This window comes from Pleurodeles waltl, chromosome 1_2 (assembly GCF_031143425.1).
Source record: "Pleurodeles waltl isolate 20211129_DDA chromosome 1_2, aPleWal1.hap1.20221129, whole genome shotgun sequence".
NCBI lineage: Eukaryota > Metazoa > Chordata > Amphibia > Caudata > Salamandridae > Pleurodeles > Pleurodeles waltl.
Genome location: NC_090437.1, coordinates 1,211,989,594 through 1,212,061,682, shown reverse-complemented (window position 1 = coordinate 1,212,061,682; position 72,089 = coordinate 1,211,989,594).

Here is a 72,089-nt window from a genome sequence, read left to right as displayed (position 1 = left end):
TGAATTGTATGAAGAAACTTTGCTTATTCTGAACTTTGATGCTGAATCCTGATGTCTTGCTGATCGAACTGATGTCCTGGTGACGAAGACTGTCACTGCTTGCTGAACCATATTGAGGACAGGTGTATGATGATGTTACTGATTGTTATGTCTATTTGATTATATGAAAGAGCCATAGTTAGATGTTTTTCCAAATTTGTGTGACTAAATTATTTTGCATGAAGTCCAAACATGCTATTCTAATCTGATGGTAGTTAGGGTTCGCTACATGTAATGACAGTTGATGTCTTTTCCATGTTGAATCTAAATGTATTCTATTTCGTTTGCACAGCTATTCCTATTATTAATTTGTACCATACCCTTAGAATGTGTGATAGCTCAAGCTTTGATTAGATTGCGATCCTTTTGCTGCTTTGGTCATCCAGTGTTGCTCCTTTATGTTTATCTTTTGATACTGAGATTAGGTTATGTGACTTTAGCACTGTTAATATAGGGAAATAAACATTCTAACGTCTTCATAAAGGTGTGGTTATTCATGGCCTCAGGGTCATGGTGTGTGTGTAAATTACTGATTTCTATTGATTGTTGAGGTTATTGATTGTTATGGTTATCGATTTGTATTGGTACGGGGTTCATGGTGGGAAAAACTCGAAGTGCAGTCAAAAGGTCCAGTGCCCCTGTTTCTTGAAGGCATGGATTGCACAGACAGTCACAGCGTGGCTGTTGCCTTGCTGTAATATAAATGCCAATGACCACTTTCACCATAGCCCTGCAGGGATCTGAAGGCCCGCAATGAGTGCTGCCCATTCCTGCATCCATCTTTGTGGCTCCTTCGGGGCCCTTCCCAAGAGTTGAGAGACCACCAGTACAAAAAGATATTGCAGTGAGTAAACAGCTGCTGCGTGTTTACCAAGTTGCACGATGTGCAACACATACGCTTCCGGCAGAACTACTTTAAAGGCATTGGCAAAGTGCGCAATTCCCCAGGGCCGCCACTTCCAAGGGGTTCACTAGAAAAGTGATAACTGTGTGACTAAACAAGCATTTGCAATGCAGTGGGTCTTGCGTTTGCTCGAATTAGAGCTATTAGCGTTGTAAATTACTAACTGGACTTATCTTGCCACCCAAACTGAAAATAAAAAGTAAAACAGTTGACATAAGCGAGCCAATTCAAAGCGCTGCCCTGAGCACTAAGGAGATACACAAAAGGAAAAAGAAGTTCGCTCGCATTCAAAGTTATCCGCAAAAGTGCAATTATCCATGTAACATGGTCAGTCTCCAAGGCGGTAACAAAACCGCACAAAGGAGGGACAAACGTAAAGCAGTTACCAATGAAAAGAAAGAAACGAGTGATAGTGATGGGCGTGCGCTGGACGTGGTTAAAAGCCCAGATACATACCAACACGTCGTAAAAGCAAAAACTGCTTATTCTTTATTTTGACAACTGGGCATGCCCGTCCTGCCCGTCAGCACTCAGACGGCAATCAAATAAATAAAAAAATCTGCCTTCTCTGCCTCTTCCTTTCTCTCTATATCTCTCCTCATCACTTCTGCCTAGCCCCTGTCTTTACCATCTGACCCTGTCTCTGCTGTTTTTGTTTCACCTCTGTCTTCTGCCTCCATCTACTTCACTGCTTGCAAACGTATCCCTCTGCCTCGCTCTCCAGCTCACTATAACCCAGCTTTCTCTATCTCTCTCAGCCCTCATAACTCTGTATCTCACTTCTCTCACAACCTCATTTTTCTCCAGCTCACACCTCTCTGCATACTTGATATCTCTCCACCCATCTCTCTTTCTCTCTAACCTTTCGATTTATCTCACTGTTTCTTCGCCTGCTCACCTCTCCACCTCTTTCTACCTTCACTCCTCCACCTCACCTTTCACACTACTTCTCTCACTCCTTTCTCGCTACCTCACTTTTTCTATCTCTGCATCTTTTTCTCTATTTATGAATACCTCCTCTCTCTCATTTCCCTATCCAAGTCCTTCTCTATTTCAACACACCCTCACCTCTCTCTTCTGATATGCATTTCCACATCTCTCTACTCTGCTCTGTCTACCTCTCTATGTACTTCTCCCCTCTCTTCCTCATTTCTCTCTGAACCTTCTTTTCTATCTAAGCTCACCCTCCATAACTCAAGTTAGAGCTACTAGCTTTGTAAATTCCTAACTGGACTTTTCTTCCCACATAAGTTGAAAATAAAAGTAAAACAGTTTTCATAAGCGAGCCGATTCAAAGCACCATGGCCACCATGAGCGCGAAGGAGGGGCACAAAAGCAAAAAGAAGTGCTCTCACAGTCAAACGTAGCGGCAAACGTGCAATTATCCATGTAACAGGATCGATGGCCAAAAGGGTAACACAACTGCCCCAAGGAAGGACAAACGTTAAGCATTTACCAATGATAACAAAGGGTTTTTGAAATACAAGCCCATGAACAAGTGATTAAAAGTCCACAGACATTACAACATGTCAGAGCACTTGCACACTTGACCTAAAAACGACGTGACAGCAGACCGCAGGTGGAACAAAGCTGCTGAAGGGCCCCAGGGATTGTCTGAGAGTGCGGAGCCACAAGCGCCCTGAAGAGAGGAGCCTGGGGACAGCAACACTTGATTGAAGACAGTTGAAAACAGGATTGAGGAATTGCGACTAAAGTGGGTGAGGGATCTCCCCATGACCCCTGTCCTACCCCTGCAAAAGAGTTATGGAAATAACAAGGGACATGAGAAAACAGGTTGACTACAATGAGGCCTGCGCTCCGCCCTCTGCAAGTACCCACCACCCTTCCCTTGCAACTAAGGGTACACCACTCCATCTGTGGCAACCCCAGTGGTGATTTCTGAGCTGTATTGCTTTGATGCTGCTGTAGTCAATTAAGGTTCGAACTGGAAAATGCTGGTTCAGAAAGGTCCTGGTTGAGACCACCCTGGGTGGAACAACCAACTTACCATTGAGAGGCAGTTAATATACAGCACATTTGTTTGGGCTTAGACCACTGTGAGGCTAGCTGAGAATGGAAAACATGGGTAGAACCAGGTCCACTAAAGACTCTCAAGGCGAGCTGTACTCAGGTCTGGACAGCACACTGCCTCACCTTGAGGACAGCCTAATTGGGTCAGAAGCATCCAGGCCGAGGCCCTTGCATCTGGGGCTAAATTAGACCAAATGTTTGAGGCCATCAGTACTTCCAGGGAGGTCTGGAAGTAAAATTGAAAAAGCTGTTCATCTAGGCGAGATGATCATCGTTGGCTCACAGAGTAAAACCGCACAAGATTAATATGCATCACGTAGGTCCAACAGTAGATACACCAAAGAAACAAGTGAAGTACATGAATGATAGGCTCGACCAACCGAATAAAAGACTAGAAGACGCAGAAGGCCGGAACAGAGAGAATACAACACGAACTGTAGGCCTAACCAAAAGTAAAGAAGCAACTGACAGGGTGGTGTTTTTGGAGAAATGGCTAACTGGGAATGTAGCCCCGCAAGGCTAGTCCACCCTCTTTGCCCTGGAAAGAGCACAGGGCGCTCTTAAAAAAACACACCATGGTGCCGTCAATGCTGGTGGTAGACCGAGTGCCTTGTTATAAAGACAGGGACATGTTCCTAAGGAAGGTGAGAAACCTGGGGTGTCTGCAATTCGAGAATAGGTCTCTGGTGAGTTCTCGGGAATATACCTCAGTGATATAGCACAAGAGAGCGTAATTTCTAGAATAAAACGGCAAATCAGGGAGCAAGGCCTCCAATACATGGTAATGTTCGCAGCCACCTAACATTTTCATGCCAGATTGACGGCAATATTTTTTGACGGTCCTGTCAATGGATGGGAGTGGGTGGGGAGACACACGAATGGCACCAGCCTCCTCATCCGAAACGACACAGCCGGAAATGCAGCGACACAGCTAGGGCTTGTCACCCTTCCAGGAGGCAAGTGGATGAAGAACGAGTAGGCGCTATACAATCCGTACAACACAGTCACAAGATCAGGATGCCCACAGCACCGGTTCCTCACACGAAAGTTCGGATTCGAACAGGACCCCTGGAAACAGCCAACCTCAAACACATTTGACCCCTCAAACAGCCAATAATTTATGAGTAGCCTTGGAAAATATAGGACAGTTTGAACTTTGGTAATGTGAATGTAGCATGGGGGTGGATAGGGAATGGGGGTGGACATGTGGGGGTTCCTCAGAATTGTGTAATACTGGTACAACATCGGTGAGCGGAAAGTTGGGAGGTGCCCAGTAGATGGGGGATGAAATTAGGCTTTGGCTCCACCGAGAGAGTCACGGTTCAGTTGGGTTTAGGAGATTGCATACCATCTTAAATAATTTTGGGGTAGTTGGCAGTTGACTGGTTTCTTTATGCCATGGGTACTGGGTATTGGAGAGAGTTTAGTGTTATGTGAATGAACTGCTGTTTGCAGCAGGCCATGGGGGCATGGAGTACACAATATTTAGTGGTTAGGGCAGATTGATCTGACTTTATAAAGTGCACACGGTACACGCACTGTGCGCCTGGATACATGTAATCACAGGTTTGATTATGGTGCCCGGGCCCAGGCCAGACACCTTAGTTCCTGATGTGAAATATAAATAATCCTTACTTACATGGAATGTGGGAGAAATGGTGTGCATAGTGAAATGTCACAAGGTGCATGCATATTTAACAAGCATTTGCAATGTAATGGGTGTTGCGTTTGCTCGAGTTAGAGCTATTAGCATTGTAAATTTCTAACTGCACTTTTCTTGCCACATAAAGTGAAAATGAAAAGTAAAACAATTGACAGCAAGTCAATTCAAAGCGCCACAGCCGCTATGAGCCTGAGAGTTATTGGCTCCCTGTGTGAATGACTAGAAAGGATCGCGGCTGGGATGAAAGTCAAACTGGAACCAGAGGAGAAGCCATCACATGCTGTAACAGGAGGAAGCATGATGAAGTGTGATGGCCAACAAAAATGTTCATTTAGAGAAATCGTCTGGGAGGGAACTCAGCACACAAAGGAGGGGCATTTCACAAAATGCACCAATAAAAATGAAGCCATTAAGACAAGCACAACAAAGAATCTATAGCAAGAGTGGGTGTGGTTAAAAGCCCACAGAGAGATTACAACAGGCCAGAGCGCTTTGCACGCTTGACCCTAAAAAGAAGAGTGGTACACCTGGCCTTTTTACAAGAGACCCATTTGACAACAGAAAAGGTGTGCAAATTACAAAGACATTGCTGAATGTTAGACTTTTCAACCTTGGCGTGGTCTCCCTTAACTTTTTGCCTCTGTTTCCCAGGTTGTTGATGTGTGCTGGACTCTGTTTTTGCTGTTTTTGTTACTCTGGGCACTTTACCACTGCTAACCAGTGCTAAAGTGCAAGTGCTCCTATACAAAATGTGTATGTAATTGGTTCATCCATGATTGGCATGTTTGATTTACTAGTAAGTTCCTAGTACAGTGCACTAGAGGTGCCCAGGGCCTGTAAATCAAATGCTACTAGTGTGCCTGCAGCACTGGTTGTGCCACCCACATTAGTAGCTCTGTAAACATGACTCAGACCTGCCACTGCAGTGTCTCTGTGTGCAGTGTTCAACTGTAAATTCGACTTGGCAAGTGTACCCACTTGCCAGGCCTAAACTTTCCTTTTCTTACATGTAAGACACCCCTAAGGTATGCCCTAGGTAGCCCCAAGCGGAGGGTGCAGTGTATGGTTAAGGTAGGACATATAGTAATGCGACAGTGAAATATTGCTAAATTCGTTTTTCAATGTTGCAAGGCCTGTCCCTCTCATAGGTTAAGATGGGGCTACCTTTAAATATGATTAAAGTGTAGATTCCCTTTGGGAGCGGATAGGCATGTGGAGTTTGGGGTCTCTGAGCTCACAATTTAAAAATACATATTTTAGTAAACTTGATTTTAAGATTGTGTGTTTGAAAATGCCACTTTAAGAAAGTGTGCATTTTGTTGCTTAAACCATTCTGTTACTCTGCCTGTTTGTGGATTACCTGTCTGGGTCAGTTTGACAGTTGGGCGGGTTGCACCTCTCACTAGAAAGTGACACAAACGGAGCTGGGGTGTAGTCTGCATTTACCGATGAGCCATCTGTGCTAGGAGGGAGGGGAGGAGTGGTCACTCACACCTGAAAGGGCTGTGCCTGCCCTCACACAATGCACTCTCCAACACCCTGGTGTGTGTCTGGGGCCTGGCCTGGGCAAGGCAGGATTTCACAATCCATAGAGACTTCCCTTTGCAGTTAGCCTACTTCAAAGGGCAGAATGTGTATAAGAAGGGCACCCAAAACCACAGACTTTAGAACACTTCTGGAAACCAAGAGAAACCTCTGCCTGGAGAAGAGCTGAAGAGCTGAGGAAGAAGAGCTGCCCTGCCTGTGACTGTGCTTTGTGGAGCCCTCCTGCATTTACTACTTCTGCCTGTGCTAGAGGACAAAGACTGGACTTTGTGTTGCCTTCCTTCTTGTGAAGAACTCTCCAAGGGTTTGATTTAGAGTTTGCCTCCTGTTGTTTGAAGTCTCAGGGACAGCAAAGACTTCTCTCTGCCAGCACCTGGAGCCTCTGCTGAGACTCCTACTCTGTCCAGTGGTGCCGATCCAGTTCCTGGGACCCTGAAAGGAGAAGCTGGCAGCCCAAGAGTGAGAAATCCACGCGCCGACCGCCGTGCGGGGAAAAGATCGATGAGACTCCGATCTGCGGCTGAAAAATCATTGGGCCACCGGCTTCACGTTCGGAAAATCAATGCTCGCTTGCAACACGACTGGAAGATCGATGCCTACGGCTGGAGAAATGATGCGCAACTTCGCTGATGGAGGCTGGTGAGATCACAACCTGCGCTGTGTGGTTTTTGGATCATCGTGCCGCAGGATTTCCGACGCAAACATCGCTGAGTGTGCAAAAATGACGCAAGGCCTGCCCGGACTCAAGAGTGTGGTTCGAATTGACGCATCGCTGTCCTGCAGAGAGAAGAAACAACGCATGCCGACTCGACTGAAGGAGAAATGACTCATGGTCTTGCACGTGAGTGATATCGAAGCATTGCAAGCCCTTTTTGACGTACACTCGCCCGTGCAGGGTTATTTTTGACACACCCAGGTACATTTCCACGCTAACAGCGTTAGTGTTGTGTTTAAAATTACATGAATACTATGTTTGGTTTTTAATTGATAACTTGACTTTTGTATTGTGGATTTTTGTCGTTTTGGTCTTGTTGTGTTTAGATAAATATTTTCTATTTTTCTAAACCTGTGTTGTGTCATTTTGTGGTGTTTTCATTAAGTTACTGTGTGTTGGTACAAATACTTTACACCTAGCACTCTGAAGTTAAGCCTTCTGCTCGTGCCAAGCTACCAAGGGGGTAAGCAAGGGTTAGCTGAGGTTGATTCTCTTTTACCCTGACTAGAGTGAGGGCCCTTGCTTGGACAGGGGGTAACCTGACTGCCAACCAAAGACCCCATTTCTAACACCGAGGGCAAACATTTGCCAAAGGATACTCATTCTATGCTAAGGATTCTTTAAATTGGATCTTTCTTCCCTGGAATTCCCATTTGTGCTACTATCACAGGAATAGATAAAGATGGGAGATCTCTGCTGACCATAGTTAAATTAAATGGTATTGAGTAATTCTGGGTTTTCTTTATGTCCCGAAGGTCGACCAAATAGATGGTCATTTTACTAGTGGGGAAATTGGCATCACACAACTCAAGGTCAATGCTGATTGGAGGAGATACTAATTATATTTTAGATGTGGCATTGGATCACTCACACCCACTGAATGCTGGGTCTGCAGTCACTAGGAGAGCACAACATTTTGGTAAAGAGGGACACAAAATTGGCAACTCACTGTAGTATGGAGTGTGAGTTCTCCACTTTTCATCAGGTCATGGCTTCCATGTCAGACATGAGGAATTATTAGCACCCACAACCTCAGACCATAACCCTCTCATTATACATATATGTTGGGGACAAACACTGCCTCCCATACAAATGTGGTGGTTACAGAATGCCTTCTAGAGGAACAAATATTCAACAATGAGCTGACAGCAAAGACGCAGTGAACCACCCGCTATACCAGCTTAAACGTGGGTACTACTGAGGCAGATTAAATTGTTTAATGGCCCTTCTTAACTTTAGCAAGGTCATCGCAAGTCACAAGTTAAACCCAATATACTCGCAAGAATAAACTATAATATACAGCTGTGGTGGGGGGCAAAAGAAAACTTTAGAGCAGCTTAAAACGGTGACAGAGAGAAAGACAAACTATTAAAATGACAAAGATGAGAAAGAAAAACATTAGAGGCCAATGGAGTAATACAAATCAAAGGAAAGCAAGAAAAAAGAAAATAATGAAGGATGGGAAAGGTAGTATGAAGGAAAGAGGGTACACCTAAACACAGAAATTAAGATAAATGTGTAAACAAAGAAAAGGAAGAAAAGAAAGAATGAAGAGTGGATGAAGAAAAGGAAAGATCAAAGAAAGAAAGAAAAAATGAAAGGAAAGAAAGAAGCAAAGCAGAAAAATATAATGCAAAAGCAAAGAAAAAATGTGAGAGGAAAGGATGGGCCAATGAAGGAAAGAAAAGAAATAAATAATTTACTAAAGAAAGGAATACAAAAAGAAAAGATGCAAAGAGTGTGTAAAAGAATGCCTGGCACAACTTAAGAATAAACAGCTATAGAAAAGGATAGAAAGCTAGAATAAAAGGACTGATGGAATGAGAGAAGAGTAGACAGAAGGAAAGATTCAAACAAAGAATGAAATATACATAAAACAAACAAAGAAGTGGAAGGAAGGAAATAAGTATAAAAAGAAAATTAGGTCAATACAGGTAAATGGATAGATTTTGCTTAAATTCTTTTAAAATCTTGCTATAATATTCATCATTTTGCACCATTTTCAGAAAATGTTCTCCAGGGATACAGTTCCCATGACACTGCATAGGAAGGGTTGGGATTGCACACTTTACTCGCGCATATATTGCTATACATGGGTCAAAGTAGAGGGGGGTTTATTTTTCTGACTACTCCCTTGGCTGAGAGAAGCCATTACCAATTCTCTTGAGGAAAATCAGGGATTGGTTACCGCACCATTACCAGAGTGGAATATATTAAACTTAGTGGTAAGGAGAAATCTATAAAAAGCGACCTGAGTAAAGCAGAGAATAAACTTAGAGAATTAGAAAGGTTTTAGGACAGGGTGAGGTAGGATTTAGGGTTCAGGGCTGGGGCAAGTGGGTCTGGGTAGTTTTCAGGACAGGGTGGAGTAGGTTTTAGGGTTCAGGGAAGGGGCGGCGGGTCAGGTTAGTTTTTCAGACAGGGTAGGATAGTTTTTAGGACAGGGTGGGTAGGTTTTAGGGTTCAGGGCGGCGGCAGGCGGTCTGGGTAGCTTTCAGGACAGGGCATGGTAGGTTTTAGGACGGAGCAGGGTAGCTTTTAGGGTTCAGGGTGGGGTAGTTTTTAGAACGGGGCAAGGTAGGTTTTAGGGCAGGGGTGTGGGGGTTGGTTAGTTTTTAGGACAGGGTGGGTAGTTTTTAGGACAGGGTAGGTTTTAGGGCTTAGGGCAGAGGGTTGGAGTCGTTTTTAGGACAGGGCGGGGTAGGTTTTAGGGCAAGGCAGGGTAGCTTTTAGGGTTTAGGATGGGGTGGTGGCTCGGGGTAGTTTTTACGTCAGAGTAGGTTTTAGGGTTTCGGGCAGGGACGAGGGGGTCGGGAGGGGTTGTATCACACAACCACACATGGCGTTACCAAATATACCTTTACTAAGCATGATTTTACAATGAAATTTGTTGTAAAGGCATGTGTGGTAAAGGCATGCGTGGTTAAGATGCGGTCGTGGTTCCGACCGCGTTGTTAAGCCAAGTGTGATTCTGTCATACAACCGACTAGGGCAGATGTTCAACAAGTAACAATCACCAGATCAGGGATATGGAGGGCACGACATGGTCTACACAGATGGATATTAGTGCGGCATTCTATACCTATTATAAATCATTCTATGCCTTGTATCAGAACAAGATGTTGCATCCTACCTAGATCAACTGCAACCAGTGTCGAGATAGAATAAGGAAATTTTAGAGGTACTACAGAGTTACTGGGGTTAGAGGCAGTACAGAGCTATAGATGTTAGGGGTGGTAGAGAGTGAATTGCTTCTAATAATCAGGGCTGTATAAGGCAGGAGCAGAAGTCCATGCTTGCTTGAGGGTGATGAAGTGCCCACTGGACTGAGTCTGGGGTGGTATCAGTGATCAGTGCAGAGTGATTTGGCTGTGAGAGTGACATTGGGAATCCACAATCAGCAGAACCAAGTGGCACCCAGAAACTTGTCCCTTGCTGATAGGCTTGGGAATTGCAAGCATCACTTGCACGCAATTAGGGGTCTTAGCTGTGGAGGCATATGAAATGACAGGATCTAAATATGTTACTTCTGGAAGATGAAACAGAAGTTTTGAAAGAAATTCATATGGCCATGATTGGCAAATTTGATAAGCAGAACAAAGGAGTCAAAATGTGAAACTTATGCAGACGAATTGGACAACAGTTACTCATCCACATAGTGCATAGTCAGTATCTAGCAAGTCTTCCTATAATATCTGGGAAAAGATAGTGGGGATTTCACAATAGCTCATTGGCGAACAAGTACACCAAGGGTGTCAGGACTCAAATGTAAAAGCAAATTAATACTGAGAATCAGGGTAGACTAGAAAAAAGGCATAACAGAGGTCCACAACAATAAAGTATGTAGCACTTGCAGGAGTAGTGGTGAGGATGGCAACAGGTTTGGGAATCACCGAAGTACAGGGAATAACAATAACAAAAGGTGTTCACAGCTCTAAGCTTTTGCATGAAGCGGTACTGTGGTGTACCATCTGGGAATGGTTTTAGTTTTTTGACATGGCAAATAGGGGTAGTACAAGGTAAAGTGCAAAGGACCAAAACACATTGTGGTAGGAGAGACTCTATAATGGGATATGTGCCTTTTATGGCTTCTGTGGGAGTGGGGACTGCAGCTTACATGGAAACCAGCAGCTGTACTGTACGTTATTTGAACAGGGTGAGATAACCTGAGTAATCCACCTTAATTTATAAGGGTAAACCATAAACAAACATGTTGACAGTCTAAACAAGGTGGTATGTCAAGTCTGGTGTTTTCAGGTCACTCTGCAGCTAATATGGAACAGAGGCTGAGTATCCAGTCATTTGAGAGAGAGAGGTCATCCCTCTGGGTTCTCAATAATTTGTGGCTCTCATTTTACTCGGAAGATCACCACCTAAAGTTTTTTTTGTTTGTGGGCTAAGAAGAAATATGTGTTTCTTATGGGACCAGAAAAGAAAGAAAGAGGTTCACACAGTGAGAGACTCATTGGGGTACTAGCAAAACCCTGAACTACTGTGTTAACATGTGTTAACATCTGATGGTAATATTTGTCCATCCCTCATTGAGCTCAGTGATGCCCCAGAGTTACCCAGCTTCTCATATGGATGCCTGTCAATAGTTGCTGAGGATCCTGGGGTGTCCAAGACGTTATGGTGCTAGGCGCCTCAGTGGGCAGAGAAGACCCTCAGAAACCAAATGGGTTTGTAAAACTGGAATTGTGAGGGTTTAGAAGATGAGAACCTTCAAACTTGTCATGCTGGGGTATAAACAGCACATCAGGTAGAGTGTCCCTACTCCTCTTCCTTGGGCAGGACCGTGCACAGTACCCCCTCCCATGACAATACCTAGACTCATCCTTTGAGTGAGACCTTCATTGTCTGGCCCCTATGGGCCTTTCTCAACTGGTCGGACCCCAATGCTAGTGCTCAACCTGGCCTCTGCACTGTAGCTGGTAAACTCTTGAGATGAAGAGTAAGGACCTTGCTTTTTTATCCTCCTTCCTTCACCTTGTTTTTGTGTTTTCTCTGCTGGACTGCTATTGCTGTCTTTCAGTCCTATACCCTGCCACCCCACACTGTGCTCCTCAATGTACCATCTAAAGTAGGGAAGTGAGTTTCTAACACCAACCCTGGCCACTAAGGTTGCAGGGTCCTCTAAATCTGGATTTACCCCCATGCACTCCACTGTTACCCACCCCTCTAGAAGCAAACTCAACTAGGTGCTCATCCACTCTCTGCATGAATTACTCTACTTTTGTGGCTTTCTCACCCCCTCAATTGCATGGATGAGTGCTCCCCAGGCTGTCTTCAGGGTGGTTAATTGATGGTTATCCTGTGCCTGTATCTACCAGTAAGAATCGTATAGTGGCCATACTGGTACAGTGTTGTCACTGTCATGATCCTTGACTTTCTGGGCAACCACCAGCTGGTAGAATTGTCTCTAATATCATATCTTCGTCTGCCCAGTCAGGATCATGGATGTTGCAAGTAGAAAAAACAAGAATTCTTCCTAAACTTGGTAAAGGTCTGTTCCCACTGGATGAGGTCCGAGGTGGTTCATGGAAAATGGACAATTGTAGTGCACTCCTTGTCAGATTCTAATGGATATGCTCAAAGCTGAGCAACTTTTACTGATGTTGCCCCACCTTTTTTTGACCCTCAGTCCTCTTTCCCTTAGTCCTTGATCTCAAGATATGATGGTCGGTGCCTGAGCTAGAGGTATCCTCTCTGCTGTCAACCTCTTGAAATGAATCCTTATCCTCTGGTTGGTCCCTGGCCCATGTTTTGTCAGCAATGGAGCGGAGAGTTGACATCTTTCCACCAGTAACTGCGGCTGTGGGGGAGGAGACTGTCCCCAGTCCATTTGAGGTGGCCGTTGCCAAGCAACCAGCTCCACCACGATATGAGTCCAATATGTCCTCGTTACACAGGGGTGCTCTACTGTTTTTCCCCAAAATGGTACTTGGCGGAAAACCAATAGTGCAGGCTCAAACAATTCGACTGTCCCTTAGTCTCCTTTTTGCGGTCATGTAGTTGCTCTTTAAGTTACTTATTAGAATCTTGACTTATCAATTACAGATTTATCATATCTTCATGAAGCTTGATTATTCCTCAAATAATAACATTCAATTTGCCTCAGTAGGGCACCACCTAAAAATCACAGAAATTTCTCAATTTGATCAAATGGAAAGTACTATCATTGGTAAATTGTAATTCTGATTTGCCAACAATATATCTGTTCTATACATGACAAAATGATGGCAACTTTTTCTGTGGCAATACCCCTGTTTCCAGAAAGTCAGAGAAATGTTTACACACATATGGCACTGGGTTATTGCCAGTGGGGCAAGTAAACGTTCGATCCATAATTGAACCCAGAATTCTTTCTCTGATGCAATATACACACTTCACTTTCAAGCGCATGGTTCACACCCATAAAGATAATAAGCACACTAGGTGTTGAGTCACAAAGGGACCACCACCCATGCCACCGAAAAAAGGGAATAATAATGAACAAAGTGACAGTGCAACAGAATAGGGAAAGAGGAAAAGAAAAAGAGAAATGAAAAGTGTTTGCGTAAAACAAAGTCAGGCACACAAAGGCTCTTCGACCAACAATTGTGATTATAATTTGGAACTCCCACAACCATTACAATCAGGTGCCTTACAACCATGTATCTAGAGTCAAGAGATCACACACTTGGGAAAGTCATTCAAATGGGGATTCACTCACATAATCAGTTCCCCATCCACCTCAGGTCCGGACTACTTCAAGGGGAAGAGACCACAGGGAGTGAACTTCCACCTTTTCTCATGGAGAGGGGTCAAGCAAGCCCTTCTTAATAGGAAATCCCTTTTCTATCTTGCCACCCTGAATTGCTGATTACAGCTATCCATGGTAGAAACAGACTGTGCACAAACTATAGTCTGGCTGGCCTTTTGTCTGTTTGAGAGACAGAGATGGCAGCCCCTGCGGACAGAGAACCAAGAAATCCCACTTCTGACACAGCAAAATGTTATGGAACTGAACAAGGAGTTTGTAGCTCCAAGGCACCAGGATACCTCGACAGCCAATAAATAGACCAGGCACCAAAGGTGTTGTTAATCAGCTGTTTATTAGCATTGTAAAGTGTAATGTAACACGTAACACTGGGCAAAAGTCCAGGAGTGTGTCACCCCATGCACTTTGTTCAACTGATATTTGTACACTTTTTGCAGATTATGGGGGTCATTCTGACCTCGGCGGTAAAAGGCCCTTACCGCCGGTCAGAAGTCCGCCATTCTACCGCCGTGGCCGCGGTAAACCGCCACGGTCATTCTGACCACCAACTGTGAAACCGCCAAAAATCCGACATCCAAGGAAGGCCGCCTCATCAGCGGGCCGCGGAAAACTGGAGATGACCAAACCTCCACCGTCACGCCAACACAAACACGCCCATGCCATTCTGACCCACGAATCCATGCGGCGGTCTTTCAACCGCGGTATTCCATTGGCGGTACACACCGCCGCGGTCAAAATACACACACAGCTCCAAAACACAGCCACATTGGACAATTTGAAATACACACACCTGACACACATACAAACAACACTCCCACACATCCAATCAACTATAAAACACACACCCACATCACCCACAAACCCCCACTAGTTGGAAATCGGAGAGAAGGCGATAGAGATAGAGAAAGAGAGAGCGAGCACAGCAATCGAAAACCCCAACACACACAGGAACCCAACTTCATCACCCACACCACATTTACGCACACATCACCACATATCACCACGCACATCACCACAAACACCACCCCACACCTCATCCACACCACCCCATGACACCCCAAAGACACCCCAGGTTCTCGGACCAAGAACTCAGGGTCATGGTGGAGGAAATTATAAGGGTTGAGCCCCAGCTCTTCGGCACACAGGTGCAGCAGACCACTATAGCAAGGAAGGCTGAGCTATGGCAAAGGATCGTAGACAGGGTCAACGCTGTGGGACAGCATCCCAGAAATCGGGAAGATATCAGAAAGCGATGGAACGACCTATGGGGGAAGGTGCGCTCGATGGTGTCGCGACACAACATCGCTGTGCAGAAGACTGGCGGCGGACCCCCACCCACTCCACCCCAATTCACAGCATGGGAGCAAGAGGTAGTAAACATCCTGCATCCTGATGGCCTCGCTGGAGTACACGGAGGAATGGACTCTGGTAAGTCGAATCTCAACTACTTCACCCCCCCCCAACCACCAGCATGCCAACCCCCCCCCCAACCCCAATCTCAACCCCCCAGCACACAACCTCCCTGCCAATATCTCACCAGCACAACCCACCCTAAACAACACCAACCCCTGAATGCCAACACAAACCATAGACAGCCACCACCAAAGCATGACCATTGCACATACCCATACACCCCCCCCCACCACCCTCACAACACCTCCCACAAGGGAATGCCAGCACTGGGGGACAAGGGCACTCAAAATGCACGCCATGGCACACACAGAAACAATAACCATACTCCTTTACCCCTGCAGGGCCGGAACGCCAACACACCGCCACGGAGGGTCCAGATTTGTCCATCCCACCCCCAGAACAGGCCCCCATCGAGGACAGCAGTTCTGTCGACCTAGAACCTGATGACCAGCCCGGACCATCGGGGACCTCTGGACAGTCGGTTCCCCACACACAGACACAGGCCACAGCAGACCCAACCCCCTCTGGGAACACCAGCACAGCTCCCACCCAGCAGGCCCATGCCTCTGTCTCGCGGACGCGTCAATCAGCGGTGTGTCCGCCACTACAGGGCACCCAGGCTGACCCAACACCCCAACAACAACAGGGACCTGGGGGCAGTGGTAGTGGGCACACCGTCCAGGGGACAGAGGCCCGGGGAAACAGGGCAACTGGGAGGGCTGCTGTGCGACAGGGGGGGGGAGGACAGGCCCAGGGAACCGACTCTCCAAAAGGCCCTCACCACCATCATGGGAGCATACCATCACTCCCAGGAGACGAGGGCGACGGTACTGGCCAGGTTCACCGAGATCCAGGCACAGCAGGAGGAACGGTACATGGGGTTCAGCAATGAACTCAGGAACATCGCTACCGCTATGGGGACCATAGTCCAGGACCTCAACCGGATAGAAACTACATTGCGGAACCATGTGGCACCACAAAGGGCCCCTGTCACTAGCCAGGAACAGCCTACCACCTCCGCCGGCGCTAGTGGTCAGGAGGCCCCCACAGAACGACGGCCCACCAGAACCCCACCTCCTGCTGAAGAACAACCACCCCGCAAGAGGAACCTGAGATCTCACAGGAAGACAGAGTAGGATGCCAAGACCCCCGCCAGCATAAGATACCCCCTGATGTCATCCCACTGTCCCACAGTGTCACCCTGTCCAACCTTGAACTGCCCCTGCTCCATCCTTCCAGAGGCATATGGAAAATGCACCTGTGAAACTGAGAACTGGGCTCTGCCATGGACATAACTCCACCCTCACCCATCACCGTTTTAATATCATGTACCAATATCTAGCACTAAAAATAAATCACTCATTGCACTGAAATCATTCAGGAGTCAGCCTGTATTATTTACAAATGTATAACACATTACTGATCAATAATGTTCTGTTATGTTTGTGATGACAACATACCGATGTCAATAAGCATTAGTCCATGGGCTAACCAAGCAGAAGTCACGCAGTGGGTTATACAGCACTGAAAAGGGAAGGGAAAATCAAACATCAGTTTAAAAGAACTGGGGGGAAATACACAAAGTAAAGATGCAGGGGGCTTTCAGTAAATGTTAAATGGCGTGGGTGATTCTTACCTGTGTGCTACTGAAAATACTGTTGGATAACTCTGTCCCTGTTGTCTGGGTCGTCCTCTTCGTCTTCCTCCTCTTCACTCTCCGCAGGCTCCACAGCTGCTTCAACACCACCATCTGGACCATCCTCCTGCAGGAAAGGCACCTGACGTCGCAATGCCAGATTGTGAAGCATACAGCAGGCCACGATGATCTGGCACACCTTCTTTGGTGAGTACATCAGGGATCCCCCTGTCATATGCAGGCACCTAAACCTGGCCTTCAGGAGGCCAAAGGTTCTTTCTGTGATCCTCCTAGTTCGCCCATGGGCCTCATTGTACCGTTCCTCTGCCCTGGTCCGGGGATTCCTCACTGGGGTCAATAGCCAAGGCAGGTTGGGGTAACCAGAGTCACCAATTAGCCACACACGTTGTCTCTGTAGCTGTTCCATCACATAAGGGATGCTGCTATTACGCATCACATACGCGTCATGCACTGACCCAGGGAACTTGGCATTCACATGGGAGATGTACTGGTCAGCCAAACAGACCACCTGGACGTTCATAGAATGGTAACTTTTCCTGTTTCTGTACACCTGCTCATCGTCTTTTGGGGGTACTAAAGCCACATGGGTCCCATCAATGGCACCAATTATGTTGGGGATATGTCCAAGGGCATAAAAATCACCCTTCACAGTGGCCAAATCAACCTCCTCAGGGAATACAATGTAGCTCCGCATGTGTTTCGTCAGGGCAGACAACACTCTAGACAAAATTTTAGAAAACATAGGCTGAGACATTCCAGATGACATGACCACTGTTGTCTGGAATGAGCCACTTGCCAAAAAATGGAGGACTGACAGAACCTGCACTAGAGGGGGAATTCCTGTGGGTTGGCGGATGGGGAACATCAGGGCTGGCTCCAGCTGGGCACACAGTTCATGTATAGTGGCTCGGTCAAGTCGGTATCGTAGTATGATATGGCGTTGTTCCATTGTCGACAGGTCCACCAGCGGTCGGTACACGCGAGGATTCATCCTTCTCCTCGCAAGTCCCAGCGGACGGTGCCTAGGAAGGACAACATGGAGCAGAGTCAAGCAAATCACAGGTACGTTCACCACAGCATGCCGAGCACACGATTATCTATGTATTGAAAGGCGTGTATGTGTGGCAATGCAAGGCCTAGGCCTGTGTGACGCAGTACAAATTATGCCATGTGGGCCCTTGAAATGGCGGCTGCCTGACCTGTGAAGTGGGACAATGGGATGTGAGGTCAATGCGCTGGCGTGGCACACCGTGGCGGTAGGCGGTCGAAGACCGCTATACGAAGCCGCATTGGCTAACATTGAAGCCTATGGGTTTCAGGAGCCAATGACGAGGTACGCACCGCCGCGGGCGTGACCGCCATTTTCTATCTGCTTAATCACTCGAGACCTGATCATCCACAGGAGAGGACCTATACTGCAAGTGCTGCTGTGACCTCGGTCTGGAAGTGACAATGGCTGCTGCGACTGGGGAAAGGGCCCCTGCCTTCACGTCTGAGGAGTTGGAGAAACTTGTGGATGGGGTCCTCCCCCAGTATGCTTTACTCTACGGTCCTCCAGACCAACAGGTAAGTACACTGGGTGCACATTGAATGGGCTATGCCTGTGTGGAGTGGGGTGGATGTAAGTTGGTGGGGTGGGGGGCGAATGAGGAGTGCAACGCACGACAGATGAGAGCATGTGCCATATGGCAAGGTTGGGGAGGGGGGGCCAATCGCATCTAACATGCAGAAAATTTATGAATTTTTCCTTCCCACCCTGTACATGTCAAATAGGTCAGCGCCCATCAGAAAGTGGACATTTGGCGTGCCATCGCCAAGGAAGTCCGGGCCCTGGGGGTCCACGTCAGACGGGGCACCCACTGCCGCAAGAGGTGGGAGGACATCCGCCGCGGGACCAGGAAGACCGCCGAGTCACTGCTGGGGATGGCCTCCCAACCTAGGAGGGGTGCCAGTCGTACCCTGACCCCCCTGATGTCCCGGATCCTGGCGGTGGCCTACCCTGATTTGGATGGGCGCTTGAGGACATCACAGCAGACACAAGGGGGTGAGTATCAGCACATTCTGCTATCTCTCTGCGCAGTGGAGGCGTCTGGGTGGGGGAGGAGGGTTGTGGGTGACATTAGGCCAGGGCGCTTTCTGTAGTGTAGTCCTCTCCTTTAGGCATGGCCCTGTGCTCCCGGCCCCCACCTCTGTAGGGTGACAAGTACAGCTATCGATGGTCCAGCATCACACATGTGCGCGTTTGTCGTCTCTAGACCTGTTGTCCTAGTCAGAAGTACTGAGTAGTGTACCCCGAATGCGCGGCTTAGTGCATGAGGCTCCTGTGTCTGTCCTCTCCGCCAACGGTGTTGACATTGCATGCACTCAACCTGGTCTTCGTTTTTCTCCCCCCACCCTTCTTCTTCATCTTCTTGTGCATGTGTGCATTAGCATCATCAGGCGGAGGAGAATTGGCATCGGAGCACGAGGGAGCTGCAAGTCACAAGGCCCTGGTGGGCCCAGGAACAGACACCGAGGGCACCAGTGATCCGGAGGGCGAGGGGAGCACCACAACGGGGACCGGTGGTGACACCAGCGACACCGACACGTCCTCGGATGGGAGCTCCCTAGCGGTGGCGGCAACATCCGGGCCCCCGCCTCTACAGGTACAGCCGCCACCCAGCGCACCAGCCCCGCCCTCCCAGCAGCCCCTCAGCCTACGCTCCGTGCCCGCTCGCCCAGGAAGGCGGGCGTCTCCTTCGCCCCAGGCACCTCAGCCCCTGCCCCTGTTACCCCTGCTGCCCTCAGTGAGGAGGTCATTGACCTCCTTCAGACCATCATTGTTGGGCAGACTACCCTTTTGAATGCCATCCAGGGGGTAGAAAGGGAGGTGCATCGGAGCAATGCCTACCTGGAGGGCATTCATTCGGGTCAGGCTGCCCATCAACGATCGTTCAATGCTCTGGCCTCAGCACTGACGGCAGCCATTGTCCCTGTTTCCAGCCTCCCTCTTCTGACTGCCTCCACCCTGTCTCTGTCTCCTGTTCCTCAGCCTATCCCATCCACACCATCAGACCAGCTTGCACACACCTCAACACCCAAGGGCAGCTCATCCAGACACAAGCACCACAGAACCCACAAGCATTCACGCAAGCAACACCCAGATGCAGACATTCCAACAGTCACTACCACCTCTGTGTCCCCCTCCTCCTCGTCTCCCTCCTCCCTCCCTGTGACGTCTACACTCACACCTGCATGCACACCACCATCAGCCAGTGCTTCCATCACCAGCACACCCTCCAGTACAGTCCGCACACGTGCAGTCACCACCCCCACTACCATTTACACGTCCCCTGTGTCCTCTCCCACTGTGTCTGTCACCCCCTCTTCCAAGACACACAAACGCAGGCAGACACCCACCCAACAGCCATCCACCTCACGACAGCCTCCAGCACAAGCACCTGCACCCAAAGACAGCACACCTGACTCTCCTACAACCACATCCTCTTCCTCCACTCCCATCACCACTTCTCCTACCCTTTACCTTGGTCCTAAAAAACTTTTCCTCGCTAATCTTAACCTCTTTCCCTCCACTGACCCACCCCCTCCATCTGCAAAGAGTCCCAAGAGCACCTCAGCCACCACCAGCCCAGCTTCGAGTGTCACTGTGGTGCATGGGTTCTGGAGTCCACCCTTTGCCAGCAGTGACACTTCAATCAGCAGCAAGGGGACAGCCAGCCCCCCCCCAGGCAAGAGGACCAGGAAACTAAAGGGCCGCCGTGAGAGGACTGACACGGCTGCCCCCAAGGAGCAAAGTTCGCCCACTTCACCAGCCACAACATCTAGGGGAGGCAAGGGCCCGAGAGCCCCATCTAAGGAGCGAAAGGGCAGCAGGGCGGAGAAGTCAGCCAGCAGGAGCACGGAGCAGGAGGGGCCCACAAGCCCCATCCCGGGTGTTAGGGAGGACACCAAAGGGCCCAGGACTCCATCACCGAAGGGTCCAGCAACAGCACGGTCAGAGGGCGACTGAGCAGGGAGTCCAGGCCAGGTCTGGCTCCCTTGACTTACTGGACGAGCACCGCTGAAGAGGGCCCCGCCATGCAGAAGAGCACCGCTGAACAGGGCCCCGCCGTGCAGAAGAGCACCGCTGAACAGGGCCCCGCTGTGCAGAAGAGCACCGCTGAACAGGGCCCCGCCGTGTAGAAGAGCACCGCTGAACAGGGCCCCGCCGTGCAGAAGAGCACCACTGAACAGGGCCCCGCCGTGCAGAAGAGCACCGCTGAATAGGGCCCCGCCGTGCAGAAGAGCACCGCTGAACAGGGCCCCGCCGTGCAGAAGAGCACCGCTGAACAGGGCCCCGCCGTACAGAAGAGCACCGCTGAACAGGGCCCCGCCGTGCAGAAGAGCACCGCTGAACAGGGCCCCGCCGTGCAGAAGAGCACCGCTGAAGAGGGCCCCGCCATGCAGAAGAGCACCGCTGAAGAGGGCCCCGCCGTGCAGAAGAGCACCGCTGAACAGGGCCCCGCCGTGCAGAAGAGCACCGCTGAACAGGGCCCCGCCGTGCAGAAGAGCACCGCTCCGCTGGGCCCCGCCGTCTCAAGCACCGCTCCGCTGGGCCCTTCCTGTCAAGCACCGCTCCGCTGGGCCCTTCCTGTCAAGCACCGCTCCGCTGGGCCCTTCCTGTCAAACACCGCTCCGCTGGGCCCTTCCTGTCAAACACCGCTCCGCTGGGCCCTTCCTGTCAAGCACTGCTCCGCTGGGCCCTTCCTGTCAAGCACCGCTCCGCTGGGCCCCGCCGTCTCATGCACCGCTCCGCTGGGCCCTTCCTGTCAAGCACCGCTCTGCTGGGCCCTTCCTGTCAAGCACCGCTCCGCTGGGCCCCGCCGTCTCATGCACCGCTCCGCTGGGCCCTTCCTGTCAAGCACCGCTCCGCTGGGCCCTTCCTGTCAAGCACCGCTCCGCTGGGCCCTTCCTGACGAGCACCGCTCCGCTGGGCCCCGCCGTCTCATGCACCGCTCCGCTGGGCCCTTCCTGTCAAGCACCGCTCCGCTGGGCCCTTCCTGTCAAGCACCGCTGGGCCCTTCCTGTCAAGCACCGCTCCGCTGGGCCCCGCCGTCTCATGCACCGCTCCGCTGGGCCCTTCCTGTCAAGCACCGCTCCGCTGGGCCCCGCCGTCTCATGCACCGCTCCGCTGGGCCCTTCCTGTCAAGCACCGCTCTGCTGGGCCCTTCCTGTCAAGCACCGCTCCGCTGGGCCCCGCCGTCTCATGCACCGCTCCGCTGGGCCCTTCCTGTCAAGCACCGCTCCGCTGGGCCCTTCCTGTCAAGCACCGCTCCGCTGGGCTCCGCTGTCTCAAGCACCGCTCCGCTGGGCCCTTCCTGTCAAGCACCGCTCCGCTGGGCCCTTCCTGTCAAGCACCGCTCCGCTGGGCCCTTACTGTCAAGCACCGCTCCGCTGGGCCCCGCCGTCTCAAGCACCGCTCCGCTGGGCCCTTCCTGTCAAGCACCGCTCCGCTGGGCCCCGCCGTCTCATGCACCGCTCCGCTAGGCCCTTCCTGTCAATCACCGCTCCGCTGGGCCCTTCCTGTCAAGCACCGCTCCGCTGGGCCCTTCCTGTCAAGCACCGCTCCGCTGGGCACCGCCGTCTCAAGCACCGCTCCGCTGGGCCCTTCCTGCATGCACTGTTAACGGTTCACTGTGCCCACCATGCCTCCTCCTTGACCAGTGGAGACTGTAATCCACCTGATGGACTGTGGCTTTGCACTCCCCAGGATGGCACAGTGGGCAACCCACCAACTGTAGAGACTTGAGAGACTGTGGCTTTGCACTCCCCAGGATGGAACAGTGGGCAACCCACCTACTGTAGAGACTTGAGAGACTGTGGCTTTGCACTCCCCAGGATGGAACAGTGGGCAACCCACCTACTGTAGAGACTTGAGAGACTGTGGCTTTGCACTCCCCAGGATGGCACAGTAGGCATGGTGGCCCCTTCGTGGATCTGGCGTCGTGGACTCATGTGGCTGTGGTGCCCCCCCTTCCCTTCCCCCTGAGGTGCCTGTAGTTTTTTCATCAGATGCCCCTGCAGTGTTCTCTCCAGAGGACTCAGGTCTCCTGTGTGGGCTTTGCCCTTGTGTTGTTACACTTTGGCCCACGGACACTTCAATTTTCTTTTGATGTGCAGGACTAATTGCCTCAGTTATCCATTGCACTGTATATACAATTATTTTGATATTGATTTTTTGGCTAGTTGACCATTACTTTTCAGAGCCTATTTTGTACATACATTTTTATTCACAATTTAATTATGTCTTTGCATTTTTCAGGGGGGTTTGGGTGGTGTCACTGTGACTTGTTGCTCTGCATTGGTGTGTACATAGTTTGGGGGGGTGGGGGTCGCATATGTGTGTGCCGTAAGCTTTCCTCCTCCCCCCTCCCGTGTGTCGTAGGTGCAGTACTCACCGTTGTTGTCTGCACCGGCGTTCGTACTCGTGGTAGATGAGCAGGTAGACGAGAGCATGTAGGATGTTTAATTTGGGTTCCATGCTGTCCTCCTTCCTCGTGGAGTGCGTAGAGGTGAGCGTTTTCCCGTTCGTAGTCTGTTTCCGCCGTGTTTTTATCGGCGGGGCTCCCGCCCCGGAAAAGGTGGCGGATTGGTGAGTTATGATACTGTGGGCGGTACATTGTCTGCCGCCTGTCTGTTGGTGCTGACCGCCGCGCTGTTTGTCTGTACCGCTGTGGCGGGCGGAGTGTTAATATGGCGGGCTGTGTTGGCGGTTCCCGCCAGGGTCAGAATTCCATTTTTTGGACCGCCAGCCTGTTGGCGGGTTGGCCGCCGCTTTATCACCGACCGCCAGGGTTAGAATCACCCCCTATATATAGTTAGCAGGAATGTTCAATGAAAGACAGCCTGCACATTAAATCATAAATATTGTGGAGACACAAGTGAAGGAAGACAAGCTCAGTTACATTTGAGCAACTTCCAGCAATTTCCGGCGACAGCTCCAACTTCTCCTATGTAGGAGGTTGAACTTCTATGTAGTGAGCAAAACTAGGCACCCGGTGCAGGGGGTCCAGGCAACCACATTTTGGTTTACAGGGGTAAAAACTAGATCACCTAATGCTCTAATTCTTAAGGTAGTTTGGTTGAGCAGTTAGGCCAATCTTGCAGAAGTACAAAGCATTTGTTGTACTAATAGCATCAATCTTACAACTCACACACTCAAAGGAATAACTCAAGACCAATTAATAAAAATATGTCAGATTTTGATATACATTGTAAGACCAAGATTATTGAAATTGGTCAAGTAGTTTTTGACATATGGATTTTTTAAATTTAATAAAAATAATCTTTTTGTGTATAATTACGCACCATAGGAATCAATGGAGGATCACCTTTAAAAATACATATAAAATTGTACAGTTGGTTTACCAAGTTCTTCTTTTGCAGGTTGGTTGAGGTCATCGGTGGGCATGCTGTGCCAGCTGGAGAAGTTCAGGAGGCTCCCAGTTCTGGCTGGACCAGGGATGAAAGGTCTCTGGAGCTGGTGCAGGGCCACTGCAGGGGACCACTTGGAAAGGCACTGCACAGGTAAGGTTAAAGGTTAATCTGGAAGGTCCTCTTGGAGTGTCAAGGTCACAAGGGGTGGGGACCCTTAGGGCACAGCAGGTTCTTTGGTGCAGGGCACAGGGTGGCTGGGTACAGAGCGAATTGGTGAGCCAGAAGCTGTGTACAAGGATGCCCTCAGGAGCAGGAGGCAAGTTGGTTCAAGGGTCGTTTGCAGTACAACGAGGCACTCTGGCAGGAGGTCCAGGGTATTCTTAAAGGTCTTTGACTGAGGCTTCCTCCTGGTCCTTTTGCAACCCCGGGTGGGCTGTTTTTCTTAGTGTTTGACGTTGGCTGACCAATACCCAGGAAATTGTCACAGTTTGGCCAATAGAGGGTGCAGTGCCACCAAACTTGGCACACTGGCAGGGTTTCTCCTTGCATCCTTCGAAGTGCAGTTTGGTTTAGCTGCTGCATCCAGTTCGAGAGTTAGCGGCTGGTCAGTGAAGTGACTGTCACTGGCTTGCTGATTTCTTGAAGTTTTAGAGTGGTACGTCCACTCTGGAAGGAGTTATCTGGTGATTGGTGAAGCCTGGAGATCCCATGGGGTATTTGTAGAGTTGTCCAGTTGTCCAGCAGCTCCTCAGTGGCGATTGTCGGGTCCTGGGTGCAGCAGGCTGGGTTTGGCTCCTTTTCTTTGGTGCAGCAGGTCCAAGTCCTCGTGCCTCAGGTCTTCTTGGTGCTGATCTGGTCTTCTTTTGTCCATCGAATCTGATCTCTTGGTTTAGGGATGCCCACTAAATACTGTATTGGGAACCTGGTAGTAACCAATGGGTCATCTACCTTAGGGTCACTACACCCACTAAGTGACCACTTCCTGTGCAGAGGGGTCACTTCCCTATACCTGATTGGCTATTTTCCTTCCATCCAAGATGGAGGGAAATGAAATGGAGTGTCCACCTCACAGGCAAAAATGTAGGGGTGATACATGCCAGGTGTGGCCACTCTTCCTGCTCTTTGTTTGATTTTTCCGCAGTTGCTCCTGCCAAAAGTAGGGGTTTGCAATGGGAGTTGCCATCTGCTGCTAGCAGCAGGCCTGGGGGTCGAGTTTCAAAGATGGTAAGCCCTAGGGTTGTTTGTACCTCCACCCAGGAAGGGCTTTGTTCTGAAACCCAGAGAAAAGATCCTCTCACTCCAAGGTTGTAGATTGGATGTCTGGTGGTGGCAGGCTGGATAGAACCAGTCAGCAACCATGCCAGGGTAGGTAGCTTTTGCACAGGGCACCTCCAAGGTGACCCATGGGTACATTTTATAATAAATCCAACAATGGTTCCAGAGTGGATTTATCATTCTGAGTTGTTTGATACCAATCAACCCAGGGTTCAGAGTGGCTATCATGTGGCTGTGAAACTCGTACTGACCAGTGTCCAGCATAAGCATTTTCAAAATGGCTGCTCTGGTCCTCACTATGTCCCATGTTTGGCAAGGACACAGTGGGTGCATATTGCTCATGCAACTATGCCCTCACATACAGTGTAGTGCACCCTGCCATAGGGCTGGAGGGCTTGACAGAGGTGTGACTTACCTATATTGCATGTGTGTGTAGTGGACAGGGCACACAGATAGTGTGCCATGTTGAGTTTTCATTTTAGGTTTGCATCGGGCACTCAGCCTGCACTGGCAGGGCGGGTTGCACCTGGACGCTGGGCCCTAGAGGGTGTCACAATCAGGGCTGCTGCCCTCAGAGGCCCATCATTAGTACCTTCTGCCCTGGGCACCTAAGTAACATTTAGTAAGGGCTTGTGGCGGCAGGCAAAGGTGTCTCCAATTGTGCCACTGCATCACAATAGTTTAGGGAAAGAGGTCTGGCCCAGGGAACCTGGTCAGCAGGGGCCTTAGGCACCAACAACTTCTAGGCTACATCATACACCAGGCATAAAGTGGGGGCTAACTATGGTAAAAAGATGCCTTTTCTCAAATCCTGCCCTTCAGCTCATCTACTTCGAACAACATCCAAGGCAATCATTCATTAATGAGGGGCCCTGCCTGGCCACATTTTCACAGCTGTCCAAACAGCTGCCAGAAACATGAATAAAGCAATGTTTATTAGTTCAGCAGACTCCTTAGTTTATTTAATCTCTCTTTCATGGTAGATTAGCCGATAGGCAGACACCAGCCATGGTTTGACTCTGCATAGCACTTCCTTTCCTGGTCATAAAGGACTAGAACTCAAACAAAATGGGATGGTTTGGGTCCCACTATTATACACCTTTTCCGGACAGGTTATGTGGATCCACTGTCTTAAACTGTAGAACTGATGCTGTTTTCCAGACGTGGCCTTTGTGCAGAGTAATGATTCTCATAGCAGGGAGCACTAGTGCTTCATCAAACTGAACCACAAACAACACTGGCACAAAAGGGTGTGTGATTTCTGCTCCTGGCTGTCATCAGCCCAATTGAAGAAATAATCAAGGACAGACTAAAGGGCTGGCCTCACTTAGAAACTTCCTTACTTCACACAACATACACTACTGCCCTATCCTTCACCCTTACCTTTCACCGAATGTCAGGGCTTATGAAAGCTAAACAGTAATTCCTTGCTCTTGCTAACCAAAGGTCTTGTGCAATTTCTAAGGGTAGCCCTGTCTTCATCCCCCTCACTACAGTTTCTGGATATCCTCCCTCCAGCTACAGGAATGTAGCCAATACACTTCCACTTCGAAGGAGAACAGGCCTCACCCTTCATCTGCTGTGCCAGGCCAGGGATATCCAAAATGGATCCCGCTAGCTCCCATTACTCAGGCTCATTCACACTCAGAATTTATCAGCACCCATGTGATACACACACTACACATGTGCACATACTTGACGTATACGCAGGATACCAATGAAAGCGTCTGGGCAAATACATTACAAAACCTTACACAAGTGGGACAGTAGGCCTCACTCCCAGTGAAACAGTCCATTCATGTCACAGGACAGGTCCAGATCTCACATAGTTGGGGTCAGGTCTAGGCCTCTAAGCACATGATTAGGTTAACATGACATTAGGGACAATATAAAAGTCAGAATGCCAGGCACACATACAGCTGGGCACTCAGGGCAGTAGAAAATGCTCAGAGTTCATGCAGGGGACATTCCTGTTCCAACAGATACCATGTATTACTTTTTTCAGAGGTGGAGGAAGTCTTGATGCCTATGAGGGATGTTGGCTTGATGACCAGTGTTATGCTACATTTTATGGAAAGGATGGGGCTATCAATCAATAAGTCAGGAATTTGTAAAGCGCACTCTACTCACCCGTAAGGGTCTCAAGGCGCTGAGGAATTTAGGGAAGAGTCACAGAAAAGCATCACAGGAAATAAGGCATTATTTCCTTTGGAAGACAGTAGCAAGACACCATATGCTGAACAATGTCCTGAGGAGGTGGCAGAAGCCATGTAAGGGTGGGTTATGTAGCAAGACACCTCATGTTTCTATATTTAACGCCAATAATACTGCACATTATTCTGGGACAGCTGTAAGACTGAGTCCTCATTTTACCAAGTGATCACACATTTGCACCTGGGAATAAAATACAAACATTAGTGTTTTCATATTGATTCTTTCATTCAAACCTGTAATTGCTGGCTTTGTACAGGAGACTAACTCTTCCAGGTATGACAGTGGAGATTTCTCCCAGGTGACTCAAGTGAGATTAACTCACCTGGCGGAATTCCGGGCCACACGTAATGAACATCTAAATAGTGCTGGGTATTTGGTGGGAACAAAAAAGAAACAGATGGAAGGAATGCTTGAATTAATCATAGTCACTAGTGATCACTCATGGTCACATTCCAGAGCATAGCTTTTCACTCACTATGCCACTCTAGACAGAGACCAGCCATATGTAAATCAGTCTTGTTCCTGCTGAATGTCCAGGCCAGATTTCCTCCAGATGCAAACACAAGCAATCTCAGATAGGTTTAATTCTTCTTTGGCCTTGTCAGTGACGTTTGGCTTGAGTGCTGAGGCATACTGTACACCAGACCTATGTCTGGGCATACCTATCACATGTAGGGTGTTTTCTAAAAAAAACCAAAAAGTGATGAAAAGAATGGTTGAATTAATATCAGCCACTAGCGATTGCTCGGGTCTATTTAGGGCTGGGTCATTTTTTAGGACAGAGGCCCTATTGGGGAGGTTAGGGATGAATGCATTATATTAGTGATATCTATTGCCATTGTTCAAGACACATTTAGTGAAGCCAAATAGGTAACAATCCATGCTAGAAGTCTTACCTCTCATAAAGAAAACCTAAACATACAGAGAGCACATTTGACATTTTCAGAAGAGCACCTAGAATGGAAATTAAGGAACCTGATTTAGATCTCGGTGGAGGGAATACTCTGTCACAAAAGTGACAGATATCCTGTCCGCTATATCACAATTCCCATAGAATATAATAGCATCTTAATATCCATCATGTTTGTGACGTAGTATTCCCTTACGCCGAGATCTAAGTCTGGTCCTAAATCTTAATCTTCAGAAATATAGAGATATAGAGCTATCTAAGGTAAAATGCCTAGTAACGCGATTCACATAGATCTGCAAGGACCAGAAGTATTTCTGATATTTGTGCTAGCTGGACCAGCAAACAACACTTTTATGTACTCATTTGTCACATTTAGCACTTCCACATGCAAACCAGTACCAGGTTGGCAGTGAAAGCAAATTTAGTCGCAGTGAGCCCACGAGGCAAGTCTCCTAAATATTGCAACACATTTCCTGCCTCCCACTGCACATTTAAGTGCAAAACATTATGCACTGGGTCAAAGGTTAAGAGGCCAGTCAACCAGATGGAAATTGTATCTTCACAAGAGTCAGCTCTCATGTCACTGTCAAGGACCAACAACTCTGATATCAGTATCCATAATCAATACAGGACTCCAGAGCGTGGGGCGAAACAATCACAATTCAATTTATTGTTTAATGTAATGCAAACTGAAAGACCAGCGCCCCACAAACATCTGCAGTTATTTGCGCTTGCATTCCTTTCTAGCTGCTTATTTTTTATTAATTACCATCCTGGAATGTTCCAATAACAGGAACAGCAGGAATATATTGAGAAGCAGCGGGCACATTCCTGAAACCCTGAGGCTGTTTGGGTCCGGCTAGTATTTGCGTTGGCTTAGAAGGAGTTATCGCATGCACGAGGCTTTACTAATGGGACACACGGATACGAGTTTAATTAAAGAGAAGCTGATGTATTTCAGCAAACGCCTAGCAAGTAACAGGAATCAGCGTTTTAGCTAATTAAGGCTTGTTTTTGTACAAAAATCGAAGGGATAACCTGAGGCCAAAGAGGAAAAAACATGAAAATAAAACTGTTGCTCCAGGGCTATTGAATGGAAAATTCTGAGTTCTTCTCGTTTGGGAAGATAGGTCCGGTAGTAGCAGAATCACAATTGGAGCATATTTACAAAAAACTGGTGCATTAGCACTTATGTGCCAGTTTTCTTGCGCCGGCCTACTCCACCTAATGACACCATGACGCACCATGGCTCATGTTAGGACAATAGCGTCAACATTTTTTACGCTATTGTGGCGCTTTGCTGTACTAGTGTAAAAAAATGTTACGCTACTGTCGCAAAATACAGGGAGGCCCATTGATTTCAATGGGTGCATCATTTGAACGCCTGCTTTTAGTAGGTGTTCAAAATGACAGAAAGAAATGGCACAGTGAAATCTTATAGATTTCACTGCGCCATTTGTTTGGGTCTCTCTGAGCCGAAACGCTTCCTTTGTATACATTATACCTGGCGCAGGCATAATGTGGAGCAAGGGGGTGCAAAGTGGGGCAATGCATGCATTCCACCACTTTGTAAATCTGGTGCAGCAAAAATGCCTTCCTAACGACACATTAGCGTAAAAGAAATACGCTAATGTGGCGCAAGGAGGCGCTAGGGGCTTGTAAATATGCCCCAATATTTTTCCTCAATCTGGTCGAAATTCTACGTTTCTAGTTTAACCGGACCAGATGGTATATAAACAAGCATTATAAAAACCTGTACTTTTGGCCATTCCGTGGCAAAGAGGATTTTTCAAGATTCACTAACACAAAATAGGTAGAGGCAGTCCACACCTTGGGGCATATCTACAAGGAAGTAGAGCAGGGCAGCGCAACAAGTGAGCTGCTGCTCTGCTCTGCACCACAGGGAAAGGGCAGAAATGTACCGTAATTACAAAATAGAGTGCATTTCTGTCCTCTCCCCTGCGCTGGTGCCCTTTTGGCTGCCTAGCACCAACACTGGCACCCTTTCCCCATGGTGCATGGGTGCCTGCGTTGCATACAGGATTGTTTCTGTGCAGGGAGGGACACCTTCCCACACAAAAACAATCCACTGAGGAATTTACTTCCCCTCTCCTGGGGAGGAGTATGGTTTTTACACATTCCCAGGTTTAAAGCACCTTGTAAATCTGGGAATGCATCAAAACCCATCAGTGTTGCATGGGAAACCCACCGCAATGCCCATGGAACGTCCCTCTGATGCAGGATAAGGCAATGCAGCAACTTGCCCTGCATAACCATACACCATATCTGCGAGGCCATGAAAATACATGCAAAGTGGCTTTGGGGGCCTCGTAGATATGGATCTGCACTCTGCCCCACCAGTGGGTCAAAAAAGTGACATTCCAGCTGTGCATTGGGATTGTAGATATGCCTCCTTGTTTACAAACAGAACATGCACAATAAGGGCAGCAGCAAGACTTTCGTAGAAGCTGTAGGTCAAATATATACAGTGCAAGCTTCCCCCAAGACAGACAGACAGACACACTATTTGTCTCTTTTTCTCGCTCACCCTCCCTCTCCCTTTCTCTCACTCCCCTCTCTCTCTCTCTTCCCCTCCCTCCCTCTCTCCATAGCCCCACAGAAGCAGTACAAGAGAGCTTCATGCCTGAGCATCGGCGTTTATGGCATTGGCAATGAAATGCTGTTATCTGAATCCTCTATAATCTCCAAAGCACCTCTGATTGATAACAGTGGCCAATCATAGCAGTTTATAAGGATAGCATGAACATCAATTCACCAAAATTCCAGGGGTAGCGGAAATGACATCACATGCTCTTTGACCTTCACTTTCACCCACACACAAACATCCTCTTCTACAAACACTCTCTCACATAAACACGCACTCACCTGCAAGCATGCATGCAACATAGATTTGACAGCATTGTTTAACTTACCTCATCTTTAAGGGAATGTCATATTCCACCCAATTGTACTATGTTATTACACTAATAGTGAATCCTGTAGTATGCTAATAGTGAAAACTGTAGTATTATTCACTATTAGTGTATTAAAAAAATGAAGAAAACAAGGAGAGTGGAGTCCGAATCGATGTCCTTAAGAACGAGCTAGCCCTGTGTTTGTGGCACTTATTTTGCCACCTTTGAGGTGCCACCTCTGATCAAAGGCAGTGCCAGGGGTGGCAAGCTGCAAACCAGGGGTCACAGCTGTGATCCTTGGCCAGGCCTAAATTATGTCCCTGTAGAATGGTGTAACAGCTTCAACTTCTGTGTGTGTAACTACCAAAAACATAATACAGGAACAATGAGCCATACTTACCTCCAAGCCAACTGGCAACAGTTCATGTAGCTGGTTTGAGCCAGTCATGAATGTTTAGTCTACAACACTAGCAAGAAACCCACATCTACCACTGGATGAGGGAATTCTTCCTGTGCCTGAACTGTACCAGACAAAAGGTGCTGATGATGGAATAAAGGATAGCATTAAACCATCCATATGGCCCTTTTTTGACAACAGAACCAGTGCAATTTTTCAAGTGAATCTATCCATAACCCTTAATGTAAATGCAGTAGACAAAGGACAGAGACGCTGTTACCCCTGTTCCATAAAGTACTACCATTATACCTAAGATACCTTTGGAACTATCATTGTTTCAATGACGCCATGAAGAGATTGAGGAAGATGTTCAAATGATTCCAATGATCACCTAGAAAATCGTCACACACCGCCCTGGTCACAAGCCAGCTGGACTACCGGAACACCCCCCATGCCAGCATCAGCAAAAAAACTCACCAGAATGCTGCAGACAATTCAGAACTCAGCAGCCTGAATCACTCTTAAGCCCCCATGCTGCACTATCATCACACCACACCTGAAGGAGCTCTTCTGGCTTCCCACTCACAAATGACCACAATTCAAACTCCTCAGTTTTAGGGCATTACGTAGCACTGGCTCAGCATATCTCAACAATTGCATCTGCTTTCACAAAATTTCCAGAAGCCTTTGCTTGTCCGGACTCCTACTTGTACAAATCTCACGCATGGGGATTACCAGATCCAGTGGTCCAGCTTCTTCTACATTGCTCCTAAATCGTGGAATTACCTGCTGCTGCACATAAGAGCCTCCTCTTCACTTCTTGAATTCTTCAAGAAGCTGAAGACCTGACTTTTCAAGTAGTCCCAATAGGCTCTACGTGTGGCAAGACTCACACCTGCTTAGCGCAAGGATGCCCTCCATCTGCATAACATAACAATCTCCTACACACTGTTTTCTTTGTGGTACAAGTTACCGCCATCTCTATCTCAGGTCTAGTAAATCATGCCAGACAAAAATGGCTACAGACACTAACCTGCATATTCCACCACAGAGGTAACTTTTCAGGAGGTGGGATGTCCACATCTCAAAAGAAAAAAATAGATTTTTTAAATCTCAACACAAGTCATATCTTAGAATTTACACTTGCAGCCATTAAAGTAATGCAGATACAATTCACCATCACAGAAAACAAAATGTTTTCATATAACTTATTCTAGACTATTTGAGGCCTATATTCTATCTGAACTACATCATGTACTGCATAAAAACATAATATATATGAAATTAGGCTACAGCTTATTTTTATGTGTACCCATTCAGTATTAGAGAATGGTTCAGTATTATTGAATTAATTTAGCTACTAGAGAAATAATTTAAAACAGTGTACACCATTTTGATTTTAGCAGATGCGATGCATACCCTAAAAAAGGTTGGATATCCAACCCAACAAACCTGTGGTTACCCTCTACTATTTAGATGTGGAGGAACTGCAGCATTTTTGATTGTGGAGCCTTAGCTGTCTCTGCTGTCAGTATTCTTGACCTGACAGCCAGTCAGCCACTTCCCCATCATGTCATAGTGAAGATCTCCCAGCCCTTCTTAATACATGCTGACCATAACTAGATTCTACTTTTTGGGACCGCCATGCGAGGCAAGGCTTTTACATTAAAAGGACATAAATTAATCGCAGTAATGTGTACAGAGAAGACTCCCTCTGCACCAGGGTCATTGCTTTTCTGTTTTTCCTTAAAAAAAAAGGAAAAACAATTTGGGAGTTTGAGAAACAATACTGGCAAACTGTCTGCAGAGATCTCAGGAATCTCAATGCATATCAGTACAGCCGATGAGGTCTCTGGTGTATTTCTGTCAAACCCATAACTGACCAATTACTAATCCTACCACTTGTAGGAGAGACAGTGACCTAGATTTCCTAAGATTATATGCAATGGATGTTTAGATTCATAATATACTGTGCTGATTTGCATGAAAAGACAAAATACAGCACAGTACCAAATCTACAAAGTTCGGCTTGTTGCTGGTGTCATTCTCTGTGCTGGTGACCAAATAGTTTTCCTTGTATGACGTACAGCCTGGCACCATGGTGCACATGTGTGTGTGCTGTCTAGCATTAGATTTGTACTGGAAGCATACCTTTCAGTGCAACTTCATATGCACAGACAAGCGCAGATTGTTCTGATGCATTAAATATGTGCTGTGCAATGCAAATGGTGATAACAATACATTCCCCATTGTTTCCACCTACTCCCAGAAGGTGTCAGGTTTTGATGCTGGGCCTGGTCTGGCTATCATTGTAGATTGGACTTTCCATCACAAACTATGGGCGTTTGCACCAGTCTGCCCAGTAATGCCCTCTTGACACAAAGGTCCTGATGACGATTGCACAGAACAGGGGTAAAAGTAAAATCTCATGCAGTTTTTATCGTTACTGTGTGGTAACTCTGAACCAGTACCATGCAATTATGAGTAAAACCTCAGATAAAGGGGAGTTACCAGGTGGAACCGATTTTTCTGATCATAAATCACATGAAGGTACAAATTCCATGGTACAAATGCAAGCTCACAGCAGGTGGTAAATTTATGTGGCGAACTGTGGGTGGAGTGGGCGATCAAAGAGGGATGTAGGGTGAGGGGGGCACGTTTTGTTTAGCAAATACCCTGTCAAAAAACAAAAACAGGGAATGAGGCTTCACTGCAACTGCAGCCAACGCCTCATGAGATTTTTCCAGCCTACATCATCATTATAAGCCGTAAAAATCAGATATGGTTGCCCACTCCTAGAAAACAATGGGTGTTGAAAACTACTCAGCTTGACTCAAGCATAGTGAAATTCCATATGGTAATTTCACTCCATCTTTCTTGAAATCAGGCCCAAAGAGATGTAAAGCCATTTTGCGCAGACAAAACTACACCACTCCAGCAGATATGCATCTTTTGCACTGTAAAGTAAATCCAAGCTGCATCTTTGTGCCAACGTGCTTTGTGTTGCATTATGCTTGCATCAGTGAAAAGTCTTAGGACTTCATTATGAGTTTGGCGGTTCCACCACGGCACTGCCAAAGTCACAGGCACGATGCCACAGCCATGACATTCCCCCTAAGTGTATTACAATGTTCCCGCTAGGCCGACTGGTGTGTACAATGTAATACGCATTTCTGCTGGGCTGACTGGCAGAACAGTGCAAGGATATTGGTCCCGCCTGGCTCCTCTAAGGGAGCCGAGGGCAATATCCTAACACACCAGCACCTTTGGAATGCGCACTGTCTGCATTCAGATGATGCTGGGCAGGGTAGCCCCTGCATTGCCCATGCCCCCCGTAGTCCCCAGCACTGGCTTTCCACCAGCCTTTTCATGGCGTGGTCCACGCAATGAAAAGGCTGGCGGAAACAGGGGTTGTAGTCAGCCAGGAGCACTGAGTTCCGCGCCGTCCTGGCTGATTACAAGCTCGACCGCCATCATGCCGTTGGGAACCATGTTGCCGGTGGGGACGGTGGTCCCCTGGCAGGTCTGCCCGCCCGCCAGGGCTGTAATTGGGCGGTTGGACCACCAAAGTTACGGTGGTCTGACCGTCAACACAAGTGTGGCGGTCCTTGGACCTCCACACTCATAATGAGGCCCTTAGTAAATCTAGGCCATATGTCAAATTTAACAACACTTTCCTTCACAAAACGTGGTTATTGCTGCAGCATGTGACATATAGTTTCCGGACAATATATAGTGCTGTTGCACTGATGTGACTTCAATCCACCCAGCACTGCTCGTCATTCTTCCTGGCCTCACAGAAATATGGCCCGTCTTTTTGGGCAGTGGACAGCTGAAAGATATTTTTTAGCATATATTAATTCACTTCCGCTGACAGATTCTTCAAGACAGAATGTCCATCAAGTTTACATCCTTCCTGTGAAAAAGTAGATTATTAGTTGGAGAGGATGCGAGTCCTCACCAAGTAATAATGTCACAATTCTACACCAGATCTCAATAATTTAAACCCAAACTCAGCCCTTGGTAGCTACCGCACTGAGCAGACAGATTTAGCTTGGGAGAAATGGATCAAGCATTTATCAGTACCAAATAGTTAGAAAGTAGAAAAAGTAAAAACACAACACAATGGCAATCCCCCTCTAATTTATATTGATAGAGTAAAATTTTATGAATAAATAGACACTGAAATGTAAAAAATCAGATGTAGGGAACCAAAGCTATGAATAGATGTTTTACCTCAAAATGGCACCTAAAAGTGCAAAGAGCCAATTGCAGTTTTGTGGTCACACGTCAAGAGTTAAGGTTGACTGCGAGCTACTGCCAGTTGGGTACAGGGACAAGGCTTGTCCTGAGGGAAAGTTTACCTTGCAACTTAGAAGATTTTCTGAAGAAAAGCTCTTGTTGACCGGTCATCTGTGGGTTGGGATGCAGGCTGGGTCCAAAGAAGGTCTCAGCGGTGGTGGCCTGTAGGAGCGCAGGTCATTGGTGTGAGTTTTGGCTCTGGCAGGAAACTTGCTGAAGTTTTTGTTGACATTGGGAAGCCCCGAGTAAGCGAAGCCTGGAATCTGTACCCAGAAAGGTCTAGTCAGCGGTCGGATGCTATTCAACGTCAGCCTCAGTGAAGGCCCAATCTTTTTGGATTTAGAAACTTTTCTGGAAGTCAAAATCCTTTCAGCGAGGGAAACCGGTGAGTGGAATCTGACCGGTGATTCAACGTTGACACTGTGGCTATGGGGTCGGTCCCCATCTCTGCTGGTTCTCTGGAAAACATTTCTAAGTGTCTAGCTTTGCAGGGTTTAGGGTTAGAGGAGTACACTCTAACACCAGCCAAGGGTCTCGGATCAACTTCACAATTCCTGTTGTGGCCCTGTAGCTTCACAGTCGGTCAGCCATTTGACACCTGGAGCCCACTTCTTGGTCCTGAGTGGGAGCAGGTCATACCTTAGGGTCCCTCTCCACAGGTTCAACCGTAGGTGCAGTAGTTCTCCTGTCTTTCACAGGTCCAGATGGGTTCTGAAGAGGGTATGTAGGGGTGCCACATTTATGCCTGGCAGCAGTCTGTGGGTGGGGGAGACTCCATGACCAGTAGGGAAATCTTACCCACTTTGACATTATTATCTAGGGGTTCTGCCACTGTTCTGCCAAAATCCAGCCTGGCCAGAGCTCTGGCCACACCACTGAAGTGTGTTTAGGGAAATGATCAACTCCCCTTGCAAACCAGTTAAGAAACAGATTTTCACCCACACCAGATTTGATGCTATCGTGAATTCCTAGACAATGGAAAGGGCAGGCATAGGTGTGAGTAACATCCGCCTGTTAGAGTTGATGCGGCTTTGAAGCTTGTGCAGTTGGTGGGAACATTCCCAGGCCCTCCTGTCAGGAGAACAACACACCTCTGCCCACCCAAGGCCCTTTTTCCATTTTCTGGGAGCCATTTGTGAGCGTTGCAGGGGTTCAGCAGGCTGCCAGGTGACAGTTGCAGATTAATTCTGAACAGGCTACGAGAGGCTTTAGGCAGAAAAATAGTGGATTCCTAAAGTCCCCATTTCTGAAATAGTTAGACACAAATTGCCTTTAGCATTAAGTTGAATTTTGTTTAACTTTGAAAATGAGTGTATGAAGTATTTTTCTTGCTAGTGGCAATCTGTTAGCTTTATTGAGTGTAATAAAGTAATTTGTGTTTTTTATGGCACAGCCAGCTGTGCTACAGTGAAAAACCTGTATGGGGCCTTTACCGTAAGGACATGTAAAAACATTGAATACATATATACTACTGTTAAATACTATGCACCCTGCCTTAGTGCAGAAAGACCTAGTTTAGAGGTCACTTACTACTGTTTAAGTGGAAGGTTTAAGCCTGGCAAATGGTGATTCTGACAGGATGAAATGGAAGTTTTACAACTGTTCGCCTAAGCTACTGTGGCAGGCTTGGAGTAATGCTTCACATGGTCACTTTAGTGGTGGTACAATAACTTACAGGCATTGGGCACACCAGATAGCATATACTATGGAGTTACAGGTAAGTTAAATATGCCACTCAGGGATTTTAGCCAATTTGGCAACATTCAAGGGGTCAGAACACATACACTAGGGCCTGGTTGGCAGGGTCTCAGCATGCAGAGTTCACAAATCCAATGGCATCAATCAAAAAAAATGGGTGTGACCATACAAAAGAGGCCTTTTCTTACACTTCCCATCCTAGAAATGTATTTTGAAGTCTTCCAGAACATCTGCAGTAATTTCACACAAATTATTTGATTTATTTTTACAGTCAAAACAATTCTTTGAGTTAGCTCTTTAATATATATCATTGTTTCATGAGTGCCACAGGCTATTATAACAGCAAAGCATGCGAATGATCATCTCAGGTTTATAAACAGATTAGGCACTGCAATCAGATATTGTTGCTAAGATTGAATTTCTAAACGGGTAGCACAGCAGTGTCCATGACAGGTCAAGGAGGGCTGTATCTGGGCCAGAGTATAAGTATAGCCACAAGACATGGATCTGTAGTTCCAAATGTAATAGAAAAGAGAAAATAATTATAGTATCTCAAGCATGTAAAAAAATGACAAGTCAGAAGTGTAAATCAGTTCTGAGACTCTCCATGCTCCAACCTGGGGCAGCATCCATCTTTCCCAGCCTGTACCTCACAAATCCGGGCAAGTTTCCTAAATGGAGAGTATACAAACTGTGTTGGATTATTGGCATGTTTTGGCTGTAGAATGTAGCCCATTCTCTCATGTATCATCTGCTCCCTACTTCTGTTGTCACTGCTGATCCCAACGTCACCATCGGCACTACTCACTACATCTTCATCTTCATGCTCCTTCTTCCGACACTTCAAATCTTTTTGGACACTCTCAACTTTTCAATATCATCCAGCTTCAGCTCTAGTGGGTTGGTGTAGGGAGCTGGGTTCTGGTTGCATATCCCACCCCTCAACCCCACTTTTTATCTCATTTTAAAATGCAACTTTGACTGAATTGCATTGGGTTCCTGCTATCCAGGTCCCCAGTGCCAGTGTTCCTTCCCCAAAACAAGACACCTTGGGCCAGATGTAGAAAGCGTTTTGCATGGTGCAAACAGCGAATTTCACTGTTTGTGCCATGCAAAATGCACATCGCGAAGCTAATTCCTATTTTGCGAGTCGGTAACCTGGTTACCGACTTGCAAAATGGGAATGCGACTCGCAAATAGGAAGGGGCGTTCCCCTTCCTATTTGCGATTCGCATCGCGATGTAGAATTGCTTTGTGACCGTGAACGCGGTCGCAAAGCAATTTGCAGTTAGCACCCATTTCAAATGGGTGCTAACCCATTCGCAAAAGGGAAGGGGTCTCCATGGGAATGGCTCTGAAAAAATGAAATAAAAATGTTACATTTTTTCGAGTGTTTTACAACTCGTTTTCCTTTAAGGAAAATGGGCTGCAATACAAAAAAAAATGCTTTATTAACAAGCAGTCACAGACATGGTGGTCTGCTGTCTCCAGCAGGCCACCATTCCTGTGAGTGATGCGAATCGGAAGTGAGTCGCAAATTGCAACCCACCATGAGGTGGGTCTTTGCACCATCCAGCATCTGGGTTTTGCGACTCGCAAACGTACATCTAGCCCCTGGTCACTTGATCCCCAAGTGACCTGACCCTTCAGCCCCATGTGAGTCTCTAATAAATTATACTCCTGGTACCTGGGGCATGGCTACTGAAGAGTGAGGGAACCAGCACCAGCCTTATGCAGGCTGCCATTTCAGGCTGTGAAACAAGGTGCTCCCAAAATTTAAAACACAACATGACACACACTTGTGTGACATGTCCCCTAAATCACTGCTTGTAATATCTGTAAGCCACCCCTACAGCAGGCCTTCAGCCCTAAGGTAGGGTGCATTATATTACAAGTGAGGGCATATATGCATGAGCAAATATGCCCATACTATGTCTTTGCCAATTCTTAGACATAGTAAGTTAAATACATGTGCTGGGCAGTGGTGACTAAGAGTTTCCCAGCTACATGGTGGCTTCTCTGAACCTAGGGATGCTTGATATCATACATTACATATTAATGAACCCTCACTGAGTCCTCTGGTGGATTATTAATACATGCACCCAGAGGACACCTTTGAGGTGCCTCCCAAAAAACCTACTAACTGCTGGTTAGCTCACTGACCAGTTCTGGCCAGCCTGCCACCAACAGATGAGAATCTGACCTCCCCGGGGGAGAGCCTCTGCTCTTTAGATGCCAGAAACAAAAGCTTATTTGGGCTTGGATGTTTTCCACCCCTCCCTACAGGATGACCTGCATTCCAAGGCAGGAGCTTCAAAGAAGCCCACCGCCTTTGATATACAGAACTGGCCTTCCTCAGACGAAGATGCCAACCCCCTACCCCACGGCCCATTTGACACCATTTGGATAGGTGGGAAAGTTAGGTGTGTCACACTTCCAGACTTGGAACACCCCTAGTGTGGCCAGCCTGAAGTGGACACAACTTAGGAAATTCCACCATCTTGCATGTGGTGGAATGTAGGAACTCTGGACAGGGTGATGCTCACACCTTATAGGAAGTTGGCATCTAGGGGGTGTAGTGACCCAAAGGGTAAGTAGCCCATTAGCTACTGCTCTTTCATGTCTTAACACCCCCTAAGTTGAGTATTTAAGGGACCTCCTGCTACCAGATCCCCAGATCTTCAGTGGACACAAAAGAAGGAGTGGACAAGAAGCCTGTTGAACCCGGGAACTGAGAAGCACAACTGATTTGGCCCCAACCCTGCCAGCCTGCTGGCTACACCCGACCCATGAGGAGCAACTGACCTGTCCTGCCGCTGCAGCCTCCAAGAAATGGAGAGAGCTGCCAGTGCTTTGTCAATTGACAGGAGGAACTCCTTTGGAGTAGAAGAGCTGCTCCCCTGTATCCTCAGGCACGCAATACAGCCCTGAGAGGACAGGGACCACCAGAAACCTGATGTCGGGCATCACCCCTTCACCTGAGCTGCCCAGACCTTGTTAAAGTGGGCCAATGATGTCAGCGTGGTCCCCAGGTCCTCCAGAAAAGAAGGCCATCCTGTGCTCACCCACTGTTGACTTCACAACTGTGTCTGCACACTGTTTCTGCAGACCTCCCTGCAACAGCGAGTGACCAGGAATTAAAAAAACGATGCCCTATCTCACCTCTGCACCCATCCTCCCCACACCCAGGAGAAGAGAACTGAGGGTGTCACACATCTCCCCCCCCCTTGAGACCTTAGTGCCCTTGTTGGTTTTGTCAGACTGGACCCCTAGTCCGTGCCTGCAGAGTGTTTCTGTGACCCCCTGCAACCGCGAGGGCCTCCAGTGATGGACCAGAAGAACACCAGAAGGCACCCCTGCACTCGCTCCCTACTGCCCGAAGAGGAGTGGACAGATGGTGTTCCTACATGCCCAAGGACCTCAAGGGTCGAGACCCCCTGTGGGTTCCCCTGGACTGTCCTTCCAGTCCATCCCTGCAGTGACTTCGTAACCGGACCGATCCCATAGGCTTGAATAGGACACCCGACGCTGTAACACACCTCTGCACCCGGTCGCACCAGAGTTCCCCAAAGTGTCCTGTTGGTGTGGCCTTGGCCCTTGCCCCAAAATCTCCTTAAGTTCAGGAGATTAGGCCTATAAGTCATTGTACTCTACCTGGATTGCTGTGTTTGTTTTCCTTCATAGGACAACATTGCAGCGTTCTAAACAATGCAGTGTTTACTTTTAAAAACTCAAAAAATCATAATTTGAAAAGTACTCACCTGACTCTGGTCATCTTGGTATCAAAGTTTGTATAAAGTGTGTGTTATATATATAAATTGGCATTGGATTTCTTCATTGAGTGTGTGCCTTGCATGCTTAGCACTACCCTCTGATAGGCCTAACTGCTTGACCACACTACCCAAAAAGAGATCATTTGGGATGTCATTTGTACCTCTGTCATACCTCTGGGGATTGCTAGGATCCTTTGCACAGTGTACCTCATTTTGGTCCACTATATAAAGAGCCAGCTTCCTACAGTTGGTTTCTGTCGCAGTTTTCTGATACGTCTTGCCACTACACAAACAACTAATGTCTTTGGTACTCAACTCACACTTACTTCCTTGCTTATCCCATGCCACCCCTTGGTTCTGGTGTTGTAATTTAGCAGTGATTAGATTAAGCATTAGCAGAAGACATCTTGTATTTAGTAACTATTGTGAACATTTTGCGGAATCCATTTTGTATTCATGGCAGCCATTTTCTCTGCTACATGCTGCCATGTGCTCACCATGTGCTCTGTCCTACCTTTCTGTTAACTGCTCTTGAAATCTGCCTAGTGACAAGTTATATTTAGCATCTCTTACTTTCGCACATGCTCAGTAAGGTCTGCAGCTGTTAGTCCTTGGAAACTGTTAGCTCCTCCTACCTGTCGACTGTGCATTTTCCACATGACCTTACATGTATACAAGTCTTGTTTCCATAATTGTACCATCTCCTTTTAGCCCCTGTGTGGGTATAAAAGGACCATGCTCTCTCAGTTCAGTGTGCTACTTCAGACATTACCCTAGGGTGCTGTTTGAACTGTAGTACCACCTCATGAGGTTAATAAACTTTTGTCTTTTATTCCAGTTTCTGTGCCAACTTCTTCCTACATGGTCTGAGGACTTTGTGCAGAGAAAGGTGAACCCCTTGCACTAGTAGGCCTTGCTGAGGCTTACTTCAACAAATTGGCGCCCGAACAGGGACTCATCGGCGACTCGGATGCCCAACGGATTGGTCGCGACGAAGGATTGGAATCTCGCTGCAGACGATCAATGCCTGAGGAGACCAGAGTCTTGGCAACCACAGCGTTTTTCCCTTCTTTCTGATTTGACCATCCAGGTGGCGCCGGTCCTCGACTGAGATCCTTTTTGTTCATTCGTCATGCAGTGACCATTTGGTCGATTTTAGAACTTGGCAGTTGGAACCTGGACACACTGTGATTGGTAAGAGCCGTTTTACGGCACTTGCTGTGGGTTTTGATGCCTGTGTTTGGTAATGTAGTTTAGCACTACTTACTGTGGCTCTCGTGATTTGGGTGACTAGTCAATTTGTATTCTTTGGATTTGATATATAAATTGCAATTTATATAGGCAGGTAATGAGGAGACTTTTCTCCAATTTAATTTTGATTTGAACGGCACCTTAAGTGCTACTTTGATTATAATATTGCATATTCTGCACTACTTTTGGCATGCCTGTTTTTAGCGCACTTCGTAGGATGTGTTGCTTTTGTAATGGTACCAATTTGAGATTGGAAGAATCGCAATCGGCACCCCCAGAGGGGACGCCAAATAGAGATATGTATGTTAAACATGGTCTTTCTTCTATAATGTACAGCACATTATGGAATAAATACACCCGCGCGGATCCTGAGTTACGTTGGCCTATGCATGGGTCATTTGATTTGCGAAAGATTGAGTATGTGGAACAATGTATGTGTAAGCGAAAGTCTAGGCAAGATATGTTTGACTGTGTACGAATGTGGGAGAAAGAAGCGTGTGGACGAGTGAAGCGTGAGCAAGCCTTGATTGAGAAAGAGCAGCGGAAGAATGTATATGTGAAAGCATTGGAAATGAGAAAGAAAGAAATAAATGACTTAAAGGAGCTAGAGGAGAAAGAACGTAAGCTACAGGTAACTGGCCAATACACTGTTAGGCAACCTCTCTATCCTATCCTTAATAAACCACATGATGATTTATTCTTACTAGATCGCCCTCCACCTCCGTATGTCGTCCCTTCTGCCCCTCATGAGTTACCTAAAGTCTCCAGTTCGGAGCAACAGAAGATGCGGGACAGTCGCTCTATGCTGCCTGCTGACCGTGCGTCTGAGCTTAGATCTATTGCTCGTAAAACAATTCGTAGCGTTGTTTCTGCTTCTGAACTTTTAGACAACATGAAAGGGTGGACGGAAAAGGAGCAGCTATATTTTACTGAGGCATTTGGCTCAGAAGTTATTGAACTATATCGGAAATATTCTGATGAGTTAGAGCCCGATGATGTAGCAGCTGATCATAAGTAAATGCGTGATGGTCTTTTTGTTTTCTCCCAGGTGGCTGATGCAATCAGGTGTTTAATGAAATTACGTATTGTTGCAGTCCGTTTGCAAAGAGAAAAGGGCTGCGGACGCAGTTGCACGAGCATCTCAGACCGAAGGGGCGCAAGCTTCCATCTTTGAAACAGATAAGACTATGATAGTTCACGCGAAACCAACGCGGGAGGCCGTGCCTTTGTATGTTCCTCCTAAAGGATTGGGTACAATTGATGATAAAACTTCTGTTGATGCTAAGGGTTATTTTATTTATAATTGGGTGTATACTCCTTGGAATAGGGCAGATGTAATGGCACTTAAAACAGCATTACCTGACCCGCGGAAAAATCCAGCCGCCTTTTATGAGGAAGTTGAGGGAGCAATTAGTTCTTGTACTATGACTTTGGCTGACATTGATTTATTTTTCGGATTTATATTACCGCCAGATATGTGGAGAACTGTTCGTAAAATTGATGATCGTACAGTTTTTGGAGCATCATGGAAAGAAATAGAACAGATGGACGGGGATAGGGAACCTGCGAAAAAGCCATATCAGTTGATTCTAGATCTTCCTGCAGCCATATTAGTTAAGTTGAAAACAATTATTCCCCCTAAAAAGATAGATTGGACTGTTTTAGCGTCTTGTAAACAAAAGGCAGATGAATCGGTCTCTGATTTCTTTACACGCTTTGAAGAAGCATTTCATGATTTTAGCGGTCAGTCATTGTCAGATGATACGGGCAGACATTTGTTCGTCGATAAATATGTTGCAAATCTGTTACCAGGAATAGCTAGTCGTCTAAAAGCTAGTGAAAGTTCATGGACTACCTCTACTCCGGTTTCTCTTTTGACTATGGCTCAGTATTATGAACGACAGGAATTAGAAGCAAAAGGTAGCGAGGAGAAAAAGATTAAAGAATTAAAGACGAAGGTTATGTTGGCTCAAGCTTATGGTCCGCCTTTTAGAGGTAGTGATAGAGGTGGACGTGGATCTTATGGTTCTTCTTACACTCGTTCGAATTTGTCTGATGATCAGTGTGCGTATTGTAAGAACTTTGGGCACTGGGCTGCCGATTGTCCAGCACTACGTGTTCAGCAGTGTTCACGTGGTCGGGGACAAATGAGAAATCGCTCAGGATATTCAGGACCTAGAAGAAGCACAAATGATCATGCTAGGGTTGATGCTAATACACGAGGGTAGGATGGGTTTAACACTTTTGATAGACGGAACCAATACCAGATGTCTGATCATGTGCAGCTTGATTTCCAAGATTCTGCTTATGCATAGGATTGCCTAGGATGGGGTAGGGAATCAATTGAAGTTCCAGTAGATCAGAGGGGTCCCTATGTTACAGCACATGTTTTGGGTCTTACTGATCAGTTTCTGGTTGATACAGGAGCTACTCGTAGCGCCTTGTCTAAACAATTGATTCCAAGGGCTCCCCTGTCTGGCTTAACCATTACATCGATAGGTTTCGATGGAACACCTTCCCCTAGCCCATTGTCACAACCACTTGCATTCCATGTTGATAAATTTACTGCTCCATATCCATTTTTGCTTTCTCCAAATACACCAGACAATATTGTGGGTCTTGATATGCTCAAGTATTTCAGGGCTACAATACGATGCTCTCCTGAAGGGGTGCGTGTTATTTTAAATGATAATCATCCTGTGATGGAAAGAGTTTGTCTTGTTAAAGAGGATGTTGCATTAGCTTCACTCCCTAGTACTTTGTGGGCTACTTCAGATACTGATGTGGGACAAATGATTATTCCACCGGTACATATTAGTATCAAGGAGGGAGCTGTATTGCCACGTTTGCCTCAATACAAAATTTCACAGGAGGGCGAAGAAGCACTCACACTAATTGTGCATGATCTTATTGCAGTTGGAGTTGTCGAGGAAGTTCTGTATAATGTTTGTAACAGTCCGATTCTTCCTATTCTGAAAAAGGATACTGATACTAGGATTTACCGATTCATTATTGATTTACGAGAAGTCAATAAGATTGTGATACCACAATATCCTGTGGTATCTGACATCACGACACTCCTTACTTTGGTTCCCCCGACAGCAACTACGTTCTCTGTGATAGACTTGAAGAATGCTTTCTTTTCGATCCCTATTCATCCTGACAGCCGATATTTGTTTGGTTTTACTTTTAATAAACGATCATATAGATTTTGCAGAGTTCCTCAAGGCTATTCGGAGAGTCCAAGTATTTATAGTCAGGCGTTAAAACGACAACTTGATTCTTTTGTTTTGCCTCATACAATATGAGGCTCTCAATATGTGGCTCTCATACAATATGTTGATGTTATTTTGTTGGCAGCTGATACCCCGGAGCAATGTGAAAAGTGCACTTTGTCCTTACTTTCTTTTCTTGCTTCACACCATCATAAAGTGTCACGAAAGAAATTGCAATATTGTAGACCAAAGGTAACCTATTTAGGTCACCTTTTGTCTAAGGAGGGCCGTGCACTTACATCAGATCGTATTCAAGCAATTTTAGACACACCAGTACCCTCTACTCAGAAAGATGTTCGTGCATTCCTTGGTCTTACTTCTTTTTGTAGGCAATGGATATTAGGGTTTTCACACATTGCCAAACCTTTGCTAGCACTTTTGACTAAAGATACTCCAATGCCCCTCCCATGGACAGATGAATGTGAGACTGCTTTCCGGCAGCTGCGACAAGCCCTTTGTTCTGCACCAGTGTTAGGTACTCCAGATTACATGAAGCCTTTTGCACTTTACGTACACGAGAAAGATGGATGTGCATTGTCAGTTTTAGTACAGACACATGGCGATAAGCAGCGTCCCTGTGCATATTTTTCAGCAGTACTTGATCCTGTCGCTCGAGCGTTGCCCGGGTGTTTTCGTTCAGTTGCCGCAACAGCTGTCTCAATACGTCAGAGTGAAGGGATAGTTTTGTCACATAAGCTGTTGGTGCTAGTACCCCATGCGGTTGATGCTCTTTTAAATCAAACAAAGACACAACATTTAACTAGCGCCCGTATGACAGGTTATGAGTTGACATTGTTGGCTCCTCACATTACACTGAAGAGATGCGCGACACTAAATCCAGCTACTTTGTTGCCATATCCGGTGACTCAGCCTCAGTCACAAGAAACACATGATTGTATATTCCTTACCGAAGAACAGACAAAGGGTCGTGTTGATTTACAAGATACGCCCCTTTTAGATGTAGACGGGGAACTGTGGGTTGATGGGTCTTGTTTGAAGTTGCCAGATGGTACGACCTCAGCTGCATATGCAATCACCACAATACACACGGTAGTGGAGACAGCTCGTATACCACAGAAGTCAGCTCAAGCAGCTGAACTAATAGCTTTGACACGAGAATGTGAGCTTAGTACTGATTTAAGTGTGAACATTTACACAGACAGCCGCTATGCTTTTGGAGTGGCTCATGATTTTGGTTTGCTTTGGAAGGAGAGAGGTTTTCTCACATCCCACTGGATGCAGATAATGCACGGAGAATTAGTGCATAACCTCTTGACTGCATTGACATATCCAAATAAACTAGCTATTGTGAAATGTAGTGCACATAAGAAAGTGACCGATAAGATAGGGCAAGGTAATGCTCTTGCAGACCGTGTAGCACGTGAGACTGCAATGCAGCGAAGTACTACTTCTACAGTATGTATGTAGTGAAGTCACAAGCTGAACGTTGGCATAATGCTAGACAAGACGTATTAGATATACAGAAATCTGCTTCTGTGAAAGAACGTGAGCAATGGTCTAAAGATGGAGAATTGGATGATGAGGGCTGTTGGCGGAATAAGCAGATGGATAAATGGAAATTGCCTATAGCTTTTGTACAACCTATGGTTCAGATAGCACACATGTTGGAGCTTCAACAATAACGAAGTTGCTTACGCAAGTTTGGGAGCATCCAGAAATTTCCAGTACAGCTAAGAGAGTAGTACAGTCTTGTTTGATCTGCTTACAATACAATCCTGGAAAAGGGACACGTACTCCTGCAGGAGGGTTTGCTACACCAACTGCACATTTTGAAGTTCTACAAATGGATTATATTCAGCTTGAACGCTGCAACAATTTAAAGTATGTCTTGGTGGTGGTTTGTGCCTTCAGTAAATGGATAGAGGCGTACCCCACAAAGGATAATACTGCCATTACCACAGCGAAGGTGTTTTGAAAGAATTTTTCCCTAGGTTTGGTGTTTGCAGACTTTTATGGAGGGATAACGGACCTCATTTTGTTGGGGAAGTTATTAAGTATGTCCTGAAAGGATTAGGGATCAAACAGAAGTTCCATGCGGTTTTCCACCCACAATCAGCAGGGTTGGTGGAAAGGTATAATGCTACATTGAAGCTGAAATTAGCGAAGATACAGACTTCCACATCCTTAACTTGGCCGGATGCATTACCATTGGCATTATTGTCTATTAGGTCAGTGCCACACTCCCGACTTGGCCTTAGCCCCTATGAAGTAGTATTTGGGAGACCAATTAATATTTGGGGAGTTCCTAAACCAAAATCTGTATATGATGTACCTTGTGTCCTGATGAATGATTATTTGGCACAGTTAACCGACAATTTGGTTTCTATTCATCAACAGGTTCGAGAAGCACTTCCTGACAGATCTACAGGTGAAGGCCATGAACTCCGACCTGGTGACCAGGTGATGATTAAGTCTTTTGAAAGATCAAGCAGCTTGGAACCAAGGTGGCGAGGCCCAGAACAGGTGCTCCTTGCGACAAGGACAGCAGTTCGAGTGACGAACCGAAAGAATTGGGTCCATAGTACTCACTGCAAGAGAGTGCTACCTACTTTGGTGGAACCTGCTGTGCTGACCGATCATCGAGAGATTTTGACTACGGAGAAAGGCCGTGCTATATCACCTGACGAATCTGCAGAGGTCTTCCCGGACCATACGACTTCTGGAGTGTCGCGATATAATTTGAGACCAAGGAAAGAATCTGAAAATTGTTTTGAAAAGACTGGTTGAGCTACCGCCCTGGGTTAGTGAAACGGAGAGCCAATGTGGCAAGGGGGGTGGATCAGCCATGCATTAGAGTAGTGACACCCGTCTTGGCCCGTGGTGAAGAAATCAGCGGCTGCCCATGGATAAGAGCTCCAACGATTGTTTTTAATTCATTTCTGAAAGGGTCGATTATCACTGTTGCTAAAATGAATAACAAATTGATCATTAGTATTATGAGGTTTGTTGTTGTTTTGGTGGTTACAGCAACAATCACCTGGTTTATTGAAAAGAAGTCTCCTGCTCATGAGTTTTTTGTTGCCACTACTCCAGTACCAGAGGATCACTATTACTTTACGCTTCCCTATCAGGAGCAGAAGCACCGTCAATCGTACTTCAATAATACTTTCATTCAGATGTTGCATCATACTCATAATGCTACAAATACTACTAACTGTTGGGTATGTGGAATGATACCTGCGCATCAAAAGAAAGGAGGAACACCTTTCATTCCTCTTCCTTTTTCACACAATGGTTCTTGTCAAGCTTGGTACATGCTTTTGTTTGCATCTGGAAAACGTACAGAGGGCGGACTTCTTTTTCGCCTTAATAAAGTGTGCTACCAAGACAAAGATGGGTATCCCCAAGCTAAAGGAACTAAATGGGAATCGGAAGAGTATCAACTGGACAATGTTTCAATACCAAATGTCTTCACAAATATAAGAGACTCTGACAAGTAAGAACAATTTGTGATTTCTGTTACAAAAACTAAAGCAGATTTATGTATACGAAGCATTGGACGAATTCCAGTAGGGATAAGCGATTGTACCTTGATTTTAACTATTGAGAGTGTAAATAATAGTAGTTTTACAGCTTCACATAATACATATTTTGTTTCTGGTAACTATGGGTATTACCAACTACCTGTTTGGTGGTCAGGTGTGTGTTATGTATCTTTTCTATTACCCCCTGTGTTTTTGGCTCCTTCATCATATCACCGAAATTTAAAACTGTTCAATGACATCATTAACAATAGATATAAAAGGGAAATAAGTACAAATGAGGTAGACCAAACGGATACTAGCCTGCAACAATATGTTGATTTTAATTTAGGATTGTTCCCCTTTGTAGGTGTTGCGTTAAACAGTAGGAAAGTGAGACAATTGACTAGGGTTGTGGAAGCTGTTACCAATCAGGCAGCTCTGGCACTTGGGAATATTATTGAGGAGCTCCAAGTTGCGAGGATTGTAGCGCTCCAAAATCGTATGGTACTAGATGTGATATTAGCTGATCGAGGTGGTGCATGTCGAATCATCGGTAGTAGTTGTTGTGTTTTTATCCCAGATCACTCACCTTCAGTATATGATGCAATATCTAAATTGCATAAAATTGCTGCAGAAATCCATACAGAGACTGGTACTTGGACTTTTTCTGGATGGTTTTGGGCTCTTGTTTCCACCTGGGGCTGGAAACTACTGACTATCCTGTGTGTAATAATTGCAATATTTTTTACATGCTGTATCTGTATTCAGTGTGGTCCAATGTTCTGCTCCATGTGTATTACTGCTTGTATGCCTACCAAAAGAAATATTACAGAAATGAAGGCACAACATATGTTAGATAAGGAAATAGCTGAAATGATGAGCATAAATATACAGGATGAATATTTAGATTATCCCAGAAAGACGAATGTCTTCAGCTAATGCTGAAAGGGTCGTCTGTTGTAATTTAGCAGTGATTAGATTAAACATTAGCAGAAGACATCTTGTATTTAGTAACTAATGTGAACATTTTGCGGAATCCATTTTGTATTCATGGCAGCCATTTTCTCTGCTACATGCTGCCATGTGCTCACCATGTGCTCTGTCCTACCTTTCTGTTAACTGCTCTTGAAATCTGCCTAGTGACAAGTTATATTTAGCATCTCTTACTTTCGCACATGCTCAGTAAGGTCTGCAGCTGTTAGTCCTTGGAAACTGTTAGCTCCTCCTACCTGTCGACTGTGCATTTTCCACATGACCTTACATGTATACAAGTCTTGTTTCCATAATTGTACCATCTCCTTTTAGCCCCTGTGTGGGTATAAAAGGACCATGCTCTCTCAGTTCAGTGTGCTACTTCAGACATTACCCTAGGGTGCTGTTTGAACTGTAGTACCACCTCATGAGGTTAATAAACTTTTGTCTTTTATTCCAGTTTCTGTGCCAACTTCTTCCTACATGGTCTGAGGACTTTGTGCAGAGAAAGGTGAACCCCTTGCACTATTAGGCCTTGCTGAGGCTTACTTCAACACTGGAGGCAGCTACTCTACAAGCCCCAACCCACAAACATATATATTTACATTGATGTACCTTACACTCATTTACATAGTGCATAGTCACTCTTAAAATTTGGGTTAAATCTGTCCCTCGTGGCCTTGCATTCTCCCTATGAACTTGATTAGTTAATATTGCATTCACATCCTAACTGGACATCTGTTTTACTAAAGGAGAACTAGCTCTATTATCATGAGGGGAACACTTACACATATTCATTGTACAAATAGCCTACATGTACATTTATGCTCTCTTAGGGTGCAGCCAAGGTTTTGAAAAGGGTTGCTTTGTCTGTGTGTTAGGCTATCTTAAAAATACCTATTGTATAGGTCCAACTTCTTTATATGTTTTAAGCTCCTTTAGGAGCTGGGTTGAAAGCACAACTGTCACCAGACCTTCAATTTCAGAAGTACTACTGAGTGAGGGGCTTAGATGCTGCCTACATGTTTGTGTTCTTGAGTAAAGCATTTGATTGGGCAGAAGTGATGACGCAGAGAAAGAAAGTCCTACATATATCCACATATTTCATAACCAAATTCGTATAATGTAGTGTGATTTTAGTGAAGAAAATAATGTACGAGGGAAATTGTGCCCTCGGAGTAGTATATTATAATCGTGTTTTATAAATCATGGAGAATTGAAAGAATTTATTAATCCGTCATAATTGCAAATGTGTGTTATGATTTCTTATTGAAACTGTTTGTGCTTAGCTTAAATTTAGTAGAGGCTTTGGCCTAGTTGCCTGGTCTCAAGTTCTAACTGCATGACTTTTCCTTGAACTAATGTAACATACATTCACGTTTAAAAGTTGTATTTTTCCAGTAGAAGATGACTAATACACTTATCTCCAAGGTTTCGTACTAGGCCAGTTTCATCCCCTTTGAAGCAAGGTCAGTCTCTGCAGGTGCAGACAAAGGAAGTACAGATATCAAAATAATTGGCAACTCATGTTGCAACTTGTGTTCCAAGGCTCCAAGGACAATGTATGCATAAATGAGTGCTAGTAGAAAGACATTTTTCATTGGTCAATTTGAAGCCACCTTATGAACTCTCCAATGGAAGACCCTGCTGAATTTGGAATGTTTCTTATTTAAACCCACTGGACAAAGAGAAGTCAGCCATTTTCCTTCATGCCATCTTTGAAGCCGAATGCCAGACGCCATCTTAGACGACATCTTGATGCCCTTTTCTCTATTACTGAGAAAGAGACTTTGAGAATTCTCACCCTAGAGACTTTAACTTTAAATTGTCCCGTCCTGCCCATGCAATAACTTTGCCCATTCTCCTTGCTGCTGCAAGGAAACTTGCCCTTAACTTTGCCCCCTTGAAATTCTGCCCCATGCTGACTGAACCGGTACCTGAAGGACGAAGATATTCTTGAATGCTGATTGTAATTGGTAATTATGAAAGGATAATTGTATTATGCATTGTGTTTTTCCCTCTAGGTACCAACTGCTATTTTTATAGGGCCCAAGCTAGAAGTTTTCCAAATTTGTGTTGACTAAATTCGTTTTGCATGAAGCCCACACATGCCAATGCTAATTAGAGGTTAGTTGAGGTATACAATTGATGCACCATGTTGAATTGAAATCTTGTTATGCTGACCAATGTATGAGATTAGTCAAATACAGTTACTCATATTAGTGATTTGCATTGCCATAACTGAATGCACCATTATTCAGATATTTCGTAGACTGCGTTTCTTCCGCCGTTATGGACAGCTAGTAATGTTCGTATACATATATCATTTGGTTTTGAGACCTATATACATTGTGCTAGCTTTGTTAATATAGGGAAATAAATTCACTAATTTTTAATAAACTGGTGTGGTTATTCATGACTGAAAGGTCATGGCGCGTCGAATTACCAACTGTTATTGATTCCTAATGTGTTATTTAGATCTGCTAATTGAGTATTGGCTATCGCGTACTACAGTCATTGATTATTGATTTAAATAACCCGACTATTCGAGGATGAGGGGAGCCCAACTCGGCTAAAAGGTTCACCGACCTCCAACGTGTCCAGATACAGGTAATTTATAAGGGCTGGACGCGTTATCAGTAGATGGTAGAAGAGGATGGTTTCGCTCTTTGGGACCCCATCCGAGCAATAGACGGAGTTAAGTTAGAATTTCTTTGACAAAACAAGTTGAAGAGATGATGATGCCCTAAGTCCCCAATGACTTTCCCGGGATCTCGGAGCTTGCGAATGGAGGACATGCAGGTGTAAGAATGTTTTCGGCGTTTCTAGTGACGGTATGAGTGAAGTTAGGGTTTTGCGCTTGCACAGCTTATTGCCGCAGATGAATTGAGAAGTTTGTGAGGATTTTAGGGGGGTTACGAACTCCAGTTGAAGTTTTGAGAGGAGTGTGACTCCAAAAGTGTGAGAGTAGGGAAGTCGTCGAACTTCACATGGGTGTAGCGCTTTGTGCAGAAAAAATTGTCCACATGGTTGTTGATGTTGAGACGGGCCCTGCGAGGTCAAGAGACTCCGGAGTATGTTGAAAAGTGTATGAGACACTTGATTGATGTAATCTGTTCGGTTTCGTAGGTTGACCAGGCGTGGTCAACAAGTTGGTATGAATATTGAGGTATGAAAGAAAATTTTCGACTTTGAGATTTGCCGAATTCTAAAGCGCGCTAGATAGTTGATTGATCAGTTGAGAGTAAAGTTTGCGGGTCAAATTTTACTTGCGAAAGTGGGAGACCGAGAAAGATGGAATAACTGCCGAGGCTAGTGAAAAATCCCTAAGGTTTCTGAAGCGAGTGTGTTACCCCTTCCTGTAGTAAACCGACAGATTTGTTTTCTTCTTTTTGGTTAGTGCTTGCGATATATTGCAGAAATTGGTTTTGAGTGAAGCCGAATGAAGGAGGACAAGCCGCGGGACTTTGTCAGCCACAGTGTGTGAGTGTGACGTCACTAGGAGCCGCGCTGGGATAGGTTGGTTGGTGAGAAGGGTCACAAACGGATTGGACGCAGTCCATGAAGCGCAATTGGTAGGGAAAGGCAAGCGAAGAGTATTCCGGGAATTAAAGTCACTTATTGATTACTTATTTTTGAGAAGAAAAAAAAATAAAAGACAGAAAGATGAAATTTTTCAAAGCATTTAAGAGTGCCATGAGGGGAGATGCTTACATTAAAGCAAATGTAGGAGAAGAAACACCGCCTGAGGGTACACCAGCTTACATCGTAATTGAAGAAAAGGGTGTCGCACCATGTCTTTGGCTAAAGCAATGGTGCAAATTAACAGAGAAGCATGGAAGTGTAGCGTTCCCTATCCATGGGTCGTTTAACCTAAGGGTTTTGGAGAATTTAAGATTTGCGCTATACGACATGAAAGTACCTCCAAGACCAGCACAGTTTGAGGCACTAGCAATTTGGGAGTTGATAGCTAGATCCAACAACAAAAGAAATTTGAGACAAGAATAAGAAAAGTAGAAAAGACACTAGCGGATGCTAGATGGGATACCACACAGAAGGTTTGGAGATCAGACGTACTACAGGGAATTAAATTGTTTCCAGCAATTACTAATGAGGCAGAGACGGAAGGAAGGAAAGCTACTTATAAAACAGATAGGAGTCAGTCCAGAGATAGAGAGAACAACAGAAACTCGAAAAGGTCAGACGAGTCAGACGATGATGATTTTATTATACAATTGCTGAATGATCGCCCGCCACCATATGTGGAAAACGAAAAAGGATCAAGCATTAGTATTGCCCCTCCAGAACCAGTACAGGGTAATGTGACACCGAATTTGAGAACATCGCAAAGACAGAGCAGTCCCGATATGCCTTTTTCACCACAAATACCACAAGTTCAGAGAATATATCCTGACGTGGCTCTATTGAAACCTGTCGATAATTATCAGCCGCAGATTCAAAGACACTGCTGTGATGAGCATAACTTGGGAACAACTTCTGACTTAGGGGCTCAGGGAGGACAGAGTTACCAAAGACCAGCATTGATCCAGGCCGAATCAACACAATTCTCGATGCCTCAAAAGCAGGTACAAGAAGTGCCGAGGCACACTCGAGTAACAGAGGGTCAGTTAGGTTTGCCAGCAATGATGAATCATAATGTGGGGATTAACATGCCACAGAATTCGGGGAACAGACAGAATCCAGATGCAATATCTCTGCCTATTACTGTGGGTCCACCAGTACCACTGTATATACAGGCAAATTCAAACGCATGTGACCAAGGGGTAATAACACCAAGTGAGACAGGGGGAAGATGCATAGAAATTACTCCAGAAACGACTCCGGTAGCCACACTGCCAAATCGATCTGGGTCCTTGTCGGGATTTAGTCCAATTCCAATTTGTGCTCCGTCGACAGTGGTAAGGTCAAATCCACCACTATTAATACCGTTAACCTCAAAGACTGAAACATTACCGCAACCATCAGTAGCAGTTGATGTAAATGCTACATTGATGGGACTGAACGCGCAACAGCTAGCACAATGGTTCAACAGTCTGAACTCCCCACAGAGTACATCCAATGGGAAGGGAGAAGAATACCTGAATAGGATAAGATTGGGCATGGAAGCAGATGAACTAGTAGAGGGAACAATGGGTCTGAACAGGTTAGAGTCATACACAGAAGAAGAGCTGAGATACATGTGCCCCAGGATTACAAGAGAAGTGAGCAACATACATAAGAAGTTACAAGAAAATGCAGACAGAAACGAGATCGATATAGGTAAAACTAAACACTTGAGCAGAAGTTACAGGCTAGACTTTGGGACAAAAGATTTTGAGCACATGAGATCGGCAGGGATGAAAACGCACCTCAAGGAGATACTGCAGAGCGCGCAGGTTTGGAGATGCCTAGATAAGTGGGAAAGCAGATGGGTTAAGAAAAAGGACAAAAAGAATGAGAGTACCCCAGATCGGAATGAAAAGACACAACAGAATGATGATCTGATAACCATGTTGCCAATGAGAGAGACAGCAGGGGGAAAACTTGTACATGTACCATGGCACAGGTGCGATATTCAATCCTTTACGGATGATTTCCCCAAATTGAGAGAGAAACCGATTGAATGGTATCAACAGACAGATAGATTCGTGAAACTCGCAAAATGTCTCTGGGAAGACCTGAATACTTTATTTGAAATTGTGGTTCCGGCAGATTTATGGGAAGATTGCAAAAGGGCTGTAGGTTGGCCGACGAGTGAACCAGAAAGAGATAGGGACACAGGTGCACCATCACCTACGGTAATGAGTTTATACCATAAGGTGATTGAGCATTTGAAAACCAAGGTTGCGTCGAAAAATGTGGATTGGCAGAGGATTGACAGGACTGCACAAGAGGCTAAAGAGTCGATACATGCATACTATGAGAGATTGTTGAAAGCGTTTAAAGATTATAGTGGCACGGAAACGATAGAGGCAAAGGACATGCTCCATTTTGTGTTCAGATTTGTGGAAGGGCTGAGACCTGAGGTCAGTCAGATGATCAAAATGCATTTGATTTGTTGGCAGTCAAAATCGATCGATGAAGTGTTGAATTATGCCAAATACTGCAGTGATGAGATTGAGACAAAACAGAAGAGGTTGAAGGAAAAGGTGATGGTGATGCAGCTTAGAGCAGCTCAGACAGGTTTGGAAGGTTTGCAAGGGTTTCAACAACAGATGCCACAGCAACAACAACAGGGAAATGCTATGTTTCAACCGCAGATGCGAGGCAGAGGTCGAGGTGGTTTTGTGAATAATGGTCCTGACATAAATACTGTTATGATCCCAAATGGTATACAGGCAATGAAAAAGGTGATGCCATGCCACACGTGCGGAATCGTCGGGCATTGGAAACGGGAGTGCCCAATGATGGTGCAGGAAGGTGTAGGTCAGCAAAACAATGATGTCAATGCATTGCAGAATATGAGAGGACCGAAATTGAGGGGTCCAAATCCAAATTTTCAGAATAATATGAATCAGATGCAGGGTCTACAACCCATACAACCGCAACAGGTGCAAATGCCCCGTGCGCAAATGGCGCAGTTGCAGTCAATGCAACAGCAGTTTCCCATGGTACCTAATCAGCAGATGCAAATACTCTTAGCACCAATGAATCAGCAACAGGTAATGCTTCCTCAGCAGGTCACGGGTCAAGTGATGAACCAAAGTGACACAGTACACCAATTCCCTTTACACAGTGAGGATGGAATAAACGATGTATGGGAGAGTGAAAGTTCAGATGAGGAAGGAAATTGGATGCTTGCAGCATCCTTGGAAGTTGATCAAAAGGGTCCGTATGTGGAAGGAAGAGTTATGGGTCATCGAGTTTCATTCTTGGTTGACACAGGAGCTACACGCTCTACTGTTAGGAGCATCGAAGTACCAAATTTGCCACTTTCAGGGAGAACAGTTCAAGTGGTGGGAGTAGCAAATAGATACCTGACAAACCCAATCACTGACCCAGTGCAAGTCAGAATTGGTAACTATCAAGGGTCACATAAATTTGTGGTGTGTGACTCAAGCCTGATATCACTGCTAGGGAGAGACCTATTGTGCAAATTGGGATGTTCGATTATGTGTTCAAATGATGGAATTAAAATCCAGACAAACAGTGATGGGGAAGACGAGGACAGTGTAGGAGGGGACGAAGCGGAAACTGTCGATGAAGAATATCCCCTGATTACTCTTTACCCAATGCTCAATGAAGCAGACGTTCCTGCTGAGTTACAGGAAACAGTCGGAAAGGAAGTGTGGGATATGACAGGGAAAGAAGTAGGACTGGTTAAAGGAGTAGAACCAGTGAAGGTGACGGTGAAACCCAATGTAACTTTTCCCCAGACCCCACAATACCATATGGCGCAAGACACCCTCATGAAAGTCGCCCAACTCATTCATGAGTTTGTAAAACAGGGAGTACTAAAAGAAGTGTTAAGCAGCCCATGTAATTCACCAATTATGGGACTGATAAAACCGAGTGGAAAGGTCCGGATTGTTCAGGATTTGAGGAAGATAAATGACATAATAGTCAAATGTTGTCCCGTGGTGCCAAATCCAGCTGTGATAATGTTTCAAGTTCCCTGTGATGCTGAGTGGTTCTCAGTCATCGACCTGTCACAAGCGTTCTTTTCTGTGCCTCTTCATGAGGACAGCCAATTTCTCTTTTGTTTCAAATTCCTGGACAGGGTTTACAGTTGGTGTCGAATTCCTCAAGGGTTTTCGGAATCACCGTCAATTTTCAATCAGATTCTAAAGAAAGATTTGGAATCGTTGGAGTTACCGTTCGAATCAACCTTGGTGCAATACATTGATGATCTGCTAATTGCATCAAAGACAGAAAGTGACTGTACAGCTGATACCATTGCCCTACTGAATCATTTGGGAAGGAACGGACACAAAGTGTCCCCTTCAAAATTACAATTCTGCCAGAAGAAGGTGAAATATTTGGGTCACCAAATAGAGAAAGGGTCACGAAGAATCATGAAAGAAAGGATAACAAGTGTGCTTCAGATGAGTCCACCAAAGACGAGGAGAGAAATGAGAAAGTTTTTGGGAATGGTGGGCTACTGTCGCCAATGGATTCCCAATTTTTCGACTCTAGCAAAACCTTTACTGAAACTGACCCAGAAGGATGCGCTGGATGAAATAGAGTTCAAAGGAGATGGGATGGATGCTTTTATCGAATTAAAGGAATGCATGTGCAGGGCTCCTGCGTTAGGTATGCCTGACTACACAAAACCTTTCACATTGTTTTGTCATGAACGGGATGCATGTTCCTTGTCTGTCTTGACTCAAGCCCATGGCGGCGTTAACAGACCAGTAGCATATTTTTCAGCTACTTTGGATCCGGTCGCAGCAGCACTGCCAGGGTGCTTGCGTGCCGTAGCAGCAGTTGGTATCAGCCTAACCCAGAGTGAAGGAATAGTGATGGGACATCCTTTAACAGTCATGGTCCCTCACTCAGTCGAGATACTTTTGACACGTTCCCGAACACAGCACATGACTGGTGCTAGGCTTACAAGGTATGAGACAATAATTTTGGGATCACCAAATGTGCAGCTGAAAAGGTGCACTACGTTGAATCCAGCAACATTGTTTCCCAGTGAGAATGTCGAAATTGAGAATGCTGAAGACGTCGAGCACGACTGTCTTCAGGTGACTGAATTTTGTACGAAACCAAGACCTGACATCAAAGACACCCGATTGGAAGACAATGATCAAATCCTCTTTGTTGATGGTTCATGTTTGAGAGATGCACTGGGAATATTGAAAGCAGGATATGCTGTATGTACGATAACAGGTGTTCTGGAAGCATCTTGGCTTCAGGGGGTTTACTCTGCACAGGTAGCGGAACTGGTGGCACTTACTAGAGCTTGCCAACTTTCCGCATTAATGAAAGTCACCATTTACACTGACAGTCAGTACGGATTTGGAATAGTGCATGACTTTGGACAGTTGTGGTCACAAAGAGGCTTCATGACCTCTTCAGGATCGCCAGTGAAAAATGGTGAAAGAATAAGAGAGTTGTTACATGCCATTCAGTTGCCAGGAGAAGTTGCAGTGGTAAAATGCAGTGCACATTCAAAGTCACAAGACTATGTTTCTTTGGGAAACGGGTATGCAGATCAAGTCGCAAGATTTTGCGCATTGAACTGTATATTGCTCAGAGATGAATGGAACTTGATAAATGAGCCAGAAATTGAACCAAACGAAGCCTTTGCTCTAAAAGTTGTAGATACAATAGATGAATTGAAGTCTTTACAGAACGATGTTAGTGAGGAAGAGAAACTCTCATGGAGCAAATTACAATGTGTAAAGAAACCAGATGATTTGTGGGTCTCAAGTGAAGGGAAATTGGTTCTGCCTAACAGTCTGTTGACACAATTGGCCAGATTCTACCATGGACAGGCTCATCTTGGGAGGGACGCCATGGTCAGGCTGTTCAAAACTGATTGGTTTAACCCCAAATTCCGTCAAGTTGCTGAAGCGGTTTGCCACTGTTGCGTCATTTGTCAACAAATGAACGCAGGGAAAGGAACAGTAGTAAATTTGAACCACATTGGGAGAGCTGGAGGTCCATTCAGCAGGATGCAGATGGATTTCATTGAAATGCCTGTGCATGGAGGTTTGAAGTATGTGTTGGTGATTGTGTGTATTTTTAGTCACTGGATTGAAGCATACCCCACACGTAGAAATGACAGTCTCACAGTTGCCAAACTGCTCTTGAGGGAGCAAATACCACGTTTCGGATTCCTGATCTCTTTAGAATCAGATAGGGGAAGTCACTTCAACAGCGAAGTAATAAAATTACTGTGTGCAGCGCTGAACATTGCGCAAAAGTTGCATTGTAGCTACCGCCCTGAAGCCTCAGGCCTAGTGGAGCAAATGAACGGCACATTGAAATCAAGGATGGCAAAAATATGTGCATCAACAAACTTGAAATGGCCTGATGCATTGCCCTTGTTACTAATGTCTATGAGAAACACCCCTGATAGGAAAACTGGACTGTCCCCGCACGAGATCCTCATGGGCAGGGCTATGAGACTTCCAGCAGTTCCTGCAAATGCTCTTTTGAATATTACAGATGATATGGTGTTGGACTACTGCAAAGGTCTAGCTGATGTGGTACGCTCTTTTTCTCACCAGGTGGAGGCAACCACCTTGCCACCGATCCAAGGTCCAGGACACGCACTGAAAGCAGGCGACTGGGTCGTGATAAAGAAGCACGTGAGGAAGTCATGTCTGGAACCTCGTTGGAAAGGGCCTTTCCAAGTGATTCTGACGACTACTACAGCTGTGAAATGTGCGGTAGTTCCCAACTGGATTCACGCTAGTCACACGAAAAGGGTGACGTGCCCCACAGAAGAGGAAGTTGAAGCACTGAAATCACCAGCGACCGACAAGAAAGTACCAGACACCGAGACAAAGCAGCGAGAACCTAGAGGTGAACAAACAGAATCTCAGAGGAAGAAACAGCCAATCCATTTGAGGAGAACGGAGGAGAGACATCAGAAAGCGACGGAGACCCTGAGGGTGACAAAGAGCCTGCAACAAGTGAAGAAGCAGGAGAGCCTGATCAGAGGAGGGCTTTCCTAGAAGCAGACGATACAGGAAAGGAAAAGGAAAATCTGATCGACCTCCAGGAGGAAGAAAAAGAAGAGGGGCAAAGTGAAATCGCTCAATCTCTTCCGGAACCAGTTGCAGGTCCCTCGAGTGAAAACATTGCGAAACGGAGGCAAAGTATATCACCAGTGAAGCTAAGGATTAAAGAAATACCAAATGAGAATGAAGAGCCAAAGCTGAAAGAGAAAAGAAAAGAAGTGTCTGTCGCAATAGCAACACCAAGTGAAGAGAAAGACCTGACCAAGGAAGAAAGCACCCGTGAGAGAGAATCAAAGGGAGATACAAAATTGAAAAGGAAAAGAATACCGAGCAGAAGGTACTCTGGTCCGGAGTGGGCATACATAGCCACTAACGATTGGTCAGACGAATTCTTGTCTCTCAGTCTCGAGAACGAAGAGGCAGAACTTCACTTTGACACTTGAGAAGTGAAACTCCATGAACTTTACCGAATAAGACTTTGATAACCTGATTGACTTTTAAACCGGCTAAGACATTGCTAAACTTGATTGACTCTGAAACCGATTTTAAGACAAAGCTGCTAACCGATGAGAGACTAAGCTGCTAAAGAAAACTGTGTGAACATTGAACTCGTTCAGCTTTGTACATATATCTGCAAATCCGATTTGATAAAGTGTCTTCAACTTTCTGATTCTATACAGATCATGACAGGCTACACTACACAGGGGCATAAAATGAAGTGTTGTAAATACATGTGTATAGGCTTAATAACTGCATGCGTACTAATCATTGTAGCAATAGTTCTTGGAATGCATGGGAAGGATGAGAGAGAAACGAATGACGCTTTTACTTCTAGACCTGCTACTAGTACTGAACTAACAGCTTTAAAGAAACTCGAACAAGACGAGAGACATTTGCATGATAAAAAGGAACTTTCATCTAATGTTTTCTATCGCTTGTTGAGTGAGTATGTTGAGACCATGGATGCGAAAGATTGTTATGTGTGTACACAAATACCTACCTCAGTAGTGGAAGGGGTGACGTATCATAGCATGCCTCTTACGTATGGAATTACATGTAGTATAATAATGTCCAGATTTTATGGTCAGGCGTACATTCATTATTTTTACTCTAATTATGATGTTACATTTGCATATGTCCCCATAATTAAGTACCTGAGCAAAGTGGCCAGAGATTATTATATAAAATTGATGAGAGGCTTCTTTGAGCCATTGTCACCTTTTCACACAGCTCACGCACACAGAGAGAACCTTACATGCTTGCTTTCACCGGTGGAAATAAACTTCTTAGACCGCACTGACGACAGGAGGAAAGAAATGAAGGAAGAATTGGAAAGGGAATTACACAAAAGGACATCTGTAGATAACTATGCTTTTGCCGCGATAAAGACACAAGGGAAAATAGCTTTAGATACATTACATGTAGGGAGATTCTGAATACATAGACACAAATCATATTATGACACAGTCTTTGTGGGAACGAGTGAGTGTAAACACACGTTTTTGTTTCAACCTAAATGGACGTTCATGCTGAATGGACAAGACCCAGTTATTCCAGGGATATACTATATTTGTGGACTTAACGCCTATTATCGTCTTCCTAAAGGATGGTATGGGAGGTGTTATTTGGGAATAGTATTCCCAAATATTTATCAACTAGACGACTTAAAGAAATTTCCAAAGCTGCCTGAATCACATCATGTTCAGAAAAGAGAGACAGCTTCTGGTGTGGTAGGAGATATATTTGGAGCTTTGATTCCTTCAGTAGGAGTCATATTGAATTCGATCAAAATACGAAAGTTGTCTACTATTATGGATAACATGCTGACAAAATTCTCAGGAGCTATAATCCCGATGGATGCTGAACTCGCTGCAGAAAGAGCTTTGACTCTTCAAAATCGGCTTGCCTTAGACATTCTTTTAGCAAAGGATGGTGGTGTTTGCAAAATGCTTGGTACTCGCCACTGTTGTACATACAGGGAGTGCAGAATTATTAGGCAAGTTGTATTTTTGAGGATTAATTTTATTATTGAACAACAACCATGTTCTCAATGAACCCAAAAAACTCATTAATATCAAAGCTGAATATTTTTGGAAGTAGTTTTTAGTTTGTTTTTAGTTTTAGCTATGTTAGGGGGATATCTGTGTGTGCAGGTGACTATCACTGTGCATAATTATTAGGCAACTTAACAAAAAAATATATATACCCATTTCAATTATTTATTATTACCAGTGAAACCAATATAACATCTCAACATTCACAAATATACATTTCTGACATTCAAAAACAAAACAAAAACAAATCAGTGACCAATATAGCCACCTTTCTTTGCAAGGACACTCAAAAGCCTGCCATCCATGGATTCTGTCAGTGTTTTGATCTGTTCACCAACAACATTGCGTGCAGCAGCAACCACAGCCTCCCAGACACTGTTCAGAGAGGTGTACTGTTTTCCCTCCTTGTAAATCTCACATTTGATGATGGACCACAGGTTCTCAATGGGGTTCAGATCAGGTGAACAAGGAGGCCATGTCATTAGATTTCCTTCTTTTATACCCTTTCTTGACAGCCACGCTGTGGAGTACTTGGACCCGTGTGATGGAGCATTGTCCTGCATGAAAGTCATGTTTTTCTTGAAGGATGCAGACTTCTTCCTGTACCACTGCTTGAAGAAGGTGTCTTCCAGGAACTGGCAGTAGGACTGGGAGTTGAGCTTGACTCCATCCTCAACCCGAAAAGGCCCCACAAGCTCATCTTTGATGATACCAGCCCAAACCAGTACTCCACCTCCACCTTGCTGGCGTCTGAGTCGGACTGGAGCTCTCTGCCCTTTACCAATCCAGCCACGGGCCCATCCATCTGGCCAATCAAGACTCACTCTCATTTCATCAGTCCATAAAACCTTAGAAAAATCAGTCTTGAGATATTTCTTGGCCCAGTCTTGACGTTTCAGCTTGTGTGTCTTGTTCAGTGGTGGTCGTCTTTCAGCCTTTCTTACCTTGGCCATGTCTCTGAGTATTGCACACCTTGTGCTTTTGGGCACTCCAGTGATGTTGCAGCTCTGAAATATGGCCAAACTGGTGGCAAGTGGCATCGTGGCAGCTGCACGCTTGACTTTTCTCAGTTCGTGGGCAGTTATTTTGCGCCTTGGTTTTTCCACACGCTTCTTGCGACCCTGTTGACTATTTTGAATGAAACGCTTGATTGTTCGATGATCACGCTTCAGAAGCTTTGCAATTTTAAGAGTGCTGCATCCCTCTGCAAGATATCTCACTATTTTTGACTTTTCTGAGCCTGTCAAGTCCTTCTTTTGACCCATTTTGCCAAAGGAAAGGAAGTTGCCTAATAATTATGCACACCTGATATAGGGTGTTGATGTCATTAGACCACACCCCTTCTCATTACAGAGATGCACATCACCTAATATGCTTAATTGGTAGTAGGCTTTCGAGCCTATACAGCTTGGAGTAAGACAACATGCATAAAGAGGATGATGTGGTCAAAATACTCATTTGCCTAATAATTCTGCACTCCCTGTATATACCGGACAGCAGTGGGCGAATTAGAAAGATGCTTACTAACTTAACTAACGAAAGTACAGATTTAAAGGAATTGAAAGAACCAGGAGTATGGGAGAAGGTTGGAAAAGGATTTGCTTCAGTGGGAAATTGGCTCAGCAACGTTTGGAACGGATTACTATTGAAAATAATAAAGGGAATATTAATCATATTAATTTGTGTATTAGGCATTTGGGGAATATGGAAAGCTATCAAAATGTTAAAAGCAAGGAACAAAAGGAAAAGAGAAGAGAAAATAGAGAACAAAATAGTAGAAATATACAGAGAAAAATCAAAGGGAACCAAAAGAAAGAGGGAATTGACTGACATACCAAGTTACTAGGACAGAATTTTAATTGGAATAAAATTTGTGGGAAGATTTGATGTGATGACATAATTAGTCATCAGAGGAGGGATTGATGACGCAGAGAAAGAAAGTCCTACATATATCCACATATTTCATAACCAAATTCGTATAATGTAGTGTGATTTTAGTGAAGAAAATAATGTACGAGGGAAATTGTGCCCTCGGAGTAGTTCGCCAATATTATAATCGTGCTTTATTAATCACGGAGAATTGAAAAAATTGATTAATCCGTCATAATTGCAAATGTGTGTTATGATTTCTTATTGAAACTGTTTGTGCTTAGCTTAAATTTAGTAGAGGCTTTGGCCTAGTTGCCTGGTCTCAAATTCTAACTGCGTGACTTTTCCTTGAACTAATGTAACATATATTCACGTTTAAAAGTTGTATTTTTCCAGTAGAAGATGACTAATACACTTATCTCCAAGGTTTTGTACTAGGCCAGTTTCATCCCCTTTGAAGCAAGGTCAGTCTCTGCAGGTGCAGACAAAGAAGGTACAGATATCAAAATAATTGGCAACCCATGTTGCAACTTGTGTTCCAAGGCTCCAAGGACAATGTATGCATAAATGAGTGCTAGTAGAAAGACATTTTTCATTGGTCAATTTGAAGCCACCTTATGAACTCTCCAATGGAAGACCCTGCTGAATTTGGAATGTTTCTTATTTAAACCCACTGGACAAAGAGAAGTCAGCCATTTTCCTTGATGCCATCTTTGAAGCCGAATGCCAGACGCCATCTTAGACGACATCTTGATGCCCTTTTCTCTATTACTGAGAAAGAGACTTTGAGAATTCTCACCCTAGAGACTTTAACTTTAAATTGTCCCCGTCCTGCCCATGCAATAACTTTGCCCATTCTCCTTGCTGCTGCAAGGAAACTTGCCCTTAACTTTGCCCCCTTGAAATTCTGCCCCATGCTGACTGAAACGGTACCTGAAGGACGAAGATATTCGTGAATGCTGATTGTAATTGGTAATTATGAAAGGATAATTGTATTATGCATTGTGTTTTTCCCTCTAGGTACCAACTGCTATTTTTATAGGGCCCAAGCTAGAAGTTTTCCAAATTTGTGTTGACTAAATTTGTTTTGCATGAAGCCCACACATGCCAATGCTAATTAGAGGTTAGTCGAGGTATACAATTGATGCACCATGTTGAATTGAAATCTTGTTATGCTGACCAATGTATGAGATTAGTCAAATACAGTTACTCATATTAGTGATTTGCATTGCCATAACTGAATGCACCATTATTCAGATATTTCGTAGACTGCGTTTCTTCCGCCGTTATGGACAGCTAGTAATGTTCGTATACATGTATCATTTGGTTTTGAGACTTATATACATTGTGCTAGCTTTGTTAATATAGGGAAATAAATTCACTAATTTTTAATAAACTGGTGTGGTTATTCATGACTGAAAGGTTCACCGACCTCCAACGTGTCCAGATACAGGTAATTTATAAGAGCTGGACGCGTTATCAGAAGTTATGGGCTTCCGCTAATAAAGAGTGCATATATTGCACTTTTTACTTTCTAGGGAAGCTTATGCTCAATACAACAAGTTTGTGTTGGCTATGTTGGTAAGACCAATGATGAAGGCCTGATATATTAATTATGAAAATTAGGAAGTATAGTGATATATTATCTGTGAAAAGCATATATTAAGCATTTAAGGATGGATTATTTTTACTCTGTATTAATGTCTGCATAGAGACACTTTGTTGTATGGACTATCACTGACTATCACAGATAACCTGATCTGTCTACTATGAAATGTCACAGTGAAGGCAGTAGGCCTAACATATTTATTGTGACAAGCCTATGTAAAAGTCAATAGGCATTTAAAGTGATTTGCTTATACTCTGTACTTACGCCTACAGAAAGGTATTTTGTTACACTGAATACCGTAGTAGACAAGGGCTTTCCTGTTGCTTAATCCCTCTGACAAACTGTGGATAGATGATTTTCACTGCGATTATCCTAGTTCGACCCTTTTAGGAGAGAAAGTAGTTTGCTTTCCCAATTGTAATTTTATATTCATTTGTAATTTTATGGTTTTACGCTGATGGTTGCCTGTGGGAAGGTTTACACTCAATACGGTAGGCCTACGTTGTTTATGGTGACTGGCCAATGATAAAGGCTTTAGACCTCATTGGTTTACTGGGAAAAGGTAACGTCCGATGTCATTGGTCTGATTTGTTTTATTATGAAAGGTTATAACAAATGTCATGCCATGAACACCTGTCAAAGTCAAAATCAAACAGTGTGGTTAGATGATTCGCAATATGATAATCCTTACTGACTCTCTTAGGAGGCATTTTACATTGTTTTGAAAACTGTAATTTTGTACATATCTGTAGTTTTTGGACTGTTTGCCTGATGATTGCCTTGTGGTGACAAGCCAATGATAAAGGATATAGACTTGATTGGTTCATTCGGAAAAGTTATGCCAGATGGCATAGGTCTGATTTCTTTATTACGAAAAGTTACAACAAAGACAGTAGGCTTCATTTATTTATTGTGAAACATTTATGTTAAAGACACTAGGACTTTATAAGTGGATTATTAATGCAGTGTTAAAACCTCCAGGTGTGCATTTTGTTACATTTCACAGATTTTGTAGGCAATTATTTTGGTCTTGATTACTACAATCGACAAGACATATGAGTAGTAGACTTGCACTACAACATGTCTTGCTAGAATATCTTTGGAAGTCCTGGCAGGATTATGTTAGGTCTGCCCTATTCTGCTACTGATATGTGAGTGTGTCATTTACTCTCTGCTTCCAACCGTGATCACATGCAGCATGGTGCAATGGGTGAGCTCACTTCAGCCATTGGCTGTATTGGCCTGTGAGTGATGGCATTTGTCTGGTCACTTGTGCACATTTGCCTGAAAATGAAGGTGCTTCAGTACCAGGACTGGTGTGCCAGTCCTCTAGTTTTCCATGTTCTCATTTTACAGATTCCCTTTTTTTGCTTTCTATCTCTTATTTTCTGGAGAAAAATACAGCTCCCCAATCAGTGCTAACAAGCTGCTTGCTTGCTGCTCAATCCACCTGCATTAAGCCGCAACCTACCCAACTACTTCCTCTACACCAGGCAATCATCATAGAATGATATTGTCCTTGGTATATCATTGTTTTACCATCCCAAGATGGCCAACATATAACTGCGACAGCAGCCATGCTGGATCTTTAAAACAATTCAATGCTATGTAGAATGCAGTTGCAAGATGGCCATCCGCTGTTATTTTCAATTTTATATGTCATGACAAGCAAATGTCTGAAATGTTTTAGGCAGTAGCATATCTCCTTTTTTCTACTTTAAATATTTAAATATTTTAATTTACCATGCATATGTTGTTGAGTTTATTTCTCATTGTGGATTTGCTAGTAAGTGAAAGCAAGAATGAGTCAGTTGTAGAGGAATGAATGTATGAGTATAAAGATGAATGAAGGAGCGCATGTATGATGATTTAGTGAAAAGGCACTTTGATTTATGCTTGTTTCATTCACAATGGGACACTTAGGACTAACTAAAAGCACCCAGAATCTATTGTGCATGAACCAACTGTCATTGTACAAAGACAGACTTCAATGGTAATGGTAAACTCTCAGGGCACAATTCGTAAACCTTTTTGTGTCTGCAGTGTCTTGCATACACAAATAGCCATATGCATATACATATGCAAAATACATTTGGGGTTCTCATAAGGTGAATTTCCACTATTAAAATGATTGACATACACAAAGATTTTTGTGTGATCAATTCTTCTCACAGGGGTAGGGAATGTTAATGTTAAGAAATTTCTATTGTGCAACGAATGGCCGATGGCATCTTGACTCTTACGACAGCAGGTGAAAAGAAGCTGGCACAAAGGAAAGACTTAAAAAGGCTACAAACTATGCTGGAACAACCAAGTCTTGAGCAACTTTCTGAAGATCAAGAGATTTGGTTGGTTTCTCAACTGGAAAGGCAGTTGGATCCACAGTTTACTTGCCAAAAAGATGAAACTTGTGGTACCCCAAGAAGCTGTATGAATGCTAGGTGTCTTTGCTAGCTTTAGGGTGGTTGGTCGAAGACTCCTACCTGGGACATACCAGGAGAGCTTGTTCCTAAAATATTCTGGACCTATGCCATGAAGAAGCTTTATGTGTCAAACTCTCTTTTTTATGGGAAGCCAGTGAAGGTCCTCGAGGGCTTGTGAGACCGAGTCAAACTTCTTAATATGTTTGATCAACCGGGCTGCTGCATTTTGAACTCCCTGTAGTTTTTTTAGAGAAGTCTGCTGTAAGCCCAGATATAGGGTGTTGCAATAATCCAGCTTCAACAACACCAGAGAAATCACAATTGATTTCTTAAGATCTAATGGGAGAAAAGGCAGGATTTTTCTTAGCATCCAGAACTGGAAGAAGCAACTTGAAATAAGATGATTAATTTGGTCTGCAAAGGTGAGTTTGGAGATTAAAATTACTATAAGGTTTCTCACTTTTGTTACTGGAGTCCAAGGGGTCCAAGATGCTGCGGTCACCATGAGGCATTCCAAAAGGATTTATAATTTCCAAAGAGCAGCACCTCCGTCTTATTGGAGTTTAATTTAAGACAGTTGTTCTCCATCCAAGCGACCACTGCTTGCATACAATTGTTGAACCTCCTTGCTGCTACCTCAATATCACTACTGATGGATAACGCAATTTGCATGTCATCTGCATAGGAAATTGTAGCCAGGCTGAATGATCTTATAGGTTTCACCAGGGGGGGCAACATAAATATTAAACAAGGTAGGACTAAGTGAAGACCCTTGCAGGACACCAAACGGTAAAGAGAAGGAGTTGGAAGTGAAGTCCCCAAGTGCGACCAATTGTTCTCTATCTGTTAAGAAAGAGCACAGGAGGTCATAAGCAGAACCAACAATTCCTATTTCCACCAGTCTGTCCTTCAGAACTATATGACTGACAGTGTCAAAGGCTGCAGATAAATCCAATAGGATCACCTCATCCTTGCCACCCCTATCCATGATGTCCCTCATTTCCTCCGCTGCAACTAGAAGAGCTGATTTGGTACTATGGGTTTTCCTGGAACCGAATTGGGTAATATCTAAAATGTGATTTTGATCAAGATATTCAGAGATTGCAATATTCATATGCTTCTCAGGGATTTTTGCAGGGAAAGGAAGGCGGACAATTGGACGATAATTCTTCTCTTCCTTTAGATCTAGAGTAGCTTTTTTCAATATAGGCAAAATATTGGCTCTTTTCCAGTTGTCAGGAAATATCCCGGTCCTAATCATCTGATTGAAGACTGATGTAAGGGGAAGCACTAACGTATCAGCTAGCGTGTGACATATTTCAGGTGGACTGGACCTGATAGAAAACCTGATTTGGTCAATATAATCAGCTCGGCACTTCACAGGTGGAGAGAAGAGGAAAGCTGGAAAGCTTTGGATGGTCCTTTTAGATTTCTACCTTGGTTGAGAGACTGATATCAACATTTACTGATGTATTAAGGACATTGAAAGCGTTGTAAACTGATCCAATCTTAAATTTGAAGAAGTCTGCCAAGCTTTTACACAAGTCTTGGTTAGGAGAGATCTTACTGCAGGAGGGGGGACAAATAAGTTCCTGTACTGATTTGAACAGTTCTCATGAAGAGTTCAGAGCTTTATAGATTTTATCTGTATAAAATTTGTTTTTTCATTTGCAATCATAGTTTTTTATTATTGGATCAAACATCTGTATTGAACCTTCTCTTCTATCAGGTAATGACTCCTCCAAATCCTTTCCTGCCTTCTGCATTTCTGTTTCATCTCTCTAAGATTAGAGGAAAACAAGGGGGCTGTGGCCTTCTTTCTAAACATTTTGACAATTATGGTCGGAGTCATTTTACTGGCAGCTTTGTTAAGTCAATCACTGTACTCTACAGCGTCCTTGTGAGGGTCATTAGTCATGGAAGGTTGGGGTATTTCCAGGGTATGTTTAAGCTCACTCATCTCTATCTTATTCCAGGCCCTCACCAGCTTGGTCTGGGCTGAATGTTTAATGTTGGAATTATCTGTATCCATACTATGGGTGAAACCAACCGCCATATGGTCTGACCATGTCATGAGGTGGATTTCTTCCAGCAGCAAATTAGGATGATTAGTAAAAATGCCACCCAACATGTGCCCAGCTTCATGAGTGGTGGCATTGACTATTTATACAAGATTAAAGCCTGTTAAGTTATCAATTAGGACTTTTGTGCCACTGTTATTTAAATCGTCCAAATGGAAGTTAAAGTCCCCTAATAACATATAATTATCGAATTGGATACTGGCCTCCAAAAATTTGTTAAGTGATTCTAAAAATCTAATTTTAGGGCTTGGGGCCTGTAAGTGAGAGCACCATAGAACAAGGAATTGCCCCTCACCTTGCAATTAAAGGGGAGAACCTCACAGTCTTTGATATTGAATGGTTCACATGAAAAGGAAAAATGGTCATGATAAATAATTGCTAATCCACCTCCCACGCTTTCCCACTTTATCGAGTCTGGTGATATTATTGCCAGGGGGTAAAAGTGTGACTAAGTCAGGGATTGAGAACTGTCTGTCCAGGTTCCGGTAAGAAAGGCAATATCCAAGACCTGAGTGCCCAGGTGGTCAAAAAATTCTATTTGTGCTTTATAGCTGATCTAGTGTTCAGCAACATGCATTTAAGACCAGAAAAGTGTGAACTTTATTTGGCTGAGGGCACCCATAGATTTACCTGTCTTTGGCCCTCATTACAACATTGGGGGTAAAAGGTGCTTACCGCCGTGTAGAAGACCGCCAAAACAACGCCGCGGCCGCGGAATTCCGCCACAGCTATTATGACACACATCTCGGAATCTGCCGAAATTCAGACACCCACACAAGAACGCCACACCAAAGGTCAGTGATAAA